The sequence below is a fragment of the Bidens hawaiensis genome, unplaced genomic scaffold (genome assembly GCF_021521415.1).
Source record: "Bidens hawaiensis isolate Kalapana, Puna unplaced genomic scaffold, B.hawaiensis_p1.1 tig00012327_1, whole genome shotgun sequence".
In the NCBI taxonomy this organism is placed as follows: domain Eukaryota; kingdom Viridiplantae; phylum Streptophyta; class Magnoliopsida; order Asterales; family Asteraceae; genus Bidens; species Bidens hawaiensis.
The window spans coordinates 306,400-378,488 of NW_027492002.1; the positions used below are offsets into that span (position 1 = coordinate 306,400).

General features: G+C 34.9%; 7 protein-coding genes and 1 pseudogene across 8 annotated transcripts in view; 4 read left to right on the forward strand and 4 right to left on the reverse strand.

The window, feature by feature from the left end:
- LOC143540699 (rac-like GTP-binding protein 2) overlaps window positions 1–105 on the forward strand; it is a 2,605-nt gene extending 2,500 nt beyond the window's left edge. The window contains exon 8 of the mRNA XM_077033685.1: window positions 29–105. Within this exon, the coding sequence (XP_076889800.1) occupies window positions 29–73 (45 nt within the window). The 3' untranslated portion in view covers window positions 74–105. The remainder of the gene's footprint in view (window positions 1–28) is intronic.
- Window positions 106–2,398: 2,293 nt separating this feature from the next.
- LOC143540722 (uncharacterized) lies at window positions 2,399–5,808 on the forward strand. The gene is made up of 3 exons (XM_077033706.1): window positions 2,399–2,610; window positions 4,566–4,917; window positions 5,001–5,808. The coding sequence occupies exons 1-3, from the start codon at window positions 2,439–2,441 to the stop codon at window positions 5,572–5,574; spliced, it is 1,098 nt and encodes a 365-aa protein (XP_076889821.1). The 5' UTR covers window positions 2,399–2,438; the 3' UTR covers window positions 5,575–5,808.
- Window positions 5,809–7,894: 2,086 nt separating this feature from the next.
- LOC143540700 (uncharacterized) lies at window positions 7,895–10,842 on the reverse strand. Its single transcript, XM_077033686.1, has 5 exons — window positions 10,720–10,842; window positions 10,540–10,637; window positions 10,335–10,434; window positions 8,294–8,476; window positions 7,895–8,203 (listed from the first exon to the last, which is right to left on the reverse strand). The coding sequence occupies exons 1-5, from the start codon at window positions 10,774–10,776 to the stop codon at window positions 8,081–8,083; spliced, it is 561 nt and encodes a 186-aa protein (XP_076889801.1). The 5' UTR covers window positions 10,777–10,842; the 3' UTR covers window positions 7,895–8,080.
- A 3,194-nt stretch (window positions 10,843–14,036) lies between these two features.
- On the reverse strand, window positions 14,037–20,563 carry LOC143540723 (peroxisomal fatty acid beta-oxidation multifunctional protein AIM1-like). The gene is made up of 18 exons (XM_077033707.1): window positions 20,417–20,563; window positions 19,633–19,704; window positions 18,982–19,044; window positions 18,822–18,878; window positions 18,649–18,716; window positions 18,493–18,574; window positions 18,353–18,408; window positions 17,948–18,250; window positions 17,253–17,339; window positions 16,988–17,162; window positions 16,552–16,673; window positions 16,269–16,432; window positions 15,885–16,139; window positions 15,178–15,299; window positions 14,945–15,066; window positions 14,601–14,749; window positions 14,353–14,491; window positions 14,037–14,273 (listed from the first exon to the last, which is right to left on the reverse strand). Exons 1-18 carry the CDS (start codon window positions 20,511–20,513, stop codon window positions 14,229–14,231), a joined length of 2,178 nt encoding a protein of 725 aa, XP_076889822.1. The 5' UTR covers window positions 20,514–20,563; the 3' UTR covers window positions 14,037–14,228.
- Window positions 20,564–24,003: 3,440 nt separating this feature from the next.
- LOC143540724 (subtilisin-like protease SBT6.1) lies at window positions 24,004–29,125 on the reverse strand (annotated as a pseudogene). The gene is made up of 8 exons (XR_013136636.1): window positions 28,550–29,125; window positions 27,562–27,690; window positions 27,329–27,481; window positions 27,122–27,238; window positions 26,864–27,048; window positions 24,948–26,771; window positions 24,409–24,469; window positions 24,004–24,321 (listed from the first exon to the last, which is right to left on the reverse strand). The product of XR_013136636.1 is annotated as a subtilisin-like protease SBT6.1 (transcript).
- A 2,725-nt stretch (window positions 29,126–31,850) lies between these two features.
- LOC143540725 (kinesin-like protein KIN-13B) lies at window positions 31,851–36,450 on the forward strand. The gene is made up of 11 exons (XM_077033708.1): window positions 31,851–32,064; window positions 32,881–33,096; window positions 33,173–33,361; window positions 33,442–33,627; window positions 33,709–33,790; window positions 33,886–34,045; window positions 34,116–34,418; window positions 34,516–34,734; window positions 34,824–35,211; window positions 35,895–35,960; window positions 36,052–36,450. Exons 1-11 carry the CDS (start codon window positions 31,891–31,893, stop codon window positions 36,223–36,225), a joined length of 2,157 nt encoding a protein of 718 aa, XP_076889823.1. The 5' UTR covers window positions 31,851–31,890; the 3' UTR covers window positions 36,226–36,450.
- A 7,153-nt stretch (window positions 36,451–43,603) lies between these two features.
- Window positions 43,604–45,022, forward strand: LOC143540701 (heat stress transcription factor C-1-like). The gene is made up of 2 exons (XM_077033687.1): window positions 43,604–43,810; window positions 44,293–45,022. The coding sequence occupies exons 1-2, from the start codon at window positions 43,607–43,609 to the stop codon at window positions 44,887–44,889; spliced, it is 801 nt and encodes a 266-aa protein (XP_076889802.1). The 5' UTR covers window positions 43,604–43,606; the 3' UTR covers window positions 44,890–45,022.
- Window positions 45,023–68,969: 23,947 nt separating this feature from the next.
- Window positions 68,970–69,827, reverse strand: LOC143540702 (uncharacterized). The gene has a single exon (XM_077033688.1). The coding sequence runs from the start codon at window positions 69,783–69,785 to the stop codon at window positions 68,991–68,993; it is 795 nt and encodes a 264-aa protein (XP_076889803.1). The 5' UTR covers window positions 69,786–69,827; the 3' UTR covers window positions 68,970–68,990.
- Window positions 69,828–72,089: the final 2,262 nt, after the last annotated feature.

Below are 72,089 nucleotides of genomic sequence, written 5' to 3' on the forward strand. Positions count from 1 at the left end.
TTTGATGAATACAATATGTTGATTGCAGGGATATTGTTTGTGGAGGCTGTGCTGCTTAGAAAAGGTTCATTAATGGATGAATCTAAGGCATTTGACATCTAAGTTATTATTCTAAGTGTTTGATTTCATTTTTAAGATTTACTAATATGTGTAATTGTGTTATTTATTAAAAAAATGTTTAATATTTTTAGCGTTTCGGCTAGTCATAATTAGATGTGGGAAATATTCGGTAAATCATTGACTAACCATCTTTTACAATATCTGGAATTGTTTTTAACCGAAACTGATCAGTTATATAAAAATAAAAACCGAAAAAATTAATCATGAATTAAATTTTTGACCCATGACTAAATTGAACCATTAAGTAATGGTTTAAAAGTTTTGTACTATACCACATTTGGTTGGTAGGTCCATGTTGTGTTTGGTGAAAGTAGTTAGAATTTGAAATTTTAAGTTATAGTTTGAGTTCAAGCAGGTAGTTGGAGTTAGGTTTCTTATTTCAAACACTAGTTTTATTAGTTATAACTATATTTGAATTTGGATTTTGGTTTAGTTAAATATGCAAATACTTGTAATACATAATGTTATTTGAAACCGGGGTTGGATCAAATCCAGATGGAATTAACATGCTAAACGTGAGAATCAAGTAGAGTAATTATATATACAAGTAGAGTAATTATGTAATTACTCTATGATACGTGAGAATCAAGTAGAGTAATTATGTAATTACTCATAGAGTAATTATAATTACTCATAGAGTAATTACATAATTACTCTGACTTATATATATAATTACTCTACTTGATTTTTATGTTTAGCACGTTAATTTCATTTGTACGTTAACCTTCCTCATTAGAAACCTAATACCTAACTTCTGGTAATAATAAAAATAAAAAATTATTTAAAGATGTTGGGCCTTGAAGCAGCTGGTAAGGTTGCTACTTTGTACTCTAAAGGTCATTGGTTCTAGCCGTGAAACAACCTCTTACACAAAAAAGTGTAGGGTAAGACTGCGTACATCAGATAACAAAGTGATCCGACCACTCCCAGAACCATGTGCAAACGCGGGAGCTAGTGCACCGGGTATGCCGGGTAAAAATCATTTAAAAAAACTCTTATGCTTTAAACATTATAAAATTTATTATAAAAAATTCAGTCTCACATTAAATCTTTATACAATCAAAACTTTAGAGTGTGAGTTGATTACTCAAGCATTTATCGATTTATATTAAGGATTGAAAAAAAAAATGTAGTTTTTAAAATACCTCTTACATCAGGATTTGAAACTATACACGTTGTATTTATATTATCTACATAAATACACTCATTCTTTTGATTCGAGAAGATACTATATGTCATTATATGATTATATGAGTCGTATGTACATGTTGAATGACTTCTCCATAACACACCATTGTATTTATGCGACCCGTATAACTATATAAATAATAGATTGTACGAATCAAGTGATCAAAGATCCTTTCTCCCTTGGGCTATGAATATCATATAGGCTTAATAGTTGTGTGTTGAACGACAGAGGATCACGGAAATACCCGATCGACCCTACTCGAAACCTGAAAAAACCCCGATCAAATTCCAGACTATACCCGAAACCGGTTGTTACCCGACCCGGTTTTGACTTTTATTAACCATATCCGGAACCTGTTCATACCCAGTTTCGGTTTCTGAAAATTTCCGGTTTGTGCACTTCTAGTTGTTAGTTGAGGTGCACAAAAAACCCGAACCCTGAACCGGTTTATTTTATACACGGGTTTTTAATACCCGAACCCGTACCCGACCCTACCCGTAGGGTACTGATAGGGTATGCATTTCGGCACTAAAACCCAAACCCGATTTGTACCCAGTAATACCCGAAAATCCGAACTCGTTCTATACCCGGAACAAGGTTTTTCCACTACCCGAAACCGGGTATTTCAAATACCCGATGTATACCCGAAAAATACCTTAAAAATACCTAAAAGATACCCCTAAAAAGTGCACCCTTCAAATAATTCAATCTATACCCAGAAAAATGTCCAATATAAACCCACAAATACGGTTTCAATACCCGAAAATAAAGTAATCGAATACCCGGTTCTATACCCGAACCCGGCCTAGTTTTACCAATACCTGATTTTCCAATACCCGGTCATACCCGAACCCGGGTATTTGAAAAACCCGATTTGTGCACATCTAGTGATAGTATTTTATTATTTTATTGGGCTTGTTATAAAAAAAAGCCCACTTATTACCGGACCGGACCCATCGTCTCAACCCGACCCGATCCAACGTATTGAATACTCCGGGCACAAATTGCAATAAAATGATTAGGGTTTATATAATAATAATACATACAGACATATATACATACATCTCCATTTCTAATTCTAATTCTAATTCTAATTCTGATTCTGCATCAAACAATTATTTACGAATCAATGAGTTCTCGTGACAACGATTCAACGGCGCCTCACCAACGGCTTCTCAGCAGCCTCGTCGTCCGGCCATCCGACAGCGGCGGCGGTGGCGGTAGCGATTACGAGCCCGGCGAAGTCCGCCGTGATCCGCCGCCGTATTCTCGTTCCGATCGGTTTCCTGACGATAGCCACGGTTCGTTATATTATTAATTGTTTATTCATTACGTTAATTTATAATATTATTATTATTATTATTCGTTGTTTTATGTTATGTTATGTTTAGTTACGTGTTTTGTTTAGATCTAGCTTATGGAATTGATTGCGTGAAATGAATTAGCCCTAATTTATTAGATGTTGATTTTGATTTGTGCTTGATAGGATTGGTAGGGCTGTAAACGCACCGAACCGAATTCGTTAAGCTTTAATTGAACAAGCGAACGTGTTTCTTTAATAAGGAAGTATTCACAAGCAAACACTAACACAAAAGATGCTTTATTCGATTTGGTTAACCAAGTTTGTGCTGGTCTTTTGTTGACATTATTTTTTATATACTAAATTTACAAATAGTATATTTGTTTTATGCTTTTATAGTTAATAATTTTGCTTAAATCTATATGACAAGGTTAGAAAAGTTGTTAAAAAGTATTAAAAACCTTTAATGTACTAACAGAAACAAACAATTAACGAATGTAATTTGATATTAACAAACACATTATTGAACGTTTGCAAACAAACACGATTGAATGAACATGGCCTTTGTGTGTTTTTGTTTTTCTAATTTTTTATTTACTCTTAACGAATTTTCTTGTTTATATTCGTTTTTTTATTAAATGCACAAACATAAACTAACTTCTCGCCTGAACAGTTTGCTGAATGTTTGGTTCATTTGCAGCCCTTGATGGGAGATTACTTAAGTTTAAATGCTATGAGAAATTTACTAAAATTTGAGTGTGATGTAATAATTGTCCTGATCTTAGATGCGGTTAGGGGGGACACATGATACAATTTATACACCTACATTTAACAATGATTTAAGCATGTTATCCTTTTCTAGCTTTGTAGGACAGTACCTTTTCTGATCGTGGTGATCATCTAGCAGACATAATCCTTTTGGATTTTTCTGTTGCTTGTTAATTTGTAAAAGACACTGATATTATTTTTGTTGTTTTAACTTGTTGGTCAGATAGTGATAGTCTTGTATATATCAAAAAGTAATCATTTATCATGACAAGTGGTGGTGTTAATTTATAATTTATACATGCAAAACACGTGCGGATTTTTAAAATGTTATTAACTTGTGGATATATTTTATGGTAACTTGTGGTATTTTTCATGCTACTCAACTTCCAACGTTATTCGCGAGGAATCTTAGCAGTATGAAGCAGTATTTTTATTGCTTTGAACTGGTTACGATGTGTGGAGCCGTACTCAAACCGAGTGTTGCATTTGTCATTGACTATGCTATTGTGTTTTACAGCTGAGAAAAAAGATGACTGGTGCAAGAACTTGAGGTCTTGATGAAGCCGGTTATTTTGTTTTGAACGGTGGTGTATCTGAATTTGGTTTTGGAAATTATTTTTTGGGGGTTTGAATGGGGAAAACATATTTAAAGGACGTTAATGCCTGGTCCAGTTGGGTTTTAACAGGATTACTAAGCTGTCATTCGGGTTTTATATCTGTCATTCGGGTTTTATATGTTTGGGTCTAGTGATTATGGTATCTATTTCAAGTTGTATGGAACATCTTGAAGATTATGTTCTGGACTATCGGGCAAAGTACTTGATTGCAGGAGAGTTTCTGGTACCAACAATTTGGTTCAAAAGAATAACTGGGACCTCATTTTTGGCCATTGGAATATCACGGTGGTTAATCAGTTAGTTCTTAGTGTATATGTGATTCGGAAAGAGGGTTTTGATTTGTGAAGGATTATTAGGGTTAAAGTTTTATATTTAGTGATTCATGGGTTGTATACTTGTATTGCTGCTTCACTGCAGGTGATTGTACAAAAAAAGATGGATATTTTTGTAATGCTGTTATTGGTAGTTGCTTCTTTGGTTTTGGGTATTTGAGAAATGAACCGGGCTTTCATATTTGAGGTTTATTATATGGTGAACATGGACCCACGTGTATATTCAACTGGTTTTTCAGGGTATAGATTGCGTACAGATTCTGAATCACCTGTACGTCGCCGAAACAGAAGCCATCACTACAGTCCTGATTTTGATCGTTCAGATGCGGGCGTACCTGCACGCAACAGTGGATTTGGCAGAGGGAGAGAGTCTGGAAGGTATCGAGATTATTCACCTCCTTCTTATGGTCGTGGTCGGTTTGGTGGAGGTAGCTTTGGCGGTGGCAGATTCGGAGGTGGCAGATTTGGCGGCAGAGGATTTAACGGCGGTCCAATGGGCGGCCGTGGTTTCAGAGGCGGCGGTGATGTTATTCCCAGAAATAACCCTAATGTCTGTCCACGTGAGGGCGATTGGATGTGCACTGATCCCACGTAAGCTCTTCATTTGTTATCATAATATTATTTGTAGTTTTTGTTTTAAATGTTTTCGTTGGTATTTTATGATTTTATCTCAGATGCAACAATTTGAACTTTGCGAGGCGTGAGAACTGTAACAACTGCAACCGGTCCCGTTACGCGCCACCTGGCAGTCCACCTAGGAGAGGGTATCCGGGCCCACCTTTGATGCCTCGTCGTTTTTCGGGACCTCCACTGGATCGGTCACCTGGAAGGTCGTTTAACGGTTACAGATCACCACCACGTGGGCTTGGTCGGGAGGTTCCTAGAGATTTTGGGGCTGCAGGTCCGCCTTTGCATCATCCTCGACACGAAGGGCGGTTGCCGAGGGACCATCACAGGGCCGACTACCTTGAAGATGATTTGAGGGATCGGAACCGGTTTGATAGGCCACTGGCGGAACCAAACTGGGGACAAGACCGAAGAGGGTATGACAGGCGACCGTTGTCTCCATCTGGACCAGCAGTGCAACCAGCGGCTGTGGGCCGTGGTGGCGGGAGGTGGGCGGCTCATGATGAGAGGGAACGGAGTAGGTCTACGGTTAGAGGCGGTGGAGGGAAAGAGTTTAGGCGGGATGGTTACATGGATAGGGGACGAGAGGAGCGCAGAGGCATGGGTCGTGAACCGTATTAGGCAAGATTGGTTTAGTTGTGCAGTTTTAGAGAGGTAATGTGTACTTGTGAGCCATATACTTTATATGTTGTGTTTGGTGGTTGTGTTTTAGCTGTTGAACTTTGCATATCCAGTTTTACTTACTATCTTCATTTTTCAACTCATTTACTTTTAAGAGGTTTGATAACTGGTTTGGGATTTGTTTAATTTGAACTGGTTAACAGAAACCGGGTTTTTTGAACATGTTAATAACTGTTTATTTACTGTTATAACTTGGTTTTTGACCCATTTATAACCCCCTTGGTACGTATCGGTGTTGGGTGTTAAGGTTGGATTACTCAACTTCTTTAGTTCTTGAAATCACGACTTCCAATTAAATCTTTCGTTTCTTTTTTATTTAAAAAACATGTATTATAAGGGCACGCTTGAGATTGAGTTTGAAATATGTTTATTGATTTATTGATTTTTTCAAAAAATATTTAGTGAAGGTATTTATCACTTTCATGAATATAATTACACGGATCATGTCGGTAAAATGCTAAAGCTTAAATTGGTAAAATGCTAAAACTAATGTAAATATTACTGCTCATTTGGATCGCCCCATTCGTTGTTATGTTTTCAGAGCTGTGTGCATACTAGATGTGATTAGTTAATACACTTATCCTGAGAGATAAGTGTATGTCATATATGTTTTATGTGAAAGATACGAATGATTGTTTGTCGGTACGTGAACGATTTTCGGATATTGCATGTACTGTCAGGTTATAATTACATATATGAATCTTATATATAATGTATGGATGATATATGTATGATTGTATGTTATGAATGAATATAAGGGATGGCTAGGTACATAAGAAAGGGACTGAGCCCTAATAATACTTAAGGCAGAAAGGGACCGAGCCCTAATAATACTTGAGGCAGTAGGGCGTAATGCTCTTTAAAACGTATAAGTATGTAAATTATTGATAGATGTAAAATATGTAAAGAAAGAATAAAAGAAAGAATGAAAGAAAGAATGTATATATTTATATATGTACGAAAAAAAGATGAGCAGGTTAAGTATATAATATGTATCTTTGGGTGCGTATGTATAAGTAGTTGAAAGTATTGTATGTTACCTGATTAACTAGAACTTACTCAGCGTAGCTGACTTTAAGTATGCACGCATGCTAACAGATTGAGACAGCTGGTTTGAGAATGACACATGACATAATTGAAGAGGCTGGCATCTGAAGATTTGTCATGATGTTTTGATATTATGTTTTTAAAAGACAAGTTAAGAATGTTTGTAATGAATGGTTGACTATTATTATTATTTCATGAAAGTTTTAATTAACGCTGATATTTAGAACTGTGTTTATGAGTAAATCCAACACCAAAGTAGGGGCACCGGTAACGGGGCCTTACAATCTTTAATTTGAGTATGGTATTGTTATATTTTTTTTTCAATTAAACAATTTAACATGTAACCTATATGTGTTTTCTCAATTCGGTTTTGACGGTTTAAAGTTAAACCGTGAGCCAAACCGCTAATAACATTTTGTTGTTGTTGAATACCGAAACACACATTTGAAAATTTAATTTGAACCGTTATTAACAATTTAGTTTCACGGATGGAGCTTTAATTATAAATTTACCATCCGGTCAGGTTTTATATAGTCGGTTTCCGGTGTAAACTGCAAACTAACTATTTGCTATGGTTTAAAAAATTAGAAACCCCATTACCAAAAAAGGAAAAAACCAACCATGAAACCAAACCGATGATTTAGTAATTTAAATGGTTTCAAGGTTTCATGTAACATCCCGAAATTTCTAAGAATCATAATTAATATATTATTTATTTAAGATGGAAAACATCCCGAAATTTCTGAGAATCATAATTAATATATTATTTATTTAAGATGGAAAAGTTTACTTGAGTTTATAAAAAAATAGTAAAATAATAAAGATGGTAGATGTTAGTTCAGTGTTTGAAATATTTGATAGGAAATTCGAGATCGATCCCGATAGTTCATGGGGACACGATTCTGATCTTGTATTTGTACCCGATGGTGTTTACTGGAATCTTGGGAAGATGCAGGGCAACAACTCGCTTTTCAGGCAATAAAACATTGTGGTTAACTCAGTTTGGTGTAAGATAGCAACAAGATTTGTAAATTTTGACATTTAAAAGATTTGTAAAATGTGAAATTTAATAAAAAAAAATTTAAAGGGTATGAGTTGTAGAATATGCAGATAGATTGTGATTTTATACCCAGGTATACAACTACCTATAATGTCACAATATCTGATAATGCAAAACTAAATTTGCTAAAACAACAATCAACAATCTTATAACAATAATAATACTAATAATAGTTCTATCCAAATCCTCGATACAGAAACACTCCCGAGTGGAGGATACAAAGCATGTTCTAGCATGATAAAACATACGACACAAGTACTAAAGACAACATGTTCCAACTTATTACAAACCAAAACAGAAATGCAAAAATCAGAATGTATATACATTAATAAAAACGCGTTACTCGTCATCTTTGTATGGATACTCCTCGGGAACCTGTTTAAGAAGCTTCACCTGCAACTCAAACGCATCATCTCCTCTAAGCATATCCCTAATCCATGTGACTTCAGTCTTCTTCGACACCTAAAAAATGTGACAAAATAAGTATTAACTCAATGTAACTTGATCCCAAGTTTAACGTGAGAAAAATGTGACGGGCCGGATAAAACATACCATCTCTAATGCTCCCCTAACAACTCCACTTAAGATGTTGCAGTAATATAAACCTTGGCAGGTGTCCGGAAGCTCAACAAAGTCTACAAGCGGGTTATCTTCCAAAATGAGACTGCAACAAGCTCCTTCAGTGTCCCAGTTACTTACAGATGCGGTTACCCCTAAAAACATTTTAAAGCCCACCTGTTTGGATGCATTGTTAACACCAGAAATATAGGCATCAATAACACGTTAATTGGATGCATACTGATCAATAAAAACATAAGAACAATACACTTTGCATTACAGAAAATAGTTTGTATGGTACATATTGTGTCCAGTAAAAGTCTATCTCATGATTGTTAAAATGTTTATAGAAGTATGCACTGCCCAAATAGGCCCAAGATGGAAAATACACACATACACACACAAACACACACATGTATACACATTACCGATGTTCATCTGGCAGAACACAGTTTTTAGCGAGAACACGCAGCAGGGGTGTGTTTCTTAACCATACCTGAATACCGAACCCGACCCAGTATGACCCGAGACCTGATTAAACTAAAACCAAAAGACCCAACTCGAATAAGCATGTAACCCGAACCCGACATCAGCAGAATCGGTCGGTGATTGGTTGAATTGTCCAGCTTCGGGTTAGCCCGATAAACCAGAGTTTTGTTTTTGAAAATCCCAAGTCCCAGCATCTGATTACCAGATATGTATTAAGAAAATGTGAAGAATTTAAGTCAATGTTTTCATAACCGGATCGAACATTGAACCGGAAGCCTTACTGGTTCACTGGTCGGACCGGTTCGACCGGTTGAACCGGATCTATGAACCGGTTATTTTTTTATTAATTTAAATTTAAAATATACAATATTTTTCATGTAGATCGGTTTTGTAAACAGAAGTCCAGTTTATTTTGTTTCAAGCCTTTTAAAGAAGCCCAAGCCTAAATATAATACTTCAGCCCACTTTTGTTGGTAGGTTAAATAAAGTTCACATTTCCTAAAAAACTCTTGAAACACCTGCCGTCATTTAACAAAACATGACAGCTTTCTCTCTGGTGGTGCAAATCAAAGGTTGGTGGTCTGGATCGAAGGCTGATCAAAGTATAAATTGAAGTCTGGACGCTATCCATGTTAATCAAAGGCTCTGAAGTTGTAGATCTTTGTAAATGGAAACCTAAATTTATCACTTCCGGTCGAACCTCCAATTCCGGTTCGCCGGTTCGATCGCTGGCCGCTCATAACCGGGCGGTTCTTTGTGAAACGATCTAACTATACACAACCGAACCGCCATCTACACCGATCTCCGGTCCGACCGGTTCGGCCGGCCGGTCCGATCCGGTCGTGAAAACACTGATTTAAGTGAACATTGAAGATTAAAGCCAGTCTGTTTGACCTCTAAGTCAAGAATGTTCAAATATCTTGTTACCTATGATATACTATGTATACAAAAGGAAGAAACTTTTAACTAATTTTACCCAAACCTGGCCCAAAATTATCCGACCCATTCTACTCCAAACCCGGATAACCCACTCACAAATTATAAGAAAATGATTGAAATACAAGTCAAATTCACCTCTTCTGGAAATCCAAAAGGAAAAAAACATATTTATATGTGTTTGTTTTAACTTCAAGAAAATGAACCATTAATCAAGAAACAAAACAATTCGAGTTTGTTTTTTTATGTTATCGCAGTAGTTTGTGAGCGGTGGATGCTTTTGGCTAGTCACTTCATAAATATTTATATGTGTCATATGTGTGTGTATAAAATTTTAATCATGTCCTAATTTTAGCCCAATACCCAATAACAAGTCAAGATATGTTTAAATAGCTTGCGACTTTAAACTCGCATAAATCAGCTAGTTTACAAACCGAGTCAGCTAGGCCTGGATCGTTTACATACCGATCCAGCTAGACTCGGCTCGTTTACAAAACAATCCGAGCATGATCAGACCTTAGTTCGGCTCGGTTTGGCTAGTGAACAACCCTAATATACATACTCATGACAAACAAACAAATAAGCAGATCAAGAGAGAAGATAGTAATACCTTAGCAATGACTTCAGCACTTTCCCTAAAATCAACACACCTCGTCACATTAGACTTGGCAAGAAACTCGTCAATCAACCGGATTCCAATATTATAACCCCTAATCCATCAAAAAAAACGCCATTAAAACAACTCATCTACCTAGCATTTACATAAAACAATTCACACTCGTCTTATATATAAACTAAAAGCATAAAACACATACATTTGATCGAGCTGCTTATTAACTTCCTCAACCTCTTCCAAATCCGTAAGCAACTGCCTCACTATCGCCCCATACGTCAAAGTAAACAACTCAGCGTTCTACAAACAATCAGAACCAACAACAAATTATAATAAACCTAAATACAAATTAACAACAAAACAATCAATTCCCAAACGTTACCACGCGCTCGACGTTGGCGAATATGGCGTCACCGGATCTCGGAACAGCGGGAGCCATCGTAGGTCAACGATTAGATAACAACTGAACACATGGCAAATTATTCTAGGTTATATAACATTGATAGCATAATAATAATAATAATAATAATAATAATCAGATCTAAATCCTGAACACGTGGCAAAATAAATAGATTCAAGCTAATGAACAGAATGAAGTAGTAATAATAATAATAATAAATTTACATAGAATCAGGCATCAATAGTGAGATTGAGAGAACGAACCCTAGAATATGTGCGATGATAGACGGGTGGAACCCTAAATCATGGACTTTCTAAGTGGCTGGTAGTGGTGAGAGTGAGAATTGGGTTAGATAATTGTAGCCAGTAATCGATGTTTTGAGCGGCTGGTAATTTTGGATTTTTAATTTTATTAGGCTAGATGGGTCATACATATATATATATATACACACTAGACGAGTGCCCGCGTGATGCAGCGGGTCTTTGAACGTGGAATCTATTAATCACGTAACAATTATGAGTGTTCATGGTTCGGTTTAAAACCTTGAAACCGTTTAAACTGGTCATCGGTTTGGTTTCCCGGCTGGGTTTTTTACTTTTAGTCGTTTTTTTTTACTTCCTTTATCCTTTCAAGTATCATATTTTGACTTAGTTGGAATTGATGATACGGTTATATTAATAATCATTTTAAGCAAATTTTATTAATAAAGCTTAAACTCTTAAACCAAACTAGAACCAGAACGTTAATTACAGTTTGGTTTTAATTTTTAATTGTTTAGTTTTCGTTTAAAAACAACCAAAAACGGCATTGAACACCCTACGTGACATATTAATTTTTTCAATTGAAAAAATTATAATAATATTATATACAAATTAAAGAGAATAAAATACTCGTTTTTATGGTGCAATATATTTACAAAAAATATTAACGTATGAAAAACTTATTGTTGTTTAAAAACCGTGGGTGAGAAGTTGGTTTAAAGTTAAAACTAAAAATATGATATGGTTAAAGATGAGGGTGCAAACTTGTAAGTTGAGTGAATTGTGTTTAAAAGACAAGTTTACCCTTAATTACACATGTACTTCATGCTTTAAGTGTTGTAAATTACTTAAAAATGGGTGTCTTAATTTGTCCTTGTTTTGTGTATTATATATAGTATATATATATATATATAGGGGAGAGTTATCCTAAAAATAAGAAGTTTCCCTAGACTAAGAATAAATCGTAGCCATTGAATCATATCAATCAATGGTTGAGATTTAAAATTCCCAAAAACCATCATAGTTTTCTAGAATTACTCTTTCACCATTATAACCGACATAGTTTCCTATAATCATTCTTTCACCATAGGTTTTAATGCCAAATGTCAAAATTCTATTGGTTCTTATTATTCTTAGGAAACAATTTCTTTTTATTTGAACATTTTTCTATATATATACTAGTTTTTATCCCCCGTATTACGAGGGTTGCTTTTATTGTATGAAAGTTAATAATATACTTATGGTTTGATGATAAATTGTTTCACATAAATGAGATGTTATATTCCGGTTTAAAAGTTATATGGTTTTGATGAGGCCCTAGACCCGTTTATTCTTTTTACTATAAAATTGGTTTTTTTAATTATAAATAATATTTATGAAAGTTAATAATATACTTATGGTTTGATGAGACCCAAGACCCGTTCAATTTTTTACTATAAAATTGGTTTTTTTATTTAAATAATATATATATATATATATATCTTTTTTAAAATAAATAAGATATAATTTTTAGTATATCCTATTTTATAGGATTTTTACATCAATAATTTGTTGAGAATATTTTTTTATTTAATGAGATGTTATAACCCGTTTAAGGAAAATCTGGGTTTGATAAGACCCATACCCATGAATTCGGGTCAAATGCATAAAAAGCCTCCATTTAAAAATCAAGCAAATCTGGTGACTCCAAAAAAAAGGGGAGCGACCACATCGCGACACGTATGATTTTTATGTTTTCGTTTATATATATTATAGATATATATATATATATATATATAATAAATTAAAATAAAATAGTTCGAGCTAATCGAGCGAGCTCGAGTCGAGCTAGGCTCGGCTCGTTTACAATCAAGCCGATTTCGAGCGAGCTTTCTTCGAGCTTTTTTCGAGCGAGCTTCGAGCCGCAAGCTTTTTGAACAGCCCTACTCATTTGGGTCATGTCGTCGGGCCATAATCACATACAGTCTACGCACGGTCCACACAAACAGGTTGGCTAATAGAAATATGACGCAGTACTGCTATATACATAACGGGTCATCCGAGTCATGATATGCCTAAAAGAATATCGACACTCATATGGTTTAAAATAACAAAAAAATACTTTATTTTGAATACGATTCTATTTTCAACAAAACTTGATAATAAGGCCATATGTAGTGGGCGTGGGTTTGGGCGAGAAAGGGAGCGAGCACCCCCCCCCCCCCGACGATATGTGGGCGAATTGGGGCGGGGGCGGGGTTATATTGTCGCCGAGTTATGAGATAAGTAATAATATTTTAATCATTTGACCATTTGACAACGGTCAACAATAAAAAAAAATTAATTAAAACAATATATTTATATATCTATATAAACATAAACTTTCTTCTTCATTTCACATCTATATAAACATACACCTTCTTCAAAAAATCTAGCAAAATGAATCATAGAAACAATCCGAACCAACCGAATTCCGTGTAACTCACCGCTACCATGAGAGAAATCATCAAAAAACACAAAAAGTGTGTCGAGGAACTCAACGATGCCATGAGAGAAACCAACAAACAACACAAAAAGATTGCCGCTATGTTGAAATTGCGGGAAATGAGTGAAGAATACGAATCCCTCAAAGCGGCCGGGTTACACGAAGAAGCCGCATTATTGCAACAACAACGAATTGAAAAATGCGTGAATATTATGGATATTAGTATTTTTTTAGTTATGTATTTTTTTGTATTTCTTTTTAATTTTAATGCATTTTTATTTAATTATTTAAATAAATTGGTTTTTATTTGTTTAGTTTAATTATAAAAAGAAAATAATAAAAAATATATTGTGGTCTCAATTTGTAGTCCCTACACCATTACACCCCAAAAACAAATTCTCACTCCTTACTGACTGAGCGCCACGTGTCACAATTCGCCCCCATTTGTAGCCCTCCACTACACATAGCCTAATTGTATATTATCACTATTCATATCCCAATTCCAAAATTATGTTTACCATCAAAGTACACTATAAATAAATATTCAAATTTTATTGTTCAACATGTGTCTTTTATTACCAATCACATTCATACCTCAACAACCTTGAATATTCCAACTTTGAATAGATGAAATATGTCTAGGACAAAACACGCATTTTAACCCGCAACACGTTTAACAAGCTTATTCCGAAACAAAAACTACATTACTGTTTACAAACCAACATTCTTCTTGTAACTTGACTCATGTATCGGTGTATCACCACTTCTTACAGGCACGCCCTTGAGCTTGTAGATGTCGATGATGGAGCGCTCTACAAAACCAACAAATGCATCAGAATCGTATAATTTAAAAAAAAATAAAAAAATAGAGACAAACAAATGCATACTCACCAATGGGACACCATTTTTCGCTCGTTCTTCAAGAAATCTTGATGGCTTATAAAAGTCACTGTATTTTTCGGACCATTTCTTGAGACTTGCATATATGTGTTTAGCCCCAACTAAATCTCCCCAAAACACAATGCCACCACTGCAATAAAATCGCAAAAAAAAAAAAAAAGGGTTATCTTTGTCAATTAACATGAAAATTATCAAACTTTAATAATATTAGTAAAATATTTAAAACACGAATGACTAACCGGTAAGAAGGAAAACTCATTCCAAGAACCGAGGCAACATCAAGATCGGATGCCCGAACCACAATGCCTTCGTCTAGAACACGACATGCCTCGTTCACAACCGGAAACAATATCATTTCAACTATTTCTTGGTCGGTAACGGTTATAGGCTGCATATACATATTTCAAGAAACAGTCAGACAATTTGAGTCACGTGTCAAAACGGGTCATTTTCTGTTGGGTCAAAACAGGGCCGGGTCAGGCCGGGTTGACCCGCAAACACCTCCTGACGATTTGACCGGTTTGAGAAAAAATACAACCCAAACCAACTTATAATTTCTTGATTTATGGAATAAAGCAAGTACCTTTCCTCCGGGCATAATGTTGACTAGTCTTTGAGCCTCTTCTATAATCGAGAACACTTGGTGATCGGGTTTTGGCTTGCTACCTTTCTCATAAAGATAATATCCTTTTCCATTATTTTTACCTGAAAAATTAATCTTTTTGTTAAAAAAAAAAAAGATCCCTTTTTTTCAAGATTATTTTTTTTAAGATTATGATAAATGAATTGTTTTTTAGAGCATATTCAAGAAATTACCATTTCGTCCACTTTTTATCAGAAGGTCAACAATAGGAGACCGGAACGTACGGTCAGGAAACGCATTGGCAAATTCTTTGCCTACAGCTACAGCTACACCATATCCAGCTAAATCTTGAAGCCTGAGTTCACAAATTCATACAACGTTCTTAATTTTCAAACTCTCATTGTTTGACTATCAAAGTCAACTTCTTAGTTTTCAAGTGTAATCTTACATAGAGCTTGTGACAAATTAAAGAACATATAACATGTTCTTGAAATGTCCATATTTAGGTATATGATCAAAGATCAAGAATCACTGAATCGTTTCAATTAATATAAAAAAAGTAGTGTTTGCATCAAGACAGAAGGCAAACGGACAACAGGCTGCGCCGCTAACCCTTTTGTTTTGACTTTGGAAGTTAACAAAGTGAAGTTGAAAACCAGGTTGTTTGACTTTAGAAGTCAACAAAGTGAGAGACTTGCTAAATATTAAAGCCTAAAATCACAAATTCATAAAACATTCATGATTTTAGTCATTGGTGACTTTTAAAGTCACGCAGCGTTGCACAGACATCGTGACAAATTAAACAAAGTATCTTTATTTGTATGTTTCTTAAAATGTTCTATTTACACACATGAGATTGTACATTACCTGATTTTAAAAGAAAATTATATCAGTTTTAAAGTTAAAAAAAGAGGCGGTTTGACTTAAGAGAAAAACTTACTGGAACGGGCCCATGGGGAGTCCAAAGCTAGTGATCAACCGGTCAATTCTAAATATATCAACATCTAAATGAAGCAAAATATGTGCACCCTGTGTGTACGGAAAAAAGGTGCGATTAACAGCAAATCCGGTACAGTTTCCCACCACAACAGGAGACTTTTTAATGATCTTTCCAACTGCCATAAGGTCTAAAATCGCTTGTGCAGATGTCTTTTCGGTTCTCACTATCTCCAGCAGAGGCATAATATGAGCAGGGCTGTAGTCATTTTACAGAAAAAAATAAAAGTAAAAAGATAAATGTCAGTGCACCTCTAAACTTTAAATTAATTATATTTCAAGTTACTTACATTACGCCTTTACAGCAAAATATTCAAGAAATCGTAACCTGAAGAAATGTGCCCCGATAACTCGATCTTGAGATTTTATTTTCTCTCCGACCAAATTTAGATCAATGGTAGATGTGTTGGTTGCCAAAATGCAATGAGGGGGGCACGCTTTCTCGATTTCACTAAATATCTTTTGCTTCAGTGGAACATTCTCAATAACCGCCTGCAATAAACAAAATTAAATGAAACATCATAGTGCGGTAAATTTTATAAAGTTCAAATTTTTATACTTTTAGGATGTAAAAGAACTAATAAAAGACGGTCTTTTAAATAAAACCATACCTCTATAACCATATCCACATCTTTGAACTCTGAGTAATCTAATACACCTTTAACCAACGATAAGGCCTTTTCAGCTTGTGCTTGTGCTAGTTTCTTCCTTGCAACCAACCCTCGAACATTTGCTACCAAACAAAGTGTTACCATCGTAAGTTTTTCTGACAATATAAATCTCTTATATAACAAAGAATAAGTTAAATTAAAGGTGGAAAGATAGCACATTGTGTAAAGTTCGTATGGTTCAGTTGACTTGTAATGCTTTTTGTCCAAAAAATGTTCTTTTGTAAATAGTTAAGAAAAGTTATATAACTTCATAAATAATCTGATTCTTGAAAAATATTTGACTCATAAACACATTCTTTAGTAAAAATGGCCAGAAAAGCCACCTCTAAGTTACATAATCAACTACAAGATTTACAAAAATATAATAATATTTTACCTGATATTGTTTTAATTCCCTTTTGAAGATACTCAGAGTTGACTTCCTTCAGAACAACATTTATGTTACCGAGAATTAATGCAGTAGCTATTCCTGACCCCATTAGACCTCCACCAATCACAGCAACCTTTTTAACAGGCCGTGGCTTTAGACCAACATCGGTTACTTTAGGCACCTTTTAATGAAAGAAAGGTCAATTGAGATTTTGTAAAAATTTAGCATCTTTTTATAGAAAAAGGAGAAAACTTATTAAATTCGATTCTACCTTTGAGATTGCACGTTGTGCAAAGAATATGTGAACAAGACCTTTCGCGGTGTCGGAGAGAACAAGCTCATTGAACACCTTGACCTCCTGAAAAAACAATATTTTATAACAAATTTAGCTTGTATAAATAGATGTAAAAACTATCAGTTGGAAGAGATAGTGTTTAGATGTGTATTTGGTACTTGAAGTTGTAATGCTCCTGTTAGATGAGTTTAAGTAGGCATGTAAACGAACCTAAAGAACGTGAACAACTAAACGAACAAGGTTTTCTTGTTCGTTCGGTAAGGAAATGAATGTGTTCGTGTTTGTTTATGTTTGTTCTTTAAAAGTATAAAGTATAAACGAAGTTCATGAACGTAAACAACGAAAATAACCGAACATAGATTAACAAAGATAAATAAACGAGCTTAAACAAAGGTAAATAATAAACATAAACGAACACACGTAAACGACAGTTCACGGACATAGATGAACTAACGATACACGTGTTCATGTCAATCCACCTAACTAAATGACAGAAGGTTTTGTTCATGTTTCATTTGTTTATTAGATAAACGAACTTCATGCCGAACAGTTCATTGAACGTTAGTTCGCTTGCAAGCCTCGATTTAAGGATGTGATAGATAAAGTAATGGTATATAGGTAATTTTGCTCCGTCTCTCAATAATCAATTTAATATTATAAAATGAGAATACCTTCAAAACGCCAGCATATCCACCACGAACAATCCCTTCCTCAATCACATCAAGACATGCTTGATGTTGTGGCATATTAGGGTACGACCGCTTGACTAATTGTCTAGCATTTTTAATAATCTCACGGGCTTCTGAAAGGGAACCAATCTTATCCGTCCGATGAAGAGAGCGGACCCACGGCTTACGGGCCTCTGCTATGTCTAAAGCCCATTGCCTAGAAACCTTCAATAAATCTTGAGGAGGCACAATTTCATCAATGAGACCGAGCTTTTTCCCTTCCTCCGATAGTATCGGTTTAGACGTCTACAAACAAAATCCTTTAGTTAATATCAAACGTAATGATAAATTCACATTATCAACTAAAATTAAACATGTTGAAAACGATATGTTTGGATGTGAGCTCACCAACATCATATCAATTGCCTTTGACAATCCCAAAAGCCTGGGAAGTCTTTGGGTACCTTTAACACCATATTCCATTATTTAATAAAATAATATTAATAAATTATCGATAATAAAGCATCCTAAACGTATATGTACCGTACCTCCAAAGCCAGGCATAACTCCAAGAGATAATTCAGGCAAGCCAAGTTGAGCACGCGGAGCTGCAATACGTGCATGACAACCCTGCATAAACCGACAAAATAAAATCATAAAAAAGTTTTTATCTTTTTTAGAAAAAACTGAACTTGTGAACAAACCATTGCAACTTCTAGACCACCACCGAGTGCGAGTCCTTGTACCGCAGCAACTATTGGTTTCTTGCAATCTAAGCATACCCGAAAAGAAATAAAAATGTGTATGTGTGTCAACGAATGCATACTATAATAATGCATGGTAAACTATAAGATTAAGTTTCTATAAAGTAATAAACCTTCGAGTGTGTTGGTCACGAGTTCAACGGATACATCGGGTAGATGAGATATGTCTCCTGCCATGAAAATGGTTAAACTTTTAACCGCGTGTTTGAGAAATACGATCAGTGAAAAGGGTAAAAAGGTCAAATATGAAAAGATATGTAATGAAGCTGTTACCGGTCTGGTGAACTTTCAGAAAAACATTGATGTCGAACCCACCGGAAAATCTACCGTTGTTGCCTTCATAACATAAAAGAAAACAAATTTAATAAAAATAAATAGATATATATTATATACTCTCTTTAAATTAATTAAAATGGACAAATATTGTTTTATGAATTACCCCTTGTATGGATATTGCATTTGCTCGACAAAAAATCAAAAGATTGTTCAAATATCCTAATGTATGAATTGAAAATGTTCCAACTTTTATTTAGCATTCCTTTAGAATACAAACTATTACTGAATCATGTTATCATATCATAATAACCAGTTTTATCAAGCACCCTTCTTGTTAAAAAGATGTTTACTGTTTAGCATGTTCAATTTTGCTGTTCGGTATCAGTTGTATCAAAGCCTAAAACCCTAATCATATCTTAACAGACAAATTTGATTGAACATAAAAATGTTGGATTAAACGCATTATCAATCACTTTCATAGTTAGGTTTTACCAAACAAATCCTAAATAAAACAAACACTCAATTCAATGAAACAGAAAGGTCAAGATTCCAAGATTATCAAGTCTTAGCATATAAATAATAAATCATAAAACGTTCCGATTCAATAAAATTATAAAATTATAAGCTTGGATTAAAGTTATTAATTACCAGTCAAAACTATGGCTTTTACATCATCTCTTCTTGTAGCCTCTGCGAATTTCTCCTTCAATCCGGCAAGAACTAATTAACACAATAAACCCAAATTAATAAACCAATTACTAATAAAAACAAAAAAAAAATGGAGCAAAATCCAAAACTAGCAAAGAACTATAAAACAAATCCAAACTAGCAAAGAGCTAAACAAAACCAATAATTAATCCAGAAATATGAAAAAATAAAAATAAAAACAAAAATTGGGCAAAATCCAAACTATCAAATTAAGAAAACCAACAATTAATCCAGAAAATTAAAAAATGAAAGAAAAAACACCAAAAATGGGGCAAAAATCAAAACTTGCAAAGAACTAAACAAAACCCTAATTAATAAATGAAATCAAACAAACTTTATGCAAGTTTCTCTTTCAATCCAACAAGAATTAATTAACACAATAAACCCAAAACAAAACCAATAATTAATCAATAAAAAAAACCAAAATGGGGCAAAATCCAAACTTTTTAAAAAACTAAAAAATAATAAGATCAAATAAATTATATGCAAGTTCCTCCTTCAATCCTGCAAGAACTAATTAACACAATAAACCCAAATTAATAAACCAGTTACTAAATAATTAATTAAAAAAAACCCAAAATGGGGAAAAATCAAAACTTTTAAAGAATTAAACAAACCCCTGATAAATAAAAATCAAAGAAAGTACATGCAACAAAAAACCCATGAATAAAAAATGGATCTTGATTAATAATATTAAGGTGAATGAAGGGATAAAGCAGGTTACTTGGAAGAGCTAAAGCATTAACAGGTGGGTTTGAGATGGTGATCAAAGCAACACCATCAGAACCCACATCCATCTTCACACTCACAATTGGTTGCATTTTTTGTGGATTTTTGGTTAAAGTGAGTGAGTCTATGAAAGTCAATAATGGAGTGAAGAAGGTGATCATGGTGTTTATATATATTGGAATGACTTAATTACAAGATTGGCCCTTGTTGCTATGTTATGTTATGGTTGTGCAAACGGGTCAGATTCGGACTCGTTTAATGGTATTCTTAGGACCTGGAATCTGACCCTGTTGTAAAAAACTGGCTCGGTTTATCTAGAGAGAAACTGGTTAGACCCAACCTGGACCCAGACCCGGACAGGGGCCCATTTAGTGGTATTCTTAAGACTCGGGACTCGACCTATTGTAAATAGCCTGGTCGGAACGATTTAGGTCTCGCGGGTGTTACCTGGTTTATGTAAAGAGAGAATGGTTAGACCTGACCCGAACGGGACCCATTTAGTGGTATTCTTAGGACCCGGGACCCGACCCTATTGTAAATAGTCGGGTCTGGAAGGTTTGGGTTTCGTGGGTCTTACCGAGTTTATGTAAAGAGAAAACGGTTAGACCCGATATGTACCCGGACCAATATAGTGGTATTCTTAGGACCCGGGACCCGACCCAATTGTATATAGCGGGATCTAAAAGGTTTGGGTCTCGTGGGTCTTACCCAGTTAAGTAAAGAGAAAATGGTCGAACTCCGATCTGAACCCAGGCTCGTTTAGTAGTATTCTTAAGACCCGGTAGCCGACTATATTGTAAATAACTGGGTATGATTAGAGTCGGGTCATTCAAGTCTTATCCAGATAAGTAAAGAGAAAATGGTCAGACCCGACCCATATTCGTTTAATAGTATTCTTAGAACATATAAACCGACCATATTATAAATAACCGGGTCTGATTGAGGTCAGGTCTTACGAGCATGTGACCTGGTTTGTGCTCACCTCTGGTTATGAATTTAGTTATTTTTATTTGTTGAAAAATGATTTAATTAGTAACTACTACCAAACTTCATAAAAAGTTGTTAAAGTCTATGTATGAGCATTCACATTCATTCCGTGTTAACCTTTTAAAAGTTTTCCAAGTCCCATTTTCTAAAGACCATATACATTTTTTATTATGCTACTAACTTGACTTTTAGTTGGGCGAATGTTAATATTTATTTTTATTAATACATAATATAAAAGTGTCAGTATAGTAAAATAGTGAAAAATGCATATTGTTTGGTAACATGTAACTTTGTTTTTATGTAACTTAAGTTTGTTTAATTCTTCATTTGTGTTCACATAGTTCTACATGTATAATCTTGTAAGTTAACATTTAGGAGAGGCTGGTACGATAAGGGAGTGTAGACGAAGGTCCAACATGAGTTGGGCTACAAAGAAAGATGTGGAATATTAGGAGTTAACGGTTTGATTTTGATCTAATACATTTTTAACGCCTAACTAGTACGATTAAATCGATAATTTATACAAAAATAACCAAATTGGTAATAAGAAACCGAATTTACTTGCGCATCAAGGGGGGCCAAGTTGAACTTGAGGCATCAAATAGCTGAGTGTTGGGGAAATTCGTGTAAATCAGTAAACTGGATGTTTCTGAAGTCATGTATTCACTTTCAGATCAAATAATTTGAGTGTATACCAATGATTTGATCGGACAAAATCAAAATACAATTCAAGAATTTTGTACGGATTTTGGATGTTGTGTATTTCGAAAATTGCCAGTAAATTCGAATGTTCGTACAGAAATTGAATATAAAGAAGAAACGGATTTGGAACATAACTGCTAGAGCACTTTTGCACATTTTACACCTTTAGTCCCTCAAGTTAAATTAATGCGGCTTTTGGTCAAAAACCGTATTTCTAACGCATTTTCTATCCTAGCCAGGGGCTGCCGCCCCTTGGACTCCGCTTCTCTCGGGGGCGTTGCCCCCCTTGGGTTCCCCGTTAGTTCCGATGTCATTCATGCAAGCATGCACTCTTGTTTGAATGTCATACACAATCTCTAGTTATATTAAAATATCTAACACTGAGGACGGTTGAAATCCCGTCATATATACAGTCGGAAAAACGCATTATTAATAAGAACTTAGAGTGTGAACTATCAAGTATGGATGTAACTAATTTGATTAATAAGAGGAGGCCCACGAAAAAGTAAGTAGTGTGATTGTTGTTGCAATTTTTACATGATGGCTTTTGACTCTAGCCGGCTAAATGGATAATCAACAAAATCATCCCACTACTTATATCAAACTTATTGACTTATTTAAATAGTTTTGTATATGTTTTATATAAACTTATATCAAATTGAGACCAATTATTCTTGTATATGGAATTATGGATTTCATTGTATTTGTATAGACGAAAGTTGACTCCATGAGAAGCACGTTGGGAGTCAAAAAGTTGTGAAAGAGACAAAAAAAACTTAGTTATAAAATCTTTAATATTTATTTTATGTTAGAACATTTAAATATCACTAGTAGCTTCAAAGTTGGTATACATACACTAATTTTAAGTGTATATAATATAGGTGTTCATATTAAAGACGGAAACGCATAGGTCGAATAATAAACAGAAGTAGTAGTTGTTGTTTGATATGGGACAACGGTATAAAGACAAAATGGCAAAACTCGTTCTTTATGTTTTTATGGTTTTTCAATGGTTATCATTTGAAAAACTTAATGATAAAAAACATCCTTTATGTTAAAAAATCCATGCATGGTTCGTCCTTTTAACTAACAAGGGTTAGTTTTTTCATGTTAAATCCAGTCATGTGCACCTCATGTGAGGGCAATTTAGTCTTTTTATCCCCTCGAGGGTTATTTGTATAATTGACTTAAAATTTTGGTATTTAAATAAATAATATTTTTCTTTTTTTAACCCTCTTCTTCCCCAAACTTCCTTTTCACAGCACCATCTTTTGTCAACCCGATCACCTCTACCTTACCGCCGCCGTCGCCACCCACCTTTCACTACCACCGCCGCCGCCGCCGACATACACCTCCACCTCATCTCCTTGCATGCTATTCTCTCTCTGCAAATATGAAGCTCGGGTTTTTTATATTTTTTTTTCTTCCAACTCTCGGCATAGTATTTTTATAGTAACCTTTTAATAGCATTTCATTTACTATATCTTTTTCAAAATAAAGTATTTATCAGTATCGAAAATGACTTTGTCGGTGCTTAGATCAATAATTTCAGTGAAATATAATTGTGCGCTTCAAAATATTCATAATAAAGTACTTTTTTGTATCGTAAACGGTTTTTGCATGTGTTAGGATCGATAGCTTTGGCGGAATATAATTACTCACTTTGACTACCTGACAATGATAAGGAGTACATATACTTTTTTTTGTATATGTTCTACCAAATAACTTTTTGTTAGATAATTGCTTTAAAATTTTTAATAGTATTTGTATATAAAAGTAAATAAAAGAAAGTGATCGAGTGGAAAGTACACGCTTTGTGTAAAAGGTAATATACATGTTTCTCGTTGCATCGTACAGGTACTAATACAAAACATGCATTTGGTCAACATTAAATAGTTTTCAACTTATAAATTTCTTTTGATAACTTGTTTGTTTATAATCCTCAAAATTAAATAGTTTTGACACTCTTTTTAGGTTAAAAAAATATAAAAATTTGGACAAAAGACTACCCCAAAAATTCTTATATTTTGCATTTATATAAAACTGCTATAAGCTTTATACTATTTATGCAAAAATTCAACTGGTATTACACAACTACATTCATCTCAAAATCTAGCTAGAGATTCGAAAAACGACCCGAGCTGTTAGATCCTTTCCGCCTTCTACGCCTCTTTTGCCTAATTCTCCAGAAATTTATAAGCAGCAAGATCCCTGTAACATTTCAACATTCGTTAACCAAAACCGAACCATTAAGTCATTAACCTTAATAAAACTCCATAACTGCAAAACATTACTAACCTAAAACACCAACAACCGCAGGCACAAGCCAATGACTCGGAAACACAACTGGCACATCCAACTGCAAAAACAAAATCATATATTATTATTGTTTGGAAATTTGGTTTTAAATAAACCCAACTATGCCCTGTTGGCAAATAACAGTCTCAACTTCACACTTGGCTAGTGGCGGTCCCAACTAAAGGTGTATTTTTTTTTCCAACGGTCTGCGACTAACAAATGGTTAACTCTGTTAGTCTGTTGCTTACGTGGCATGCATAGCGGACCGTTGGAAAAAAAAGTACACATTTATTTAAAACCAAATTTCTGAAAAAGATACACATTATTATTGCCACGTAATGCTGCCAGATAGATGTTTATTGACAACTAGGCATGCCACGTAAGCAAAGACCAACGAATGGTTAATTCCGTTAGTCGCAGACTGCTGATAAAAAATACACCTTTAGTTTGGACCGCCACCAACCAAGAGTGAAGTTAGGATTATTTAAAACTAATATTCCGTATTGTGACTTAATAGTTAATAATAATCGGTTACTTACATCGTCTCTATACAGCAAGCCGAGAAACTTATTGCCAGAAGAAATCTCTTTACTTTTGTCAACAACTTTCGGGCTCTTCGAAATCGAGATATCAGAAGAAGAATTCAAACCCATTCCAAGATCAATCGCTTTATAGCCCGGTAACCGTCGATTCCAACCTCGAACCTGTAATCCGTACCCTTTTGTACCCCAAACATCAAACCGGGAATCACTCCTGCAAATCAATTCCTTTCCAAGAACCGCGGAATACATTGAGAAATTCAAGTCGGTTCTCCGTGAAGGCAGTTGATCATCATCTTGATGTAACGGTGTTTTTAGTTTGACCGAGTTTGAAAACAGTATCGGATCTTTGACTTTTTTGCCGGTGAAATCGAGTATCTTTCTTAAAAGCCAGTAACAGTTTGTAACCATATGACTACTGTCCAAACAGTTGGAATCACCGTATACTGCAATTCGACTCCCGCCAACTTCCACTAACCCAAGAATCGGTGAGTCAGCGTTGTCTTTACCGCCAAGGAAACTATGTGTGGCCGCACTTTCCGAGCTGTCATAAAACGGGAAACTATGCACGTACCCCCCACTCGGGAATTTAACAATATTAGTCCCAGAAGCGTATTTAATCAACTCGTCGTTTAAATTAAAGTCACCGTTTAAAATCCGATCACCGAAAGCGATACCGAACGGTGCCAAAAGATCATTCAACGCGGGAATATTAGCACCACCCGTAACCGGGGTCCACCAACTCCGCGTATTATCATCAAAAAACCTCATTTTAACCATCGTATCGACGTTATACCAATCTCCAAAAACAACCAAGCTAAGCCCCGTATTTACAACATCGTCCCTTAACTTTTGAATCTCTTCTTCAAAATACTCGTCTTCAAGATCCACCAACATTAACGTCCCGTAATGACGAGCGTCAAAACAAGTTAACGGTGACCCGAGCGTTTCGATATAATATCCCGCGTCTCGTAACATGTTAAATATGATATGGAAATTAGTATGCAAGTGATCCCCATGCCAATCAAGAATATCGTTTCGAACATCTAACGAGTCACGTGGGATATAACCGGGTGGGTATTTGATACTATGAAACTGGTCCCACAAAACCCTAACCGATCGTGGTGGGGTCGGGATAACTTTTAACTTTAGACGTAACACACACGTACTATGTCGAAACGAGGTTTCACCTAATCCCGGTGGACTGTAAACTTTAACGGTTACGTTACCTTCAATTTCACCCGAAAATTGAGCACCTTCTTCTTTGATTTGCATGTGAAGTGCAAGATAACCGGTCCAAGGCCAAATAATATCAGAGTAAAATGAATACTCAAAAGATTACTTTCTTCATTTGACGGATGCCAAACGGGTTGACTTTCAATGTAACCGATTACACCCATACCATTTAATATCGTTGTGTTAAACAAAACAGGCATCGCGTCAGCATAAAGTGGCTGTTGGCAAAACGGCCACGCGTACGGGCAATCCGTGTAGTCCAAAACACTCGGGAAGATGCTGGCACGTGGCGTGTAGGTTTTTAGTATTTCATATGATTCCAACAGATCGACCCGACCAGCACCTTGTTCATACATATTCGGGCCCGAAAGCTTTGCAGCCCCTTCAACTAGGGCCTGTTTCATGCTTGCGGGATTCAGAAGCTGTTTTCGTTCATTTTCAGGGATCACACTCACAAGTAGACACACTACACCAGCAACCACGGGACTCGCAACGCTCGTTCCCGATAACGTTTTACAACCCGTACTTATTTTGGATCCCATTATTTCCCGCCCAGATGCAACAATGTCCGGTTTCACACGTCCGTAACTGTCAAAAACAAAATTTTTAATCATAAAATGTTGTCAGTATGACAGTATCAATGAATCATTTAGTCAATAATTATTTAAAATTTTAACTACCCGTGAGGAATCTCCCATGTGCTCATGCCACGTGAAGAAAATGAAGCGATGTGATCGTTGTAATCTATACCACCGACACCGATGACATCACTTTGATCCCCGGGATTATTCAGTGTACCGTAAAGCGGGCCATCGTTTCCAATTGCAGACACCATTATGATATTGCTTGCCGTCAATTCCAAAACCTGGTACGGTAACTGGTTAATACGATTACAGGTCAAAATTCAAAATGGGCCAACGGGTCAACTAAAGTGTTACCTTTTCTACAAATGGAAGATCCAAGTAATCAGGACCGCCAATGCTCAAGTTTAACACATCCATATTGCTTGCGATTGCATAATTAAATGCATCTAAAAACCACGATGTGTATGAGACCTGCATTAAGCTGAATAAAAACTTATTCTTTAAACAATTAAAAGCCTAATTTTTACACATTAAGGCTAATAACTAGTGAATATGCATTACCTGTGCGTCTGTAAACACACGGAAAGCATAAATCTCAGTGTCGGGTGCAAATCCGAGACATTCTGCATCTTCACCAGCAATCACTCCAGCAACAAACGTACCGTGACCAAGATTATCATTTAAAGTATCTTCATTCGTCCAATTAGTGCGTTCCTGATATCGTAAAAACACTAATATCAGATTCTTACTATATAAATCTTGCAAATTCAACCAATTTATGAAGATAATAAAACCTTAATGTTGCGAAAATGTGGATGATCCGAACGAATTCCAGTATCGAATATAGCCATCTTAACTTTTGCCCCTGTGTAACCTTTGGACCAAAGTGAATCTGCCCCAAATAATGACGTAACTTGTGATTTCTGCAGGGATATTATACATGACACGTATTAGAACTTCATATAACTAATTAGTATTATTAGGGCTGTAAACCAACCTAACATTCAACGAACTGTTCAGCGGGAACTAAGGAAGTTCATTTACGTTCGTTTGTCATGAACAAACCTGAACAAGGAATTCCGTTCAATAATACGTTTGTTTACGCCATTATGTTTGTTAATGTTTGTTCATTAAAAGTTTTTAATATCTTTTAACAACTTCTCTAATCATACAATTTAGGCAAAATTATTAACTATAAAAACAAAACTATACACGAGTACTACGTGATTAACTTATAGGTAAATTAACATATGAATACGAATGTTAAAAATAGTCCAACCGAAGTTCCAATACACTCGTTCGGTCCGGTTCGTTTACACCCCTAAACCAAACTGTTGACACTAACTATTATCAGTTAGCTAAAGAATATATAACATTCATTCGGTCCGGTTCGTATACAGCCCTAAACCGAACTGTTGACACTAACTATTCTCGGTTAGCTAAATAAAATAACACACTCGTTCGGTCTAGTTCGTTTACACCCCTAAACTGAACCGTTGACACTAACTAGTCTCGGTTATCTAAATGAAATAACACACTCGTTTGGTCTAGTTCGTTTACACCCCTAAACCGAACCGTTGACACTAACTATTCTCGGTTAGCTAAATGAAATAACACACTCGTTCAGTCCAGTATGTTTACACCCCTAAACCGAACCGTTGACACTGACTATTCTCGGTTAGCTAAATGAAATAACACACTTGTCCGTTACGATTCGTTTACAGTCCTAAGTAACATCAATTACAACATTATCAATTATCAAACAATCAATCAAAAACCTACATGTGATAACAGCTCTCTTCTCCAATCAACAGTCAAATTCCCATCCTCGGCTTCACCGAACGACATCGAAGTAAATATCTTCCCGGGCCGTCGTTTCTTCCCATCTGAAAACGCCCCAATTCTTTTACCATCATTTCCCATCAACAAATCCCTCAACCGAATACTCGAATCCACCGTGACATCCTTCACCATCTCCAACCTCTCAAACTCTCCGATCACATAACCCACCGCCACGTCATCAATCGCCACCAATCCGAAATCCGTCGGGTACCCAGATGCAGGGTTGTTCCGGTGAACCCATTTCCAGTTAGAACAGTTGTTGGTGTTTTGTAAAAGGTATTGCTTGTGGGTGTTTGATGGCTTGTATTGGGTGAATCTGACGATGTAATTGGTTTGAGGTGAAGGTGGTTTTAGGGTTTGGTTGTTGTTGGGTTTGGTGAGGTGGAAGATGATGATTGAGGTTATGAGAATGATGAGAGAGATGCTGAAGATTGAGATCTTCGCCGTCGTCGTCATGTCGCCGGAGTTTGGTTCAAGTCGTCGGAACGATCCGTCATCGGCGACACTGATAAATTGATTGATCTCTTGGGAGTTCAGAATAGAAATGAGTACACAAGTATAATGTAAAGGCTTTGGCCTTTTGGTGAGAGGTCCAGGTTCGATTCCTGGCATTGGTGGTATAATGTAAATAGTAGGAGGAAAGATTGTATGTTCAAAAAAAAAAAAGTACACAAGTACAATTTATTAACATTGCGTATACCCGTACACGACAAAACACAAACACAAAATATATACACCGGTATACGACACTGAAGGTTATCGTGTACATGTATCACGAACACGAACCTGTTACTACCTGATATACGCGATAAACCACGATAAGAGCTCTTTACAAACATATATTTGATAACATGTTTAGTGAAACAAATGTTGGAGAGCGAATGTTCGTTAGTGGTGACGGTTGAGAAACAGACACTGAGAATGTTTTAAGAATATAGGGTTTAGAATAACTTATAATTATATATATATATATATATATATATTTAGTTATCAAAATTTAACCATGTACTTAACATATTCACAATAGGTAAATAGGTATTTTATCTATTTAGATATGAAAATTAATAGGTAAATTCGTGTCTACTTTTTTAGTACACGAAACATGTTAAGGCTTTACATGTTACCTGTTAAAGTCGTGTAGGTACGTGTCGTGTATTCGTGTCTCATGTATAAATTCTTAGCCCTAGTAACACCACAGTTAAAACAAAAACTAAAAACAATAAACAATAATAATTAATATAATGATAGATTGATAGGTTTGATATTTCGTAAATCATAATACATTCAATGATGATGCGTTTAAGGATTTGTTTCATATATTAAATATAGATAATCTCTACATATTACAAGCATGTACAAAATATTAAGCATACCCGTATTGTGCTGGTGCACGTATCTGATTATACTCGTACCGAAAATCAATAAAAACGTGTATCGATACCCATACCGAACATGTTAAATTGATAATTGAGGAGGGCAACACCTCAACCGCTCCTGCTGATGCAGGGCCCGTACCTCGCGGGAATCAAAATACAATTTCTGATTTGACGGATGGGCCAGCCAGCAGCTTTCTATCTGAGTAGTCACTACGGCCTACCCTATTGTTGAGTCTTTGGAAGTGGTTTCACTCCTTTATAGATCGGGACTCGCTCGGGGACTGAGATAATCCCTCTAGAGAAATGAGGCATACTAGTAATAAGGCCTCCCATATAGGGGGGGGGGGGGGACCGAAAAGCTAAGCTTTGCGGAGCGGACCAATCTTCGTGTCCAATCTGAACCAAGCTCAAAGCTAAAAAAAGAATAAGGAAACACACTCTTTGTCGGAACGAGGAAGAACTGTTGACGCAAAATCCGCTTTTCCGCTCTTTCCCTCTCTTCCTTGCGACAAGATTCGGAAACTAAGTCAGAGATATGATATCTCATTGCTAGTGTTCTTAGATAGTAGGGACCTGCTTGTGCCAATGGCAAAAAACCAGATCGTTGCCCGAACTACCCCTCTCAATGCCTGCTTCTTACTACCATTTCTATTGAGTAGTCAACGGTGGATACATATACGAGCGCGATACGGGTATTCAGAACAAAATGCTCATCTTTAATCGTAAGACATGTTTGTTGATTTTAGTTTTTATATTTTATTTTGTTGGTGTTATATAAAAATAGTTATCGGAAATTATGATGTAAATTTTGTATGATTTTTAGGCATGTAAACGAACTGTTTGTAAGATGTTACGCGAAAGTTCTTCTATCTTCATTTATTTAAACAATGAACGAATACGAACAATTTTTTAATACCATTTAGTTGAGAGAAACAATTATGAAGTAAGAACACACGCCATTTAGGCATCTTTGTAGATATACAACTAATAAAGCTTACACATGTTATATTGGTAAGTTTGATCATGGCCACAAGAACACGTTTGTTTGTGGTTCAACACTTACATGCATGTGATGCTTTAAATAATAGTAATAACAAACTTTAATGTCTATCTATGTTTTATATATTGTTTTTTAAATAAATATGATTAATGGAGACATCAATGAAGTTTGATTGGTTGGCTCATGGGTGATCATTAAAGTGTATATCTCCAAATTGTCTTAAGTTCGAATCTCGGCATGCACATTTCATTTTGAATTTAATGGAAAAATTGGTTTTACCGGTTCACCCGCTAGGTCAACCGGTCGGGCCAGTCCGGGCCAACCATTCACCCGCAAAACCGGCCTAAATACACTGACCTGACCCGACCCGGTATAGGGACCGGGTCCCGATCGGACCGGTCTAACCGGCCGAGCCGGGGCGGGTTTTAAAAGACTGATCACCATCCACCACCCACTTTCACAGTTCGTACACCACCACCACCAATTGTTTCAGAAGTCTGCATACGTTAAAAATAAACAGTTTTCTTCTTACAGACAGATTTACAAACATTTTACATTTAAAAAAACAAACAACAGATTACTTTTACAACATTATATACTCGGTTTTTCCTCCTATTTGACATTTATACCCTCCGCCCCACCCCCACTAATAATACTTCCCGCTCTCATAATTTCAAATCCCCAAAAACAAAACTTTCAAATAACCAATTTGTATTGTCTTCAACCCTCAAAAACCTGAATCTGAATCCCAATAACCTCAATTACAACTTCATTTCCGATCAGTTCATCTACCAGATCCAATCTTCTTCCATCAATTACACTCTAATTACTTCAGCCGGCCATTTTGTATCTATCTCACTATTAATATCCGAAAACCCTAGCCGTATTATAATCCAACGGTCAAGATGAACAGATCAGGAATGCATAGATCTGGTTCTAACGCTGGATATTACAACCACCGTCAACAACAGGATGAATTTATTGAATCTAATTTCAATAATAATAATAATAATAAGTGGCTGCAGTCAGCTGGTCTTCATCATTTGTATTCTTCAAACCCTAATTTTCCTCCACTTCAGGTACTTAGTTACTTGATTGATTGCTTAATATTTATTTTTATGTTTATATAAATTTTATTTGCCTTAACTAGAGCTGTAAAACTCGGTAGTCTGCGGTGGGGTCGGAATATGGATTTAATTGGATTGTAGTTATTAAAGTTATTTAAACTTATTAATCAGATTGGATTAGTAAGTATAATTTTTCAGATAGTTTGATGAGTTTGACCAATTTCGACATATGTTGACCTGAATTTGATCGATTTGGGCCGGATTTGGCGAGAACTTAGACCGATGACTAATTATGAGGTCTGATTACCCGAATTTGAATTGGTAGGAGTGTAAACGAGTCGAGCTGAGCCTGAGATCAACTCATTTTGAGTTATGAGAGTTCGACGTTGGATTGTTTTAAGATCTTTTTATAATGTTCGTGTTCGGCTTGCGAGTCCTTTTTTCAAGCTCGAGCTCGGATCATCTGTTATTTGTATACTTTATTAATTATTGTTAAAAAATTTAAGAAAAACTTAAAACAAGCCTAAGCTTTGCTCAAGCTCAGTTGTGCAATTTGAAATTAATACATAGAAGTTCAAAAGAGTTAAAACTTAATAATAAGCAAGGTTCGTTAAGGCTTGAGCTCGATAACGCTTAGCTCATTTGAGCTTTTTATAGATCCTAACTTGAGTAGCTTGCGAGCGGCTCGACTCATTTGCACCCCTACGAATTGGTCACTTACAGATTTTTGATTAACCAATGGCTTATACTGATTTTTACAATACTGGTCTTAATAGAGAATCAACTGTGCTAGGTTAACTTTTTGACTGATAACTGATTTGAGTGCAGGAATATGGGTTTCATGGCAATAGTGATGTTGATGGATCAAGACCGAACAGAAATTCACAGAGGAATGCAACAGGGAGTGCAGATGCATCGTCTCCTTCCGCTTTTTCACGTTCATCAAGCTTTGCAAAATATGGTAATGTGGAGCAAGTATCTCCCAATGAGTTCAGCCCTGGTTTACTTGATCTTCATTCCTTCGATACCGAGCTGTTAACAGAGGTTAGTTATTTAGTTAGTTACTTAACTATAGATCTGTAGTTAGTTAGTTACTTACAATAATGTCTTTTACATGCAGGTGCATAGTGAAAACAACTTGAATTTGCTAAATCAACCTTCGTATGGCGAGGGTTTTGATGGTGCAGATGCTTATTCGTTAGCCAACAAATTTGCTAATATGTCATGTGGTCCAGTTGAGAACAATGTTGTTAAGGGCTCATTGGCAGACAAAGAGAAAGCTAGTAATGTTGCTAAGATTAAAGTTGTGGTATGTTTTCACAATACTCGTTTCCCAATTGCTTTTTGTATATTATTCTTTGTGCTTTTGCTTGAATGTGTTAAATGCAGGTGCGCAAGAGACCGCTTAACAAAAAGGAGCTTGCAAGAAATGAGCAAGATATTATCAGCATTGACTCTAATACTGGTTCACTTACTGTTTATGAATCTAAAGTCAAGGTGGATTTGACTGAATATGTAGAGAAGCACGGATTTGTTTTTGATGCTGTGATGAATGAAGATGTTACAAATGATGAAGTGTGTATATCAGATCGTGTCATCATTAACATGTTGCTCTTTTATAGTATATTTTAGCTGATAATTAACTTTGTGTTGTAGATATATTCACAAACTGTGGAGCCCATAATTCCAATTATCTTTCAAAAAACAAAAGCAACCTGCTTTGCTTATGGGCAAACAGGTATCACTCTGTCCTTTCATGTGATGATTGTTATTACTTATTACCTAAAAATATTTTATAAAATTTGCTGACGTCATGTTGTTATTTTTTTTAAGGTAGCGGGAAGACGTATACAATGCAACCACTTCCCCTCAGAGCTTCTCAAGATATTTTCAGACTTATGCATTATAACTACCGAAACCAAGGTTTTCAGTTATATGTCAGCTTCTTTGAAATTTATGGAGGGAAGGTTTTCGATCTCCTTAATGACAGAAAGTGAGTTTTCACTTTTTAGTTAGTTCTTGATATTTTCTTTGCATACTTATCAAGTGTTATTATTTTTCAGGAAACTTTGCATGAGAGAGGATGGAAAACAACAGGTTTGCATAGTCGGTTTACAGGAGTATAACGTATCAGATGTGGGAATAATCAAGGAAATAATTGAAAAGGGTAATGCTACAAGGAGCACGGGTACAACTGGTGCAAATGAAGAATCTTCTAGATCACACGCGATTCTTCAACTTGCTGTCAAGAAATTGGTTGGTGGAAATGCATCCAAACCGCCCCGTTTGGTTGGGAAGTTATCTTTTATTGATCTTGCTGGAAGTGAACGCGGAGCAGATACTACTGATAATGATAAACAGACAAGGTCAGCTGTTTTTGAAATCTTTTTAACTGAACTCTAAACAATTATGTACACACAAATGTGTTAATAAGTTAATAAATCTTGATTGTTAATATTGCAGGATGGAAGGTGCTGAAATTAATAAAAGCTTACTTGCATTAAAGGAATGCATCAGAGCTCTTGATAATGACCAGGGTCATATTCCATTTAGAGGAAGTAAATTAACTGAGGTTTTGAGAGATTCGTTTGTTGGTAACTCACGTACGGTTATGATATCATGCATTTCACCGACCGCTGGATCTTGTGAACATACACTCAACACACTGAGATATGCTGACAGGTGAGCTGTGACCTGAACCACTTTAACCTTTTTATATGAATTTAGAGACATTGAATATGATATATGATTGGCTAAATTTTACATATTAGGGTTAAGAGTTTATCAAAGGGAAGCAGTTCTAGAAAGGACCTGTCATCTTCAATGTCAAACCTTAGAAACTCAATTGCATTGCCTGTATCTTCATCAGCATTAACGCGCTCTGAAGATGTTAAATTTGAAAAACAACCGTATGAAACTAATAGATTTGGATGGCCTAAACAAACAGATAGGGGCCCAGTTGGAAGATCAATGGTTTACACACCTCCAACTGAAAATTACAGAAGTGATTATGGAGGTACAGATGAAGAAATTATGGAAGATGATTTTGACTATTCCATGGAAGTCAACGAACCAAAAAACATTCCAAAGTTTGAGAAGCCAGTCACTCAAATGAAACCTATTGTTGAGGACAATGATGATCTCACTGCACTTCTAGAGGTATTTTTATTTATTTATTTTGGTATGGTTACTAGTAGGCCTTTAAGCGAACGAACATGAACAATTTGTATTGCTCATTTAGTTAAACGAGCTGACGTTAACACATTTCTCGTTCATTGAATTGTTCATGAACCGTTTGTTAGAAGGTTCGCTTATGTTAAACAATAAGCGAACGAACATGAACAATTTGTATTGCTCAATTAGTTAATCGAGTGGACATTAACGCATTTCTCGTTCGTTCATTTATGTTCGAGAATGTTCATTCGATTACGTGCAATTATGTTTGTTAGTTTGCGTTTGTTTACATATACTCGTCTAATTTTTTTAGCCTCGTTACAATTTAGTCTAGTTACAATAATTTTTTCGGCCCAAAATATGTATGTCTTAATAAATTTAAATTGGTGTTTGCACGAATATGCACAATAATTATTTAGGCCCAAAATATGTATTTTTATAATAAATTTTAATTGGTGTTTGCTCAACTATATTCATTCACAAATGGACATAAGTGAACACAAACAAGAAAACGCTGCTTGTTTTATTTTTTTGTGTTTGGTTAAAGTTAAACGAGCGAACACGAACATGCACTGCTCGTATTTGTTTGGTTCGTTTTGTCTATTAGTTACTAATAATATAGTATTTAACTTATTAATATCTATGGGACCACTTTGTATTTACTTTAGGAAGAGGACAATCTTGTACATGCTCACAGGATACAAGTGGAGGAGACTATGGATATTGTTAAAGAGGTACTTAACTCATCTAATCTTATTTTGACTTCTACAAGTCAAACGGGTTAAGCCGAAAGTTGCTAATTTGTTTGACCTGTTACAACTACAGGAAATGTGCCTGCTGCTAGAAGTAGATCAACCAGGAAACCAACTCGACAATTACATTGAAAAACTGAACTTACTTCTCTCCCAAAAAGCATCCGTGATTCAGAAACTACAGACACAATTACATAATTTCCAAAACCATTTGGAAGAATACAATGTTCTATCGTCTGCCAAATAAGGTGAGTGTTTGGTTCCAATCTCGTTGTGTTTTATGTATTCCGTTACATTTGATTTGGATTTCGCGTGTGAATTATGTAAGCTTTGTGTAACTTGTGGCGAGTTATAGAAAAATCAAAATCCGGTTTTGATTGTGAGTTTGTGAGTCAAATATCTTGTTTGTTTTGATTTATGACTATAACATTATAACATGTTCCAGATAACCCTTAAAATGATTACCACATTAAACAAATGAAATTTTGATTTCATTTCTAGAAAAAGTACATGATAAGATTTGAAGTATAAAGTCAAAATTTTCACATTTGGTTTAGGCTGAGGGGTGTGGGGGGCGCGAGAGGGGGCGCGAGTGGGGGCGCCAGCCAATAATATTGTGACGTGTGGCAGAGAGAGAAACTTGATAAGATGGGTGTTGGTTGTGGTGCTCGCGCCCCGGGACATGGTGTGGAGGGGCGCGAGCGGTTTTTTTTTTATTTTTTTATAAATGTATTAAAAAAACGTATTATTAAAAAAACTCATAAATTATTTAAAAAAACACACATTAATTAAAAAAACACATTAATATCTAAAAAAAAAATTAAAGTACTAAAAAAAAACATTATTCTTATTCTTCGGCTTGGTCTTCTTCGATCAACCTCTTCCGGATACGTTCCTTTTGTTTTTCCATCAGCATTTGGTCGACCGGATTTAGGTTACTGAAGTCTCTTGTAAGGAAGTCCAAATCTCTCATTCTTTTTTTTTCCTTTTTGTCATTAGAGACCACCTCCATGGTTTTGTTGAATTTATTGAGGGATTCAACAAGATCGTTGATGTTTACGGCTTCCCCCTCAGCCGGTTTTTTGCCCCTGGCGTCCCTTCCCAATGGCCGCCTCCTCGGCGGTGAAGACGTTTCCTCCCCCGCAACGTTTAGGTCGAATCCAACCCGGCAATCCGACCCGGCGGAAGTGCTATACGCTCCAGACGAACTAGTTTTAGTCCATTTCGGCCCTACTTCCGCATCAAGGTCCGGCGCCACCAGCTCAACCCACTTAGAACACCTTCTCAACCTCTCCCACACCTTTACACCGTCCCACGTCTTCACCGTCCCATACCTCCGCAGGCACTCCTGCTTCCACTCTTCGACAGTGAAATTATAAACCGCCAAATCGTCACTGCCACTTGGTCTCATACGACCGGCGTTCCTGTTGAACAGATTAGTAAACAAGCCGACAAATTTTCTGATTTCGGTCCACCGACCCGAAATCATATCGGCGTTCCGCTCTGTACTCCCAACGAGCGAATAGAACGTCTCCCTAACCTTTGTCCAAAAGACCTTGCTCTTTTGGTAGTCCGCTGCAAAATGCATAAATAAATTTGTAAGTCATTTAACTTTTTTATTTAACTTTTTTATTAAAAATCATTTTTAAAAACGTTAAAACAATTACCGCAACGCCGATCCTCAGAAATGACTATCCAAGCCCGACACAGGGCTTCCTTCTCATCCGATGACCACGGAGTGGTTTTCCGTTTCGTCCTTCCAGTCGAAGCCGAACCCGACCCGTCCGTTGCAACTTGTTTTTTCCGGTGGACGCGTCTTCTTTGTCCCGCAGCTTCACCTTCTGGTTCTTGTGTCTCCGGAACTACAAAGTTAGGAGACGGTTGTATGTTGGATGGTTGAAAGCCGGATGATTGTTGCGACCCCGAATAAAACATCGCTTGGAAGATGGGGTGATTTTGGGTTTTGGGTGTGGTATGTGATATTGGTATGTGATATTGGTGTTGGTTTGGGTTTGATATAGGTTTTATAGAGAAAAAAAATTGTATGTTATATTGTTGTTGGTTTGTGTTTGATATAGGTTTTATAGAGAAAGTAAATTTATTTTTTTAATAAAAAACGAGCCCAACGGCTCTATTTACGCATTCCCAGGCCATTTACGCGTTATCCCAGCCGCTAGCCCATCCGCGCCTGCCTGGATTTCCGCGCTCGCGCCCCTCTCGCGCCCCTCTCGCGCCTCGGTGGTGTGGTGCTCGCGCCCCGGGGCGCGAGCGGATGGGCTCACGCGCCCTTTCTCGCGCTCCACGCCCCTCAGCCTTACATTAATGTGTGCTTTTTTGTTTTTATTCTTTTCTAAATTATGATTGGTTGCTAAACCTAAGCTATCAACTCTATTTGATGTTAACATGGTTTTTGCCTGCATCCAAGGTAACTAGACATGAACATTAATTTATGATGTTGATAGGTGTCAAAAGTCTTGTTGTGACATCATTTATTTGTAATATAGGCTTATTTGATAAATTATTGTTATCGTTAAAAAATAATTTTATAGTTTACGTTCTCTTTTAAAATAACTGTATAAGAGTTTCGTAACAGATTATGTTATGTTTAAATTAGAGTTAGGATGAACAGATGAATGTTTTTAAGGTTAGATGTGGAATGAAACTTTTTCGAATTTAAGATTTTGTTGTACTTATCATGGAGGAGAACCTAGAGGGGTCAATCAAGTAAAGAAAAACAAATGTGCTTATGCTCTTTTCAAAGACAAATGGATGTCCACATGATGCACAAAACAACTTTAATGTGTCCACAAGATCTACAAAATGGAAATGTGGTCTCTAAGTTGACTTTTAGACATAATTAGAAGATGTGACACTTGCTATTGCTAAATAACTTTTGGCATAGATATATAAATAGTACATACGACACTTGTTAGAATCTTAATCGTTTGAGATCAAGATTTCTATCAACCATTTAAGATTGAAGTGACTCAAGACTTGAGTTCTTTACCTAGTTGTGAGGCTAAATCTCTTGTTGATTTTGTTACACGGGCTCGATTTAAAATTTTGCATTATTTGTTAACTACATGTCAGATTTTATAAAACAAAACTATTTTGATTGTTGTAGACTTGTAGCATTAGAATCATGTTTGACATGGGACCTAGTGTCTTATAATTTAGATTAAGTTGCATTTATGGACGTTATGTTTGGGTTAAATTGCGGGATTCATCATTGGGTCATGATTTTTTTAGATTTAGCCCCTCTGATCATCGTGGCTTTGATTCGTTGGTTTCACGACTTTAAGTTAATTAATTATTTTTTTCGAACATTTTGAACCTGAAAAAGTCTCTTTTTTGTTTAATTTATTTTTAAAGTTTATTTGTTTATAGTTTCTTTAAACTTTAATATAAAGAGGTAGTCACCTTCTTTAAGGAATATTTTAGTTATTCTTTTCTCCTTTGTGCAAATAATGGCTGTCTTTGATTAAATAAACATATTCTCTTCTTTTGGAATATAAAATGAATAATAAATTGCCAATTAAAAATTACGAAAAAGATTATAGCCATGCAATTTTAAGAGTCTTGTTGGCTGTTTTTGATTGGTCCATTTGTTACTTAAAAGAATCAAATTTTGTAGTAATCTATCAAGCTTACAATGACAGTATGAATAAATAAATACTAAATTAAGTAGTGCTAGAAATATAGTATTACAAATCAAAGATATAATTTATAACTAATAAGGCTGAGGGGTGTGGAGCGTGAGAAAGGGCGCAAGAGGACAGCCGCTCGCGCCCCGGGGCGCGAGCACCACACCACCGAGGCGCGAGAGGGGCGCGAGAGGGGCGCGAGCGCGGAAAAAGAGGCAGGCGCCAGGGGTGTAGCGCTCGTGAACGGCTTGGGAATGCGTAAATAGAGCCGTTGGGCTCTTTGTTTATTAAAAAAAAAAAATTCCGGCAGCCTGTAAAAAATTCCGGTAGCCGAATTTTTTTGTTTATTAAAAAAAAAAAAGAAATTGGATTCATTGGGTAATGGGTTTTGACCGGATTCGTTTTTGAAGACCCAGTTGTCGCGTTGGTAGCGTTCGATTGAGTGTTTCTCGGTGAAGGGAGAGTGTGAAGATGATGTGAAATTGATGGAATTTGGGGTTTTTGAAATGGGTAACTGGATATGGAGATGGGTGGAGTTTAGATGTGAGAGCCATTGGGTTGAATTGATTTGAGAAGAAAGAAGACACATTGATGATTTACGAGTTTTTATAATAATTCGTTTTTTTAATACATTTATAAAAAAATAAAAAAAAAAACCGCTCGCGCCCCCTCTCGCGCCCCTCCACACCATGTCCCGGGGCGCGAGCACCACTACCAACACCCATCTTATCAAGTTTCTCTCTCTGCCACACGTCACAATATTATTGGCTGGCGCCCCCACTCGCGCCCCCTCTCGCGCCCCCCACACCCCTCAGCCTAACAGGCTATGTCTAATGTACTTTGAGTTATAAAACTATGTTAATCATATGTCAATGTATTGTTTGTCACGTGACACACTATATAAAAATAGGGATTAAGACTCCGGATTCTCACATTGAATCAATGAAAATAACCAAAAAGACGTTATATATCAGTATTCATATAAGCAAGGGGTTACGTAGAGATGGGTTTGGATCAGATACAAATGAAATTAACGTGCTAAATGTGAGAATCAAGTAGAGTAATTATTATACAAGTAAAGTAATTATGTAATTACATCATAGAGTAATTACGTCTATGATGTAATTACATAATTACTCTACTTGTATAATAATGACTCTACTTGATTCTCACATTTAGCACGTTTACTTGTATATATAATTACTCTACTTGATTCTTACGTTTAGCACGTTAGTTTCATTTGTACGTTAACTTTCCCCATGTAGAGATAGCCAAAACCTTTTTGTGTTATTCACAATTTATCTTGCTTTGTAAATTCGAACGTTTGGATATACATATTTATAAGTTATAAATGTTATTTTGTTTAGGAAATTCGGTTTATAATAAAATCAATACATATAAAGAAAATAGATATGACGAAACTATTAGGTCGATTCACACATGGTCCCCCCCCCCCCCCCCCAAAAAAAAAAACATTAGTTACCTTTTTTTTTTCTGAAAATTGTCGGGTGAAAGTCGTCGGTTTGGGGTGGGGTTAAGGAGATGACGACGACATAGGTAGGACTCTATGTTATGATACTATGTGGATGGGAGTGTTTCAATGGTGATTGTAGGTTATGGGCGGTGTCAAATGGTTGTCTCAACATAGATGGTGACCATGGTTGTCCTAGAATTTTCAGTAATAATATTTTTTGTTAATTTGAAAAATAATAATATCAAATCAATAAAATAAATACCACATGTGTATTGAACAAGGCTGAAAATTCAATGATTTTCTATATAAAAAGGATTCTGTCATTATAATTCTGTGTAATGCGTTGAAATGAATCTATCATGAATTACTTGTCATCTTATTATATGTTTTTCTATACAGAAATCTATAAACAAAAAAAATGTAAAAACTATTTTACAATATGTATTTCTGTTTTTTTTTTTAAGTTTCTGGGTATATTGATATTTGTTGTATTCATCATTTACTATTTTTATTTTTAGTAAATATATTTCTCTATAAGATATAAACACTTTTCTGTTAATTGATTTTATTTAAACTATTTAAATACACATTTTTTTATATTTAATAAACGCCATTAAAAAAATAATCTATTAAATAAACAACCAATCAGTTAATAAAACTGTTTCTTAAATACAACTAACAATAAATAATTGATTGGCCAATCAACTCCTACCACATCTCCATCATTTGTCTTTCTTCTTGATTTTTATTAAACAGCCAACTAATAGAGCCGACTATCTGGAGTAACCCAATAACAAACGTAGACCTCATACTCATACACTCACGATCGCAGGCAGCTCCGGGTAATTCAAGTCCATCATCTTCTATGTCAGGAAAAACCTGTCACCTGAAAACCCACTACAATAAAACCCGAATTAAATCAAATTCAAACTTGATACTTGATGTCTCCAAATCTTATATCACAAGAGCTTGGGAAACTCCTAAAAGTTCAAAAAACTTATGCCTACGTGTTCATTAATTTAAACATGAAAGTGTACAAATATCTTTAATATTGCACACCAAATCTAATAAGTCTTATTTTCTTTTTGTTTTGGTTAGGAATAGGTTGGTACCATACGTGAAAACCAAGAAAATAAATAACAATTTTATTAAAATGATTGTACTTACATTCCAAGTAAAATAAACAAGCTTCTAGCTTGGTGGCATGTTTAAAATAATACCATAAGAAAATATGTTGTGGTAGACCCGTGGTAGAATTAGTGGTCGTGTGAGTTAGACGCTCTAATCAAAATATAATGATTATTTTTAATAAAATTGTTTCGTTTTAAGCGATAGGAATTTTTTGAGTTTTTTTGGAGATTAATAAAAATCGAAATCGAAAATAACAAATAGATTTCAAAAATTTTAAAAACCGACTTTAAGAATTTTGGTATGGTTTAACGCACGACCGAACGGCACAAAGTGGCTGAGAATTCTACTCTTATAACATATAATAATAAATACTTAGGTTATTTATAGAGATGAGCTCGGTATTATATCGATACCAATCCAATATTTCCAGATCCCGTTTTTTTTAAAGTTGATACCGGTACTGAAAACTGCTCCAGTCATCTCCGGCACCGCAGACAAAAGTTCGATAAATATCGACACCGTAACGATCCCGAAACATCAACTAGGTACCGAACAATACCTATTTCGGTCTCATTTTGTGGCACAATGATACGAGGCTTAGGTTCTCCGTTTTCCACTATAGACCAAAATCTCTGACGCCACCGTGACCCTGGTTAAGAAAACTAGTCATCGTTAAGGTGTATCGGTTTTAATTAACGAATTGGCTCATGACGGTCCGAACTTTTAAAGTATTTGTTCCCAACGGTCCACAACTAACAGAATCCTAACGCCGTTAATTGCAGGTCGCCGGAAAAACATTTTTGGAAAAACTTAACATTTTCGTCTCAAACATCTTCGTAACTTTGTATCGGACCTTTAGAAACTTTTTTGTAGTAAAAACCCCAAATTTTTAAGTCGCTGGAATTTTAGAACCATCGTCGAAATCGGTTGATGGTGCTCAAGTGGTGGTGGCGGTGTTCAGGTGGTGTTTTCCGGAAAAAAAATGTGACTTTTCCGGCAAAAACGTTTTTCCGGTGACCTGCAACTAACGCCGTTAGAATTTTTTTAGTCGCGGACCATTGAAAACAAATACGTTAAAAGTTAGGACCATCAGCAACCAATTCATTAGTTGGGTCCGATGGCGACTAAAAGAAAATAGTTAAGATTAATAAAAAGTACTAATATATTTCGTAATAAAAAATATAAAGTAAGGAAGAAAATATCTGAATACACACTCTCGTTTTGGCGCGTGTTTTACCCGTCAAAATATCTAAAACTTGTCCCCACTGCCGGTGACCATCATAATTCTTCTTGTTCTTGTTGCTCATCATCTTCTGCATCTTCATATATATATATATATATATATATAGACACTCAAACAAACAATCAACATTAATCTCATGGACTCGAACGATATAATCGCACCGTTCATCCTCAAGACTTACCACATGGTCAACGACCCCTCTCTAGACGGGTTCATCCGTTGGGGCCTTGCCAATAACACGTTCATCGTAGTCGACCCGCTTGAGTTCTCGCAACGCCTCTTGCCTGCTAACTTCAAACACAACAACTTCTCCAGCTTCGTTCGACAATTAAACACTTACGTAAGTGTTTATTGGTGGTTACATTTTGTTACTATTTCGTAACAAACTTTAACCCAATGTTTTAAAATCCGGTATATATCGGTTTAACTGGATTTCAGGTAAGTGGCCGGTTCAATTAATTACTAAATGATTAGTTAATTAATTGAACCGTCGATATTTGTTGTAATACTGGTTTAAACCGGAGAACCGAAACCAAAACTTTTGACGGGTAAACATTTTGGGTTACTTTTTATTTTTTTACTGTAATTTTATATTTTAAGTAATCATAAACTTGATGTATTTAACATTATTTTAATTTATAAACCTATATTGTAGACTTTTATTTAAATGATTTTTTTGGAAATAATTTGATGTACTTTTATCTTATTTTTTAAGGTGAAGTTGTATCTTTATGGAATTACAGTGTTAACTATTTTAGCTGTTTTTTTAAAAAATTGGATTCGAAAGCCTTCTGTTTGAATTTCGGTTTGTGATTAAATCAGGGTTTCAAAAAAGTGGATACGGATCGTTGGGAGTTTGCGAACGAGTGGTTTTTAAAAGGACAAACACACTTACTAAAGAACATAGGACGGAAAAAACATAATAATAGTAACAGTAATAGTTATAGTACTACTGCTACTGCTACTACTGCTGCTGAGAATGATAATAATATTATTAGATATGAGGATGAAATGATGACAATTGAGATAGCCAAGCTAAAGCAAGAGCAAAAGGCTTTAGAACAAGAGTTACTTGGTATGAACAAGAGGCTCGAGGCGACCGAGCGGCGGCCCGAGCAAATGATGGCCTTATTGCAAAAAGTAGCGGATGATCCTGAGATCTTGCCACGTATGATGCTTGAAAAGGATCAACGGTTGAAGCGTTTGGTCGATAATAAGCGGCAACGGGTCGTGAACACGCCAACGAATGAAGGGACGTCGTCGATGTCGTGGCGGTGGACAGGGGCGGTTGATGTAGATAACGAAGTAGAAGGAAATTTTGGTGGGTTTGATGTAGATAATTTTGTCGGGTTTTCGCCGGAGCCGGAGAATAGAACGCCGGCCGGTTACCCGTTTACACTATTTGGTAGTGGTTTTTAGGTGGTGGATACAGTTAAATTAGTTATGGTTTGAACTTTGAAGTTGTGTTTTGTTTTTGTTTTGTTTTGTAATTTCCAAATAGTTTTGAAATGAAATCATACATTTATATTTATTTTCTTAAATGTTTTAAATTGCTAGATGAGTTTGGGTTAAACACAAACCGGGGTTTTTTTCTGGAACCTGAATAAGCAAAGAATTGGTTTCGGATTTGATCAATAAAGTCAATTACCAGTTCCTGGTTTTGGTCGGGTCGGGTCGGGTCATGTCTAGATTTTGACCGAGTAGAAGTAGAGCCAGTTGCGGTGGGTCCGGTTTGGTTTGGGTGGTTTCCCTGATGAGCTGAAACATAGTTTGTACATGCGATCGGGTACACCATGTATTATGCCAAAGTTTAGTTTGAATTTTTTATTAACCGAGAGGCTTACATTTTACATGTTTAGTTAAATAGGTCGCGGGTCCGCAATTATTTGTATTGGGTTTGTTTTTGTGTGAAAATTTGTTAATTGAAATGCTAAGGGTAGAGTATTACAAGTGTTTATATGATTGATTGATAGTTTAGTTCACTTTCAAGGGACAAAATTATAATTCTAGATACTTTTTGTATATAATCAGATGTAATTCTTTGCTTAAGAGTGACTTCATATTAGTCAAATTCATAATCATTTTAAGAAAATAGTTCTTTTTCTAATTTATTTTCAAGAAACTATTTGGGGCTAATATATAGGAACAAGGCTTTTGGCCTAACAAAATTGTTGAATTCCTCTCACCAAGTGATGAGAGTTCAAACCTCATTGTAGACATTTAAGCGAGGGGGGGGGGGGGTAGAGTATAATCTTTCATAGACTTATCCGATGACCCGATCCAATTTAAAACCAGCCTTTTTAGCTTAACCATTTGTAGCCCCGATCTACTTTTGCCCTCAACAATACAAAATTCACAATTCCGCTGCTGGTTAAAAGAGAAAAAGAGTATCAATGGGTATCGAGTACTAAAGTTTAAGAACACATGTAGAAAAAACATTTGTGTGATTGGGTGTAATGCTAGATAATACCAAAAACTTCAATATTACATTCTATAACTAAATATATCTATCACATAAACATAAGTATTGCACATAAAATAGTACAACATTAATTTTGAGGAGTTTGCATGTATCAAGAAAAGGAAAAGCCACATACAGAACTGGGACCTCTTTTACTCCGTTCCCAAAATAACATTTCTAGATTTCAATAAATAAAAACTATATTATATTTCACAAATGTTTCTTATATTTTATTACAATCTATATACTTTGTTCTTTAAGTGAACATATTACATAATCTCATAAATACTTGACAATTAACACATATATTTTGTAAAATCATATTTCTAAAAAAATGTATTCTAATTTGTAACTTCTAGATTTTATATGGTCTAAAAAAATGTGTTTACAAAATATATTCATGATTGATTGTGTTTTATATCATATCCTTCTTAGCATAATGATATTGTGGTTACTGAGGACACATTGAATTTAATCTTGAAAAAATGTTCAGAAAGGAAAATGTCATTTTGTGGTGCAACCATGGAGGAATCCGTGGTTCGACTGTTAGAGCAACACTTGTTTTATTTAGACATACAATTGACAGATGATCCACGGTCGAATCCTAGAACCACCTGAGCTTGAAAAAGCTGGATTCAAAATAATGAATTGGAGTTAAACTTCTGGCATAAAGTTTTTATTAAACACCGTATTAACAATTTCTGGCATAAAACTTTTATTCCAATTACCAACATTCATGCAAGTTCGGTGCGATTTGATTTTATAGTTTGGTTCAGTTATGTTCGGTTTTCGATAATACATAACCGAAACATAATTTTATGTTTTCAAAAGAAGTGAAAACAAAAGTTTGATTATTTTGGATTAATATTTAGAAACAAATAAAGGTCCATGTGGGTTTTCTTTATTTATTGCCAACCAATCAGAATGTAGAAATTAGACAAATCATTGGGTGCCGGTCACAGCGCGTGACAGACTTGAACAGCATCTATGGGTGCACGTGACAGCGAGTGTGAGTTTCACAAAACGACAAATACTCCAATCAATACCAACCTTTTTCTTTATCGAGTTGTCGACCAATGAATAAAAGTCTGGCTACCCGATTAACCGAACGACGTAACGTACATCCATACACCCGTGATTAGAGCTATCACTTTTACCTGAAACACGATCTGAAAAAACCTGTATCCGAACCCGAACTAACCTGACCCAAAAAACTCAACCCGGGAAAAGACTAATCAGACCCCAACCGAAGTAAATTCAGGTTGGTTCTTGGGTCTAATTTATGGGTTTCGAGTAAATCCAAAAAAACCCGAATAAACTTTTAGTTTTAAAGCCAAATATATTTTGAAACTCATCCACTAAATTATCAGAATCTGACCCTACTCGATTGTTGCCAGTCCATCTATTATAATGGATCAAACATTTATTGTTAATTTATGTTGTCCGTTTATAACTAATAGCAGTCGTAATCAAACAACCAAATCATGACTGATTGAAGACGCTTATGGTTGAAGTTTGTTTTATTCTTCTTTTGAATTATTTTATAAAGTTATGTTAGTTTATTATTTGATTATTTACGTTATGAGCAAAGAAAAACATGTTTTGGTTTTAACATTGTAACTTTTTAATATTTTTTTTCAAGGATACTCGAAACCCGATTAGCCCAACCCGAAAAGGTCCGAACCTGAATGACCCAAACTCGAAAAACCCGTGAGAGATTTGGGTTGGATTTCGGGTCAAGATTTAAAACTTTGAAACCCGAATAACCCGACACGTAAAAACCAAAACCGAAAAACAATCCCGAAGAATACCCCCTACCCGTGATTATAGTTAGTGCTAGATAACTAAAACCCACCATCTCCAGTCTCCTGTTATGGAGAAAGCGACCTCTTGAAGGCCTATTGCTGTAAAATCCGATTGTAAATTGAATCCGAACTTAAGACTTCAATCATAACAGCTTTGCATGTTAAACTATTAGGTGATACTTCAATCATTAAATATAAGATTACTAGCTTTTGAACCCGTGTATTACACGGGATTTGTCAAATAATAAAAATAAAAAGATCCATTATCTAAAAGAAATGAACAGAATTATAGGTACAAAAAATGAGAAAATATATAGTATAAACAATAAGAAGTCTAAACTTACAAATTCAAAAATTTGATTTCTTTATATACAAAATTTGCAAAAATAATATTGACCAATTACCCGTGAATAACTATGATAAATGAAATGAGAGATAGAGAATTAGAAGAGAAATTATAACACATTTCTCAAAACTGTTTTGTCCCATGACCCATAGTCTCATGGATATGTAGGATAAATAAGATAAAAAATTAGAGAATTGGAAATGAAATTATAATCCATTTGCCAAAATTATTTTGGCCCATGACCAATGGATAGCTAAGATGAATGAGATGATAAATTAGAGAATTAAAAAGGAAATTATAACCCATTTGTCAATATGTTTTTGCTTCATAACCCATGGATAGCTAGGATGAATGAGAAGAAAGATTAGGCCTAGAATGAATGTGGGATTGCCACATCATCCTCATTATTTTTTAGTATATTTAGATTTAGATTAGACTAGATACATTTTTTTGTTAATTAGGAAAGGTTTAACCCATGATAATAACCCACAATTAGGCCACCATGATGGTTAAGTGATAACCATAAGTTTAAGTAAGTTTCCACTCATAGTAGAAATTAAAACTCAAAATTCATAAGTTTCTAGAAGACAAAAGAAACAATATTGATTGTTACGAAGGATCGTGTGTTATAGTAGTACAATAAATAAGTGATAGAATAGTTTAGTAACATAACGGGTTTAACCTGTTAGACTGTTGGATAATTATTTCAATCATAAAAGAAGGATTATGCTTCTTTTTTTATGTAATTGTCTACTTAGGCAATAGCAAAACAAAAAAATTGTGAGCTTCTCATAAACAAAGCGGATAACATTGATATGACGAGAGATTCAATTTATTAATAGTATAAAATAACGCAAGTATCTTATATATAAAGAAAACAGTCAAAAACTTATAATACTAACATAATTGATGACTAACACACATCTTTTATGTTAACAAAAGATTACAAACCCCTAACACAAATCCATTTAACCAGTTTCTAATTTGTTTTATACTTTCCCAAACCTTTGTAAATTTGTCTAATTTGCTTCCTTAATAATATCACCATGAAATTTGAGCCTAGTTTGAAAAGGCTATGGCAGCATGGCCCATGAGCCCATTTAATCATATGCTTCTTATGCTCTTGGGCTTTACCCATCTCAATTCTCATCTCATGATTCAATAACTTCACTCAAAACAAATTAATATTTTATGTAATTAACTTCCGTAACTTTGTCAATCATTTATTTAAATTAACTGATGGTAAACCTTTTTATATTAGATCGTGTGTGTTGTGGTCTAACTAACAAATACAAAAGTAACTGACACATTAGTGGTATCTATTTGCTTTAACCCCCTATTCTTTTGCTTTTTCACTTTCGTGTGTAAATGTTATCTGATAATTAACTAAAACAAAAAGATTAAAAAAATAAATTGAAGTGTGTGTGCATCTGATTGGTAAAATGTTGACGGGCCCGAGCTAATTTTATGCCTATGGACGTAAACACGCCAACTTCCAAAGGGGCTCAAGCACTCCTTTAAACGTCTCTGTAACGGTTTGGCTGGTGAAATGCTGGTGAGGCATAAGAGGCACCACCCCCACTACAGTTAGTCTTACCGTGTTACTGTGTTAGTTATAAACATGTCTTTGTTCATGGTTTTACAAAACTTGTTTAATTGTTTTAAAATAATAAATCAGTCATTTTGGAAGGGTTTTTTTTCTTATTTATATTAGCATATAGAATAAATATGCTTAAATTGGAATAGTTAATCCTTTGATCTCTTTCTAAACTCTAAAGAGTAAAATTTAAATGAACTTGAATCATTTTTTTAATGTGCAAAAGATAAGGGATTTGATTAGAAAGGCTAAATCATCTTTTTCTAAAGACGTTGAAAGTATTATTAGTTATCTACCACAAACATATATGTTATTATAATATTTATTTAATTATGAATACCTAAAGACAATTTGTCATCGATTTGAAAATGTGTCCCTCGTTATACAACACGCAACTAATGTATTCACATAGGATTCTTATGAGACCCACAAATTTTGTCTCAAATCTATGGTGGGCCATGTTTCATAATCCTAATTCATACACCGGCTTTAAGTTGTTAACAGGCTATTAGAAAATTTGATATTTTTTTTATATCTTTTATATATGTATTTACTATAAGTGAATACGGTATGGTTTCGTACATCTATTTTAGAGTAATCGTCGCAAGATACATGTTCATACGTAGTAACTTAAGGAGCAAAGTAACCGTGCATGGGAAATTACATTTATAAGTGATACACTGTTATAAATACGTGTTAGAAATCACATATCTAGTTATGCATGGCATACGCAACAATTTGGCTCACGAGTCAATTTGTCCCTGATAGAATTAGGCATGAAGAGCTTATATGTGAACCACATTTTCATATCAAATATGGTTCGTATTATAACTTCTTTATTGATAAAATAAAGATCTTTATTGATAAAATAAAGATGTATGCAGTTTACTTATGATAACTTTAGACTATGTGTAGTCATAAAGCTTCACTACCAGGGGTTATGCGTCATGTGGCGTCCAGTCAGAGTTATGGTTTTGTACAAAAACAGGCTGTGGTCATAACTCTCCACATCCAGGGGTTATGTGTCACGTGGCGCCCAGTCACTTTTACACTTTTTGTTTTTTTTTTAATTTTTAATAAGAATAATCAAATAACAATAATATTTTATTAAATAAATATTACAAGAAAATAAAAAAAAACTATTCGTCGTTGTTGTCGTCGTCGTCGTCTTCGCCCTCGTCGTCCTCATCGTCGTTTTCATCGTCTTCGCCATCGTCGTCGTTGTCTTCATCGTCGTCTTCATTGTTGCCCTCGTTTTGATCATCGTTTTCACCAGGCAGAGGCCGATACATCCAAAGATGTTGGACCAAATCCTCCTTTAGTGCGTTATGTATCTCTCTTGACTGCACGGAATCCGAATTTTTGAGTCGTTGCTCCATACTTGCCGGAGTCCGTGGTGGATCCGGGTCCGATATGAAAGTTGGACATATTGCTCTTCCCTCGTCCTCGATGATCATGTTGTGCATTATGATACACGCATACATAGCACATCTCATTCTTTCTAAAGACCACAGACGACAAGGATTTTTAACATAATGTCATCGTTGTTGAAGAACACCAAAACACCTCTCGACATCCTTTCTCGCAGACTCTTGCACTTTCTTACAATACTGTCTTTTTTCATCCATCGGTTCTCTGAATGTTTTAACAATTATCGCGAACTCTGGATATATTCCATCACCCAGATAGTACCCATAATCGTAGAAGTTATCGTTAGCCCAAAACGAAGCGACGGGAACGGTCCCAGATATGTAACTCTCCATCACAGGAGACTGCTCTAAGACGGTTATGTCATTGTTGGAACTGGGAACACCAAAGAATGCCGACCAAATCCAAATGTCGTATGAAGCGATGGCTTGAAGGTTGACCGTTGGTCCCTTTTGGTCACCTCGTGTGAATTGACCTCGCCATGCAGTTGGACAATTAGCTCATTCCCAATGCATGCAATCTACACTTCCTATCATGCTGGGGAAACCATGCACCCTTGTATGTGCCTCGTAAAGACGTTGTAGATCGTTAACGTTGGGCTCTCTCAGATAATGTGGTCTATATAGTTTAAATATTCCTATATTTTACAAAATTTTTATAAAATAAATGATCACAGTAAACAAGTGATAAACTATTTAAAAAAAAACAAAACGTACCGTAACAAAAATACTCCAAGGTGTCCCGAGTTGTTTTTTTGGCCATCTTTAAATACTCGTCGTTGATGTCGGTCGTGTTTCCGTAGGCGAGCACGCGCACGGCTGACGTAACCTTCTGAATAGCCGTGAATCCTAGCGTCCCTCGAGCGTCAGGCTTTTGCTTAAAGTAATCAAACTCACGCTCCAAATCATTGGTGATGCGCATAAATAAATTTTTAGACATCCGAAAATGACGCCTAAAGGTCTTCGGGTTCTTGTATCTCGGCGTGTCGCAGAAGTAATCCGCCATCAACCGGTTGTTGGCTTCGGCACGATCTCGTTCGATATATGCTCTTGTTGAAACGGGGGGTGGAGAGCTAATCGCACCCGTAACGGAACTCATATACTGTGTCGCGAGCATAATCGCACCCGTAACCGCCTGTTCCTCCCCGTCCTGGGCTTCTTGGTCGGGCCCGAAAAACTGTTTATATATAGATGGAGGATCCATATATAGTGAATTTGGTGTAAAGGAATTATAGAGTTATCGAGTTGAAAGAGAATTTTTATAAATTTGATAAGTTTTGATTGGGAATTAGTTGGTTTAATATATAAAGAAATTATTATTTTTTTATTTAATCACCAACGGTAACATTCAACGGTCCATTTTTTGATTTTTGTGCCATCACCCGCGTTTTGTACACAACGTAGCAAAAAAAAAAAATCTTATAACGCGGGGGGGCGGGGGGCGGTGTACCCCCCACGTTTTGGTCCTAAACGCTACACAAAACTCACCCACTACGGGTGGTCTTATGCTTATTCAATATAGTGGTGAAACGTATTAAGTTAAATGAGGATACTACAGTGGCGATGAAAGCAATGATACGATAGGTCGATAGTCAAATATTATGAGAAACACGTGAATGTTGTAAGGAATACACGAGTTAGGTTTGCGTATGAATTGAATTTCATCAGCAAGAAATGTGTTTATAGATAACAGGCGAGCGTCGTTGACTCGTTTCACATAGCATGTATTTTCAAACAGTTCAATAGTTAGGATGTCATAGTAGTTAAAAGTGGGTACGCCACACTATTGTAGTATTGTCTATTGCCATGTAACTCTTGTCTCTTGGCTATATATGTAAAATAGTTATGGCTAGATTGGCCACTTTCACTCTCACCAACCATCCAATTATTAACATAAAGACCAAGTCAAAACAACATTAAAGTAGCACATTTTAGGATAATAATGATGTATAATTGAACTATTAGTTTGTAATAAGACCTATGCAAAAAGCAACTATAATTTGTTCGGTTTATGACACCAATCAACGAAATGTATCGACTCATTATTGCTTTATGGGTGTATAAATAATACGGCTAAATGGTTTGATCTAACAAGCCTGTCTTATATCTAATATCCGTCACGTAAACTATTTATTAAAGTGATTGTTTTATCGAAATTACGACTTTTAAAAACTTCAATTAGTTAAAAGTAACTTTTTTATTTTAAATTTGAATCATTTATTTATTAAATCGGATTAGGTAAATATGAAGGATAAACAAGTTCTATTTGTTATAAGTTATAACTTATAAAAGGTTTTTATTTTAAGTTTGGTTATTGACAATACCTACCCTCTAATTTTAAAACTAACAAATTACCCCTTTAGTTAAAAAACATTTGATGTTTCTAATATGGTCAAACAAATCAATATCATATGTACAAAAAGGTCATACCAAATCCCAAAAAATAACATAGTGTACACAGTAAAACCCTCCGAATTCAATCATAAAGCCCAAAAACATTATACTTTATGCTTCATCAATAATTACATACCATTAAATTCAAATCAACAAATTTTTTGACACTGAATTCTCAACCCGAGAAAGAACGAATGTCCCCGAATACATATCCACAAAAAACTTCTCAATAATATCGCGATAAACGGGACAAGTTAACCTAGAATAATAATAACAAACCTCTTCAATATCAACAACAAGTTCAACATTATTCCTATCCATCATTTCCAACTCCTTCAATTTTCTTGTAACCAAACACTTTGACAATGATGACCCCTCATCTTTTCCAAGATTTACATAATCCACCTTTTTGTTTTCTTGTTGTTTAATGGTATGATCAACTTCATAGTGGTTGTTGATCAAGTTAGGTTCTTTAAGCATCATGTTACTGGTGTCTTTGATGCTCGTTGTGCTTATGGGTTCTCGGTAGCTATGGTTGAAGCGAGATGTGTGTAGTCCGGTGCCGGTGCATGAAAAGGGGTTGCATGGTGGTGTTTTGGGTAGTCTTTGATAGCCTCCTGAAAAATATGACTTCAAGTTGTGTATGGTGGTTTTCAAGAACCTTTTGGTGTTTGAATATGTGATTATTAGAAGCATTGTGTGTGTGTGTGTGTGAATGAGAGAGATATATATGTGTGTGTATAACACTTAAAAGTGGAATGAGAGCTAGAAGTTGAAGAAGGGTTGTGTTTAAGTAGGTGTTTGGTTTAATTGGTATGCATGTCACCAAAGGGTATCCAATAAATTTACTAAACATATTAATATATTAAATAATATTATATTATAGCAATAAAAAACTTCTATTTATGCTGAAAAAGTAGTAAATGGTTAAACATCATACTAACTAATATTGCTTGTCTTTTATATTATTTAGTGTTTTTATTTCCTGAGTCTAAAATAAGTAAGCGGACCTAAAAAACTTAAAAATAAGTAACGAGCCTATTTTCTAGCACGTATGGAACTATGGTTCCTGCGTGAGTCCGGTTACAAGAAGCTATTTTCAAACGTGTTGGCAACTATGACACATACTTGGGTCGACTTCAAAGCTAGGATCCTGTTTTCAAGGTCTTGTCAATGTGTAACAAATTTCACTTTATGGTGGCGACAAGTCAATATTCATGTAATAGTGTCAGGCTTAACGGGAATGTCTAGTGGAGCCTGGTGATCGGGTATTCGTCATTTTCTTACTGCTACTTCTAAAATCTTGAATTTCGATTTATGTCTTAGAGTTTGCAATAATCAACCTGCCTAATATTGCCTAATATGTAGATTTTCCCTATATTTTTACTATAAAGTTTCTCTCTCAAATAAGCCATTGTGCTTAAAACATAATTGTAGTGTTTGAGGTGAAATATTATTTGGGTGTTATGATTAGGCGAGAGCCTATGCATGCTTTTATTCATATTAAGTATTAACAAAAAGGTTACTTGTTTTAATTTATTAATCATACTAGATTATGACACATATATATCCGCATATTCGGCGTCATCAAGATCCTGTTTTAAGATGATTTCACGTTAAAAAAACGGAAATTGAATCCTCTAAGGCTAACGGCTGTGAACACTCGCTCGAAAGCACGACAACGCGATGGAATAAACCCGTTCTGTTCAAGCCTCAAGGATTCAACTAGTGAAAGCCATCGATTCGCCTAGTCTCCCATCCCATCATCATCCTAGTGCATCTGAAACAAAATGTTGAGAGGTAGGAATCGAACATGAGTCACACTGAACACCAAGAATCTGGTTTTTAAGTTTTATTTCATGAAAAAGAGACAATAGCTTTTACTTTTGATGATGGAGTAGATGTGTGTGTCCCCTCTTTTTAGAATATATATTTGGAGCGTTTGCTTCTTAAAGTTTACTTTATCAAGGTTACGTTTGAATATTTGTTCCTTCGTTATTCACTTAATCAAGCTTTTGCTTCTAAAACTTAAGTACGCCGATTGGACTGAAAAGTCCCTACGTAAATGATATTATTTAGGTACCTCTGAAGTTTGAACGGATAACTTATGGTCAGTTAAATAGACGAACATACTATTGGTTGTATTTTGCTAGTTTTATATTTTAAATTTAGTAACTCCGTGTTTATACTTATATGCACTTCAAAATAAATAGTAAACATACGTGTAATAAACATTAGAAAAAATTATATAACGCAAAAGTTTGTAGAAGTTATGTTTATCTTTGTATGCACTAAATTGTACCCCAAAACAATATAAATTAATTACATATCATTAAAACTAAACAAAGGAATAATATTTAGACAATATTATTGTTTTGTCTTATACAATGTAGGTATGGTTTTACTCATAATATAATCAAAAGTTGGTCGAGAGCGATGGGATTAAAATATACAAAGTTTTATATTTACAAAGTGTTTGAATAATCATGTTAAAACTTATATATAATGCGTATGAGTCGATTTTGAGCCAACTCAGCACTAATTCGAGTAAGTAACAACAAAGTCTAGCCAACTCGACTTGGCTCACCCCGAACTTGAGATAGCACGCTTGTGGCTTGTCGAGTTGACTCGTTTTTTATTTGATGATTTTGTGTGTTTTCTTTTTACTAGGCCTAAATAAATAAGTTAGTAAGAGTCTTTTAAGTTATACAATTAATTGATGATTTTTTAAAAGTAATTTACACAAACATGTAGCTAAATGATGAGTCATAGCCTTATAGTTATTTAAATAGCCAAGTGTATTTTATATATATATGATGAGGACAAATTAGTGTCTTTTTCATATACAAGAACAACAATAAATTAGTTAAATATATTATATAAGATTTATAAACGATCTAGTTTTATATTAAAGTTAAAAATACGCGTTAAAGCAGGCGGCTATTTGTCTTGGTCGGATGGTGATGGGTTTGAAGCTAATGAATTCACATGTTTTTACCAAACTTTATTGGGTTAATATTAAATTGTCAAAACATTATATATTATATAATAGTAATAATTACAAATAAGTTGTGACATTAACGAGAGTATTAATAGTAGCAACTACAACATATAACAATAATAATATTATTATTAATCCTATTACAGTTTTACGATAGTTATTTATTTATTTTCTTTTAAACGAAAAGTTTAAACGCATTTTAACCTACTTCTAAATTTATACCACATATTTATGATGGGACTAAAACCCACGTCCTTTTGGTAGAATGATGGAAGAACAGCTTTAAAATTTAATATCATTGGGTCAAAGCCCCTTAGGCTTATTGATGGTAGCTAAGTTAGCATTATAAATTGATTAACAATATTCCTAAAAGTGAGCTTAACTTAATTTATTGGAAAATGATTTAATTTATGTACAATGCTTTTGTCACAAACTTATAGTGCAATGTTATATGTTTATGTTTTAATATTATTTGATTTTTACAATAACTTAAGCTAAAATGACTCGATTGTCCGTTGTAATAATAAGAAAAAACGAAGGGCTTTTGTCACAATTGTTTTACTCAACTCTCAATAACATTGCAAAAAATGAGGAATGCAAACTAGAACAATTTGATCAAATCAACAAATGACGAAACCTTCAATCTTAACGAAAGTCTAAATCCGAAGATGCTGACTGGTCACTGACTCACTGATATGAGATGAGGACGATGTGAGAGATCGGTGATAATTATTAATTCATTATATTTTGTCATATTCTTAATCTCTACTGTTTATATAATAAGCTAGGCAGCCCATGAACTAAAGCAGCAAGCACCAGCCCATCATCAAAAGCCCAAGTTTCTCAGCATCAAGTCGAAGTTTATTTCTTCAGTTTTTAAGCCCACAAATTCTCCAATTACCAGCCCAAACACACATATATGAACACAAAAAACCCCCCACTAAACATCAAACCTATTCAGATTAAAATTTGAAAGATACATGTTACATATTCAACAGTGAAAGTAAAACCTTGATATCTGATACAAACTTGTCTAGTAAACTTTTTTTTACGAGAAAATTATGAGGACCGATAACTTATTTAACAACAATCATTCTCTATATATTATAACATGACTTTGGGAAAATGAGAGATTTTCGCGGTAACAAGTTGTAATGTGTGTTGCATTCTGAAGTTGCATTTTGTTAAGTGATATATATTTAATAAATTGTGTGACATGATTTCTATGAAAACTTATTTATGAGTTCGAAACTTCGAATACATGCAACATTATAATAAGATTGAACTTAAAATAAGTTAAAAAAGCATCTACCATAATAATAAAACATAACATGACAAAAACATGGGCCATGGGGTCATCAGTCACGGGCTCAAATTTTCTTGTAACCAAATTTAAGGCCCATGACTATGGTATTGGTCTCTTTACACTTACTGGGCCCGGTGTGAAAAGAACGGACCAACATTCAACTAATTTTATACAAACATTTAGTATTCTTAAATATATCGGGATAAGTAGTAGTTTTACATCGAACAGAAAGCAAACGGGCAATAAACTGTGTTGCTAACTCATTTTTCTAATTGCAAAATTAAGTCTTTTGATAACGTCATCCTAAAAACCATGACTAGATTCGTTGTATTTCATAACTTTGACAAAATCTATATGGTAAAAATATTTCGTTCAAAAAAAGCACATGGGTCAGGTGCTTGACATTTGACCAATGACTCATTTAAATTATAGTCTTTGTTTTTAATAATTATGGGCCTCTCGTGAGAGTGGCCTTAGGTCCACCACCCTTTGTTTTAGACGGGCCTGACTAACTAATAGGTACAGATAAAACACAACTTGCACATGACATGTAACCTTTAATGGATTTACGGGTGTTAATTAGAAACAAAACACAGTGAAAGTATGATCTAGATACTAACTTCAGTTACCTCTGATCAGCTTTGAAACTTATATTATTTAAATTTAAATTCATATGAAACAAAACATAACTCATAGTGAACGTGTACGGCATTTTGGTCTGCACATCGTGTCGGTGTTTAAAAAACGTGTCTTTGTAGATGATAAAAAGAATATCAAATTCCATAAGTAAATATTTTAATATAAATAAGTTTTTAATGTATCAAACTTTGAAAGATAATTTGTTTATAATTAAGTTACTGAGATGGGCCATGTATTTTGTTCATGTACTTTGAAAGATAATTTGTTTATAATTAAGTTACATATGCCTCGTTCATTTATTTACGTCCGTGGACAATCATTTATATTTGTTCGTTTATTTACGGTTGTTTATGTTTGTTCATTTACGTTAGTTTGTTTTTGTTACTAGTAATCCTAATTGAAGCATCATCTTGTTCAAATATTATAACCAAGGCTTGGAAACCGAATAACGAACGAATGAGTTATATGTTCATTTTCTATGTTTTTTTCGTTCATTTATATTTGTTTTTTTTTTACTTTTTTTAGAACATTAATTAAGGAATAAATGATAAGCCACATACATATTTATTAATAAATAGGATAATGATCAAAATGGATCTTTTTGTTATCAACATTCCTTGATTAATCAATGTAAACTAAAAATACTTAAAATGGTCATTTTCTAAGCTATCGGATCCAACAGCATATAATTGATATTTGACGAATCTATCTGACACACTTACATTTTTAAACGAACCAATCTAGACACGTATATACTTAAAAGATCGACCATTGATCTATTATGTCGGGCTTCATATCTATTATGTTGGGCCTCATATTTATTCTCTCGGGCTTCATATATATATTTCGTCGGGCCCAATGGAAAAATATTACATACGAAATTGAAAACCAATAGAATAGATCTTGGAGCATGTTAGATAGATATGTAACCCGACATAACAAATATTGAAGATCGGCGGAACAAATATTGGAGCATGTTAGTTAGAACCGCCTGGAGCTGTGACATGCCCCAAGTCGGTAACTGGTGTCACCACGTTATTAGTGTTCACCGGAGTGACACTTTCTTGTTGAGCAAACAGCCCCCGAGCTATTGAACCACCCAAGGAAAAACCTCCAGGGTTCATGGCATCGGTTCGTGTGACAGGAGGCGTAATTCGAGAAAACACAGACGTTGTTCCTTCATGTGTTTCTAGGTTGAGATCACGTGGAGATTGTGTTTGATTCTCCGTCAGCCCTTTAGGTAACTGAGTCATATCGTAAAGAGAACGGAAATTTTTTTTTGCTGTTCTAACAAAAGCACGGATGGCGCCAATGAAGAAACGGCCGAAGTCTAATGACGTGAATCCTACAAAACAGAACATCGTGAGCTCGTTACGGGAAGGATAAGGTGGGGGGTCTTCCCGTAACCACCCTCCGGCGTGAGAATAAGTACAACTCTTGATGAGAAAGTAAAGTACTTAAGTAAATTGTGAGAGTATGGAGGTTGTGAATGAATACCTCATGATGATCAAGTGGGTATTTATAGCCGAAGGATGTGGAAAGGTGATTAGGCCAGCTGTCCCTTAGGAAGATGCCTGCATAACCGTCTGGACACGTGTCCTTGTGTGATAGGTTTAGCTTATACGTTGCATGTGCATGTATAACGACCTGGACACGCGTCTTCTTTCCATTTGTCAATGGGAGAATATTGGACATGTGCACGGTTATAACAACCTTGTCAGGTGTCACTAGCTGATTGGCCAAAAGATCACGTATTGCCCAAGAAAGCATCTTGGTAACTCTTCTAGAAGGTAATTGGTTATTGACAGCTGTCTCCGAGCATTACCTCGTGGTCATTTACGCGGAAGGTTTTTCCTTCTTGCGGATGACTTCTGAGGGTGCTATGATGCTTCCGCATGTGCTATGAGAGTGTTTCTTCCTCAAATGATTATGCGGATGACTTGTGTGCCCCGTGGGTGTCTTATGAGGGATTTCTGAGTGACCCGCGGGTAGTCCTTAAGGGTATTTGGGTCTTTTTGGTACCCTACCTCTATAAGTAGCATGAAGATATTTTGTAGATAAGTTTTTTTTTTTCATTTTACATGTGAATCCGAAAACCAACGAACCCAACCTAAACCAACCCAAATTTATATGGGTCAGTTATCAGGTCACTTTTCCTAGCTAAAACCTCGAACAACCCAACTTAAAAATATGAAACCCGATGAAAACCCCTGCTTAACGTACGTCATAAAAAAATTTTATTAAAAAAATATTATAAATATGTAAAATAGTTTTTCTTATGTATACCAATAAGTAATAACAGACGTTGTTAATTTGTTATCTATTGTTTACATTATGAGAAAATAATATTTTTGAAGTAAAAGTGTGACACCTAGAGTATTAATTACATATAAAAGGTTTATTAATTATCACATGTGACAACTTTCTTTACATTTCCCTTTTCAGCTAAATTCAAGGTTTTTAGGTTCATTTTTAAATCCAGCTACTCATCCTATAAAACCACTAAATTTAACTAAATAAATTGACATAATATTACCATTTTAATTGCACATGTGACATAGCACATGTGTGACACGTATATAATTTCCTAAAATTCTTGTGAATAATACTTCTTACAAAAATAAAATAATTGGTTTATTACATAAAGTCATACATGGTTATCTTTAAGTTACAACTATTCAGGTGCAAACAAAGCTCTGCTCGATCTTAAGTTTTATTATATATATCGACTGTGTGCATGTGTTTTGTTCTACTAAACTTATTTGTCATGTATATAATGCAAACAAGTAATTACATATATTTTAAGAAAATAAATAAATTCGAGATGTCCTTTACCTAATGCATCACTTTATATTAATTTTAAATCATGAAAATCATGATCTCTAAATCAAATAAAATTTGGTAAAATTTGTCCATAAGGGAGATGCCAATACTTCTGATGAGATTGATTAAATTCATGTCAAAGTAATTCGCTTATTTTACTGAATCTAACCGTGAAACACGCTACAAGTAAGATTTACGAGGACATGATCATGTTTTTTTTATTTATTTATATTTTGACTCGTTTTTGGATATTTTTAGAATGCAACCAAACTTGTATTCAAAAGGTGTGACAGGAAGAACTCATGTGCATAATGTGAAACATTACAAATGTGTGAAACATACTCATATGTTACAAATCTTTTATACACACAATCTAAACTCGCTAGCAAACTGGCGAACTCATACCGGGCTAGACATTTGGTTCGTGTTTATAATACATATGCCTTTGAAAAATGCATTTCTTTATAATTCTTGATTAGGATTATAAAAACATAAGCATGTTACATCTTAATTTTTTTTTAGGTTATATACTTGTATCTATAATATTTTTTTTATATATATACACATATATGTGTGGGAACTACAATAAAAAGGTACATTTTAGTTCACCAATTGTCAACCATGTAAAAAAGAAGAAAATTGAATAAAAAGCAACTTTTTGTTATGATATTAGCTCTAACTATAACAAACTTATTAGAATAATATATGAACTTTGAAGTTAACACGAGACAAGGGAAGAAGAAATGTAAGAATTGTCAATCTTACTGGGGTGCCAATCTCTGTTAGAATCATCTAGTATTTATAGTACAAAATCAACTGTATATATACTATTTGGGGGGAACAAGATTTCATTATTGGTTTGACAAAGTTGAAAGTGTGTCATTCAAAAAGAAAGAAACTGTCGGTGTATCATACACTCCCCCTTGGATGACACCTTTTTAAAACTTCGGGGTCTTAAAGTACTGCCTCATTAAAAACCTTGCTAAAGAAAAACCCAATGGGAAAAAACTTTAGCTAAGGGAAAAAGAGTGCAGTAGATAGCTCCCCCTCAAGTTGCAGGTCGTTACATTGTTCGTACATGGCGCATGCCAATATCATGGACATGTTTTCTGAATGTTGCTGTGTGAAGCGCTTTTGTGAAAAGATCAGCTGAGTTGTTGTTGGATTGGACATATATCATCTCAACCTGATTGTTTTTAATAAGGTCCCGATTATACTCAAAGTATCTTGGTGGTATATGCTTTGTTCTGTCACTTTTGATATATCCTTCCTTCATTTGCAAGACACAAGCTGCATTATCTTCATAGATAGGAGTTGGAATTCAATCTTTCTCTAGTCCACAAGAAATCAATATGTGTCGTGACATAGATCTTAACCATACACATTCTCTTGAAGCTTCATGCAATGCAATGACTTCAGCATGATTTGAAGATGTTGCAACGAGTGTTTGTTTCTGAGAACGCCATGAAATCGCAGTTCCTCCATTCTTAAATACATATCCAGTTTGAGATTTTGCTTTATGGGGATCAGATAAATAACCTGCATCTGCATAACCAACTAACCCTTCTTTTGAATCGTTAGGATAAAATAAACCTAAATCAACAGTTCCTTTTAAATACCGAAAAATATGTTTAATGCCATTCCAATGTCTTTTAGTAGGGGATGAACTGAATCTTGCCAATAAATTAACTGCAAAAGAAATGTCAGGTCTTGTACAGTTAGTAAGATACATAAGTGCTCAAATTGCACTGAGGTATGATACTTCGGGACCAAGAATCTCTTCATTATCTTCGCAAGGACGAAATGGATCATTGTCAACATTGAGTGATCTAACAACCATCGGTGTACTTAAAGGATTTGCTTTGTCCATATTGAAACGTTTTAAGAGTTTCTCAGTATAAGTTGACTGATGCACAAGTATCCCATTATGCATATGCTCAATTTGTAAACCAAGACAATATTTGGTTTTTCCAAGATCTTTCATTTCGAATTCTTTCTTTAAAAGAGCAATTGCTTCATTAATTTCTTTTTGTGTCCCAATTAAATTTAGATCGTCAACATACACAGCTATGATCACATATCCTGATGTTGTCTTCTTGATGAAGACACATGGACAAATAAGATTATTTATGTATCCTTTGCTTATCAAATAATCACTCAAACGATTGTACCACATCCTTCCAGATTGTTTCAGTCCATACAAGGATCTTTGTAATTTGATGGAATACATTTCCTTAGGCTTTGAGCTTATTGCATCGGGGAGTTTAAATCCTTCGGGAATTTTCATATAGATGTCACTATCTAGTGATCCATACAAGTAAGCTGCGACAACATCCATAAGGCGCATCTCTAAATTTTTAGAGACTGCTAAGCTGATTAAATATCTAAACGTAATAGCATCCATGACAGGAGAATACGTTTCTTCATAGTCAAATCCTGGCCTCTGAGAAAAACCTTGAGCTACAAGTCTTGCTTTATATCTTGTAACTTCATTTTTCTCATTTCGTTTTCTCACAAAAACCCATTTATATCCTACAGGTTTCATTGACTTTGGTGTAATGACAATAGGTCCAAAAACCTTTCGATTGTTTAGTGAGTTTAATTCAGCTTGCATAGCATCTTTCCATTTGTTCCAATCTTGTCGATTTTTACAATCATCTACAGATTTTGGTTCAGGGTCATCATTTTCTTCCATGATATCTCTTGCCACAGAATAAGAAAATATATCATCAACATTTTTCATTTCATCTCGATCCCACATTATATGTGATTTACCATAGTTTATTGACAATTCTTTATTGGAATCATTTATTTCTTCCTGAGGAAATGTTATATCATTTATTCTTTCCTGAGGGAAGGTTTTGTCAATCATTCCTTCCTTAGGGTCAGTATCCTTCTCAGAACCCTTTCTTTTTCAAGGATTTTTATCCTTTGAACCGATTGGCCTTCCACGTTTTAAACGTTTTTGAGATTCATGAGGTGCATTATTATGGTTTTGCTTGCTTGGAATCTCAACTCGAGCTGGAGCATTAGCAGCTGGTATATGAGATTTAGTGACCCTGTTTATATCAGTAAATGCATCAGGTAACTGATTTGCAATTTCTTGTAGATGTATTATTTTTTGAACCTTTGTCTCACTTTGTTTTGATCTTGGGTCTAGGTGTAACAATGATGGCACACACCATGATATATCTCTTTCTTGCTTTTTCATTTCTCCCCCTAATGTCGGGAACATTGTCTCGTTAAAATGACAATCAGCAAAACGTGCTGTAAATACATCACCTGTTAAAGGTTCAAGGTATCTTATGATGGAAGATGTTTCATATCCAACATATATTCCCAACCTTCTTTGGGGACCCATTTTTGTGCGTTGTGGTGGTGCAATAGGAACATACACGGCACAACCAAAAATTCTAAGATGAGAGATATTTGGCTCATTTCCAGAAACAAGTTGTGTGGGAGAGTATTTATGATTTGCACTTGGTCTCACGCGGATTAATGATCCAGCATGCATAATTGCATGACCCCAAATAGAAACAGAGAGTTTTGTCCTCATTATTAATGGTCTAGCTATTAGCTGTAGGCGTTTGATCAACGACTCGGCTAAGCCATTTTGTGTGTGTACATGAGCAACAGGGTGTTCTACAACAATCCCCACAGACATGCAATAATCATCAAAAGCATGTGATGTAAATTCTCCCGCATTATCAAGCCTTACTCTTTTAATGGTATAATCCGGAAAATGAGCACGTAATTTGATAATTTGAGCAAGAAATTTTGCAAAAGCAACATTACGAGTCGATAATAAAGAGATATTAGACCATCTGCTGGATGCGTCTATTAAGACCATGAAGTATCTAAATGGTCCACATGGTGGATGAATTGGTCCACATATGTCACCTTGAATTCTTTCAAGAAACATTGGTGTTTCTTTATCGACTTTTAATGGCGAAGGCCTTGTAATTAATTTTCCAAGAGAACAAGATGTACATTGAGGCATTTTATCTATTTTATGGATCTTTTGACCTTTCAGTGGATGCCCATGTGTATTTTCAATGATCCTTTTCATCATTGTGGATCCTGGATGGCCTAATCTGTCATGCCATAAGTTTATGATACCAGAATCGCAACAATTTTCTTTGACTGCCATATGTGCTTGAGGCACATTTATATATGTATAATGCAAACCAGAATGGAGCATTGAAAATTTTTCCAATATTTGATCTTTGCTTATGATATGCAAATATTTTTCATTACTAACAGTCCTTGACTGAGTATCATATCCATTATGATATATGTTTCTGAAACTCAACAAATTTCTTGTTGATTTTGGGGAAAATAAAGCATTTTCTATTTTGAGCTTTGTACCATTTGGTAATGCTAAATTAGCTTTTCCCACTCCTTCTATCAAGTTTGTAGGACCTGATATTGTATTGATGATCCCTTTTGTTGGTTTCAGTTTATAAAAATATTTTTTAGATCTAAGTATAGTATGCGTGGCTCCACTATCCGCTATACATATATCTTCTTCATTTGTTTGATCTTGTGCTTCGGTGATTTTCATTTTAAATCTTGAAAAATATTAAGAAAAAAAAATAAGTGTATAACGAAGACATATGATATTTTAATAAGAACTTTATTTATGACTGAGTATCATATCCATTATGATATATGTTTCTGAAACTCAACAAATTTCTTGTTGATTTTGGGGAAAATAAAGCATTTTCTATTTTGAGCTTTGTACCATTTGGTAATGCTAAATTAGCTTTTCCCACTCCTTCTATCAAGTTTGTAGGACCTGATATTGTATTGATGATCCCTTTTGTTGGTTTCAGTTTATAAAAATATTTTTTAGATCTAAGTATAGTATGCGTGGCTCCACTATCCGCTATACATATATCTTCTTCATTTGTTTGATCTTGTGCTCCGGTGATTTTCATTTTAAATCTTGAAAAATATTAAGAAAAAAAAATAAGTGTATAACGAAGACATATGATATTTTAATAAGAACTTTATTTAATTGAAACACAAGTAGTACATGAAAGAGGAACTACATAATTAAAGATAATGAGAACACACTTAATAACTGCATCTAATTATAGTGGTCAAGCAACTTTGTTTCAAAGTTCTACCCCAAAGTCTTCAACGCTCAGCTCAGCATTGATATTATTAAAGTTATCAACATGGTTCACTTCTTTCTCTTTTCCTTTTAGAGAGGCTTGGTACAGTTCACACAGATGTGGAGCTGTGCGACAAGCCTTTGCCCAGTGGTTTGTACTTCCACATCTAAAACATGAAGTGCCATTGTTTTCGGACCTACCAGCTTCATTCCATTTATTTTGGTGGTTGGAATTGGTATTGTGTGGGACATGATAATTATTGGCTCTCTGGTTACGACCACAACCACGACCACGACCACGACCACGACCACGACCACGACCGTAAGAGTTATTGTTCCATTTGAATGGATGCTTACGATCATTAAAATGCCTTTTGTCAAAATGACCACGTCCACGTCCACGGCCTCGTCCTCGACTTTGTTCCCATTTATGATCAGAATTTTTATGAGAACTTTTGTGAGCAACATGTGCTTCTGGTATTGCTAATGAACCCGTGGGACGAGATTGATGATTTTTCATCAATAATTCATTATTTTTCTCTGCTACAAGGAGTAATGCATTTAGATCAGAGTATCTCTTAAAATTCTGCAAACGATAATGTGTTTGCAAGTTTATATTTGATGCATGAAACGTGGAGAAAGTTTTCTCTAACTTTTCTTCCTCTGTTACGGGATACCCACAAAATTCTAGCTTTGAACAAATTCGGTATAAAGCAGAGGTGTAATCATTTACCCTCTTAAAATCTTGGAACCTAAGACTGTTCCATTCATCTCTAGAAGTAGGAAGTAAAACTTCCTTTAGATGACCGAATCTGCTTTTCAAATCTTCCCATATCATATATGGGTTATCATAATTAAAATACTCATACTGTAGTAATTCATCAATATGTTTATGAATGAAAACATCAGCTCTTGCTTTATCCTGGTCAGAGCAATCATTGTATTCTTGGATTGCGTCTAACACATCCATAGATTTTAAATGTCTTTTGACATTTGCTGTCCAAGACATATAATTTTCTCCAGAAATGTTGAGTGCTGGGAATTCGAGTTTTGCTATATTTGACATTTTGTTGCTAAACATAATAGAGCAAATAATAAGATAAATATTAGAATCCATATATATCAATCAACAATGAGATACAATACATTGGTAGAGCTATAAACATATAAAAGAAAAAGAAAATGCCGAAATCTTCAGATGGGAGATTAAAAATTAGAATGAGAAGTAGTATAAGCATTATAGTGACCAACATCAAAACCTGGTGAATCATTTTGAGAATTTTATCTTGGATATATTTAATAAGAAGAATGTTTGTTGTAAATGAAATGGGGTTAATGATTGGTTATTTATAGTGAAAATTTATAACCTTTTACAACGGTTATATTACCGTTTATAACGGTAACATTACCGTTTGTGTGTGTGTATATATATAATATATAATATTAATTATTTTAAAGTAAGATAAATAAGATATTAAATACAGTTTATTTTATAAAATATATATAATTAGTATGCACAATAATAAGAATAGAATTGTTAGTGTAAATAAATCTAACTTCTAAATGAGATATTAGTGTGCATATATAAATAAAAGTTAGAATAGTTATCAAATTTTAATAACAATGTTTATACACATTATTGCTATTACTCAGTATATTAGTTAGTATATGTATATGCATGGATATATATATCTAATGTACATAATTAAAGAAGTGTTTATGATGCTTATGTAGATACCTTTGTATCTATTACCTTTCTTGGTTAGGATATAAGCGGCTCGTGCTGATAACGTGTTATAATATTAGCTCTAACTATAACAAACTTATTAGAATAATATATGAACTTTGAAGTTAACACGAGACAAGGGAAGAAGAAATGTAAGAATTGTCAATCTTACTGGGGTGCCAATCTCTGTTAGAATCATCTAGTATTTATAGTACAAAATCAACTGTATATATACTATTTGGGGGGAACAAGATTTCATTATTGGTTTGACAAAGTTGAAAGTGTGTCATTCAAAAAGAAAGAAACTGTCGGTGTATCATAACACTTTTTGGTTTATCGAAAAAGTACGTTTATTTTCTTTTTTCGCCTATTCATTTTCACAGAGTAATTCCCAAGTGCATCTTCACGGAAAACTTGTATATGTCATAAAATGTGGGAAAAAGTATGCATTCAAAATAAACACAAGATCTTAAGTGATGGACAATCGATAACCTCCCTGTCCTAACGATGGTCAGATTAAGAGGTTATCGATCACCCAACATGCAACATTTTGTTATAACAAAGTAAAAAACATAGATATCTAAATCGAAAATGTGGGAAAAAGTAAGCATTCAAAATAAACACAAGACGTTAAGTGATGGACAACCTATAACCTCTTGTCCTGACCAGATATAAGGTGGTCAGAACAAGAGGTTATCGGTTACACGACATTCAACATTTTGTCATAACAAATTAAACAACATAATCAAATATGATTACTAAACTTACTAAACAAGTTAATTAATTTCTTTAATTAGGATAACAATAATTAACCAAACTAAAGCTAAAAACAGATAACCAAGCTACCAACGGGAACGCTCCTAACTAACGAAACTATCAGTCAGAAAACAACGTCTCCCAAATCTCCGTAAACACCTCACAAATAACCGCATGATGTTCTTCCGAATTCAACGTTAAAAAACACTTCAACAAATCCTCAAGATCTTGTGCCCCAACAATTTGTCTTTCCACAATCATCTCCAACATCGAAACCCTAAAATCTCCATACGGGTCAGTCGATTTCTTCACAACCGCTACGCTTTCCTTCACCAATTTCCCAATCCCATTTATAGGTATCACCTTCGTCGCCTTCAATCCCTTACATCCACCACCTCCGGCGCCGGAACCACCACCGGCGCCGGAATTTTTAAATTTCTTCCGGCGAGTTCTGTTTTTGGATTTCGACGAGTCCGAGGAGAAAGATTTCGACGAAAACAGGGTGACGTCATCGTCGTCAATGTCGTCATCGTCATCACTGCTACAGCAATCGTGGTAATAATTATCGGTCACCGATGCGAAATCTTGGAACTTGATCGTTTTCCGGTGATGGGTTTTCTTTTTCTTGCCGGAACTCGGGTTTCTTGATTTTCCGGTGACCGGAAAACTTTCGCCGGAGAGTTTTTGGCGGGAGAAGAAGGTGGGTTTTGATCGGGAGGATGATGATAATAATAATGGGTGGTGGTGTTGTGGTTTGGGTGAGAATAAGTCGATGAGTTGGCGGTGGTGGTGGTGGTTATCCGGGAAGAAGAATGGGTGGCCGGAGACGACGTCGGAGGTGTGTTTAGTCCGGCAGGAGTTGAATGATGAGTTGAATAGTTTGGATATTTTAAGTTTGAAAGTGGTGGTGTTCATTTTTGGAGTGGTGTTGATGAATGAAGAGGTGTGTGTGTGTGTGTGTGTGTGTGTGTGTGTGTGTGTGTGGTTGTGTAGTTTGTAATTGGAAAGTTTAAATATAGGAGAGTATTGAGAAGAAACAAAAGTTGAAGAAAAAAAAGTCAAATAAAAGTATATTGGTTTGAAAAATAAATAGTTACTTTTAGTAATAAGTAATTTTAAATTCTACACATTTTTAAAGAATCTATAGTTATTTATTTACTACTTAAGATAACAAGTGCTTGTGATGTATAATTGTGTTTATATCATATTTTAAGTAACAAGTACAAATATTTTGTATGGTTGAGACTAGTAATAATATTATTATATGACATTAAGGGGGAACACAATGTAATATTAAGAATAAGAAATCAATAAATCAATGATTATTGGCGTTGTTAAATGTTAGTTAGGTTATGTATGAAACAAATGGACGAATCAAGTAAAGGTGCACAAACAAGTTTCTAACGCTAAATCGGTTCGGGTTGAAACCAGCTTGGTTTGGTTAACAAAAGTCGAAACCTGTCTATGATCGGTTTTGGTTCGGGTTGAAACCGATTCTTGACTGGTTTCGGTTTGGGTACTTACGATCGGTTTTGACCGGTTTCGGTTTGATTAACCAGTTTCGTTAGAGAGAACTACAAACCGGTTTCAAACCGGTTTTGTGTTGGTTAGATTTTCGGGTTGCTCAGTTAACCGATTGTTTTTCCTACCACTAGTATCAAGAGTCCCGGTTAGATTCCAACAATTGTATATCACTATTTCACTAATATGATAAAAAACACCTTTGTATTAGGATTCGAACACGGGTAAAATGGGTTGTAAGTAAGTGATAAGTCCTTCGAAGTCCTCAGGCAACTAGTTACACTAAAACCGTTTAAAAAATAATAATAATTATTACGGCGTTTTACACTTTTCAGTTTTCCTTCACGTTGTTTTTATTCTTGCCTTATAAAATAAAGCCTTTTGATTAATAAAAGTTCTGAAGCAAAAGTCTAAACAACCATAAACTTTTTATTTTTTTTTTTAAATATTAAATACTTCACATTTTGAAAATTACAATGCTCGAAGCCAAAATTATGGATCGTTACTCGTTAGTGCTAGGTTTAATATATATTATTGGTAAAATTAAATCTGAATATTAAATATTACAACTTTTAATGTTTCACTTCCACTAACATAATATGTCTGTTATATCAAAGCATATATACAAAAGATTAACTGTTTGAAAAATATAATTAACAGGGTAAATGTCAAGAACAGTTTTTGAAAAACCCAAAATAATATAACCCATACAAAATAATAATAATAATAAAATAAAAAATATAACCCATACAAATTGAAAGTGTCACACCCCGACCAAAGGTGGAACATGCCGGGGTGCAACGTGATTGGACAAATACACAAGACACTATTTAAAGTGACAATATTCATTTAACTCATTTTATTTCAACAAATCGATAAACAACACTTATCGTCTACACAAACAAACTGAATACAAGTAATAATTATATTGTTCGTTTTGCTAATATTCTAAAGGTCCTGGTAACGTTTTCCGTCAAGCACTCGAGTCAACAAAAGTCAAACCTATAACATTTCATAAAATAAAGTTTGTCAACACAAAGGTTGGTGAGCAATTCATAAGTTTGAGCGTATAGGTGTATAGTATGAAAATCCACAAAACTTGTATACAAAACAATAATTAAGAGCTATAAACTAGAATAAATAGTTATCGCTAAACAAGTTAGCGACACCTAGCTATTGGCAATTAGTCTAGGATTTTATGACAGTTGCTAATAAGCTTACATTAGCACCACCTAACTACAAGGGGATGCCGAGTAGTCTAGGATTTATAGTTATCGTTAATAGCATACGTTAACGACACCTTGCCATTGCCAAATGGTATAGGATTTATAGTTTCACCATCCAAAAGCTGTAAACACATAGTCAAATAAGCATACAACACCAAATCGAGCAATTATTCAAGTAAGGTATACAATCACGTTTATGGGTTTAAGATGCAAGTAATTAAAGCATTTAGTTTGATAAGTATAAAATGTCACCCCAAAACGAAAGATGGAAAAAAGGGTATGAAAGTACTCACCTCGATTGATGAATTGAGAAACTAATAAGTGATTGACATAAAAGGAAGCTTGTAAACGAAACGAACGAATCCGACTTGAAAGCTAATTGAAAACGGATAAATAAAACATATTAATGAACTTGAACTTTAGTTGAAACTACATTTGAAACATTGGACGAGACGGTTCAGTTGTTAATCGG

Bases quoted from the DNA above. Each gene is read 5' to 3' on its own strand.
- LOC143540722 (XM_077033706.1), top strand. From the start codon at position 2,439: ATGAGTTCTCGTGACAACGATTCAACGGCGCCTCACCAACGGCTTCTC. The intron at 2,611-4,565 runs GTTCGTTATATT...CTGGTTTTTCAG, and splicing joins GTTTCCTGACGATAGCCACG to GGTATAGATTGCGTACAGAT. The intron at 4,918-5,000 runs GTAAGCTCTTCA...ATTTTATCTCAG, and splicing joins TGGATGTGCACTGATCCCAC to ATGCAACAATTTGAACTTTG.
- LOC143540700 (XM_077033686.1), bottom strand. From the start codon at position 10,776: ATGGCTCCCGCTGTTCCGAGATCCGGTGACGCCATATTCGCCAACGTC. The intron at 10,638-10,719 runs GTAACGTTTGGG...GATTGTTTGTAG, and splicing joins TCGCCAACGTCGAGCGCGTG to AACGCTGAGTTGTTTACTTT. The intron at 10,435-10,539 runs GTATGTGTTTTA...TTGATGGATTAG, and splicing joins AATAAGCAGCTCGATCAAAT to GGGTTATAATATTGGAATCC.
- LOC143540723 (XM_077033707.1), bottom strand. From the start codon at position 20,513: ATGCAACCAATTGTGAGTGTGAAGATGGATGTGGGTTCTGATGGTGTT. The intron at 18,409-18,492 runs GTACGGTACATA...ATGGTGTTAAAG, and splicing joins AGTTATGCCTGGCTTTGGAG to GTACCCAAAGACTTCCCAGG. The intron at 16,140-16,268 runs GTTACGATTTCT...AAATGACTACAG, and splicing joins ATCGGGGCACATTTCTTCAG to CCCTGCTCATATTATGCCTC.
- LOC143540725 (XM_077033708.1), top strand. From the start codon at position 31,891: ATGAACAGATCAGGAATGCATAGATCTGGTTCTAACGCTGGATATTAC. The intron at 33,362-33,441 runs GTATGTTTTCAC...TGTTAAATGCAG, and splicing joins TTGCTAAGATTAAAGTTGTG to GTGCGCAAGAGACCGCTTAA. The intron at 35,212-35,894 runs GTATTTTTATTT...TATTTACTTTAG, and splicing joins ATCTCACTGCACTTCTAGAG to GAAGAGGACAATCTTGTACA.
- LOC143540701 (XM_077033687.1), top strand. From the start codon at position 43,607: ATGGACTCGAACGATATAATCGCACCGTTCATCCTCAAGACTTACCAC. The intron at 43,811-44,292 runs GTAAGTGTTTAT...TGATTAAATCAG, and splicing joins TTCGACAATTAAACACTTAC to GGTTTCAAAAAAGTGGATAC.
- LOC143540702 (XM_077033688.1), bottom strand. From the start codon at position 69,785: ATGAACACCACCACTTTCAAACTTAAAATATCCAAACTATTCAACTCA.